The following is a 72,089-nucleotide window of genomic DNA, read 5'->3' as shown; positions in this document are numbered from 1 at the left end:
TCAATGCAAGTATTGGTATATCCATAATAGACAATAATATTCTTGAAAACATGTTCCTTCTGCATCCTGTGAGGAAAGTCAGAGGTTCAAAACTGATCTTTCAAGCAGAAAAATTGACTGGTTGAACTCTTCTAATTTATTTTGCCGAAATTTGCTATTTTGAAGCTTGATTTCATTGCCTGTGCAAATAACAGGTTAGACTTCCTTTTTTCCAAGCATAATTTCAATGGCAGAATTTATCTCAAGGCCTACATTGTATTCATTTCACTTACCAAGTAAAAAAGACCATTTCACTAAAATCAAAAAAATAAATCCAAAGCAGTGTAAATTATTTTTGTAACACCTATCTTCAGCACTGAATGAAGGAATGAAATCTGGAATAATTCCTACATTGAAAATTAAGACATCTGGGGTCATCCCTGGCTCCACTGTTGTGTTTTGCTCCAGGAAATTGTATCATCTGTCACAGCTTCAGTCTGTAAAATGAAGAAATATGCACAAGTGTTGGGAGACACTTTCTTATAAAAGTACAAAAGGAGCAATAGTTTGGACTGTTAAATATAGGGTTGTGCTTACTAATAGTCTATTTATATATTTCATGTGATTTATATGATGCATTTATCATTTTTCCTCTGTCATGTATCATTTTGATTTTTACAGTTGTATTCACAATCGTGTAAGTATCTGCAATATAGTTAGAGAACAAAGTTCAGGCTGTGGATTATTAATGAATGACTATAAATATCATTTAATGGGTAATTCTTGCCTGTAAATAGTTGGTCATCTAAATCACATGGTGATTTTTCTGCTCATTGGTTAGATTAAAATCCAAGAGACTAATACTTATTACCCAAACAGCAATTTTCAGTTAGTGAATGCTTTCAGAGGTATCTGTAGTTAGCTAAATGCTTGTGAGCAAGGCTTGTGATCTTGATCCTTCAATGTCAACTCTTGCTAGCCCTGTGCTTAAAAATGATTGATTCTTGTATTATTTGGCTAACTTGCATGACAGATTTACTCTGTTGCACTTGACATCTGAAAAGTACAAACTTACTCTGCAACAGTAAAGAGCAACTCCAGTTACTCAGAATTTTGTAATGTACAAAGGCAACTGACAAAGCATAATGCCATTACTTTAAAGCAGGACACATGCTAGCCTGCTCTGCTGTACCTGCTGGGTCTTGCCTTCATTTGTCACTACTGGGGCTTTATTTCCAGCACAGTATCAGAAACAGTATTCTTGTGCATGCTTCAAGACTACACGTGACAAAGGAAGTTTTTTTTTTTAATCACTTTGCTCTTAAACTATAAAATAACTTGTTCCAGAGAATGCTGTGCAAATGTCTGTCTCTGTATTGTGTTTTTGGAGACTTTGTAGAACTGTTAATAGGTTGAAATGAAGGACTTGACATCTTTAACTTGATGAAGTGTTTTTAGTTTTGTTTTGGGTTTGATTGACACATTTTATTATTTGCCTGTCCGCAGGTAAAGGAACTCTTGTGGCTATAGTTTCTTTCTAGAGGAGAACTTCCTGATGCCTTTTCTAGTCTGAATAACATTTTCTATCTGCTTGCCCAGCTCTGGTTGGTCTAATCATTTGGTTTGCAGATTTTTTGCATACTATATTTTCTTACAATTTTATATCACTTGTGAATCTTAGATAATTTCCAAATGTCCCATGTTTGTAATATTTCCCTTTTCAGTTTTGTGAAATAGCAGTAGTATTATTTCACCTTACAGACAAGGTAGACAAAAGCACAGGAGATTTTCCAGTGGTCCCTATTTCTGAACTCATAGGTTGGCATGTCAGCCCAGGTTCTGGATCATTGCTTCTACCTTTCTTTATAGTATCTGAAATTTGAGCTGATGTTGTAATGATTTGTATAAGACTAGTTGACCTCTTGGGATACAGTTTGCAATCCTGGAAGATGTACTGGTGGTTCCTACGTGTGTGAGGAACCTATGTGCATGGTGGGATGGTTGAGTGGAACCTCTACCTGGGGGTCTTACACAAAGTGAAGAAGGCTGCAATCCTGTACATATAGTTGTGCATATTAAATGCTAATTCAGGGTTCAAGGTTTCTTTATATATGGAGTGACAATACTCAGATTCTCATGACCATCAGCATCACCACCCTGCTTCATTTTGTTCCTGGAAATTCTGTCTATGAAGGGAGAAATTAAATTTCAAGGTGTACTTCTGCAGTACTTTCTCCAGCATTTATGTAAGATTTTAGGCATACAAAGTCTTAACTGAAACTAGGATTTAGTCTAATGACTTAATGATTTCACTTCAATAAAAACTGAAGTATTTGGCTTGGAGTGAGGGATATTTCTGTTGTGTTCCATACAAATTCACAACATAAATCTGGGGAGACTTTGTCACACCTTTCTGCTCCACTCACATTTCCTGTGCTGTCTCCTGTCTTTCATTTGTAAACTAGAAGAGGAACTTTGGCATTAGAAAGTGCCTATGATTTTCAAGCCCAGAAAAAAAATGCTAGTTTTCATAGACTATGCTAGTACCTTTTCAGGAAAAAAGAGATATTTTTGCAGCCAAATATCAAAGAAGCTTTGGGCGGATACAAGCAAATTGCTAAAAGTTTCATTTGTAGAAATTTCTGAGAAGTTAAAAAATGCTAAGATATATAAATATTATCTAATGTACAGGATGTAGCAACTATGCGTATGATTTTCAAGCCCCCAAAAAAAAATGCTAGTTTTCATAGACTATGCTAGTACCTTTTCAGGAAAAAAGAGATATTTTTGCAGCCAAATATCAAAGAAGCTTTGGGCGGATACAGGCAAATTGCTAAAAGTTTCATTTGTAGAAATTTCTGAGAAGTTAAAAAATGCTAAGATATATAAATATTATCTAGTGTACAGGATGTAGCAACTTATTAAAGTATGTGGCTGCTTATTGGGGCATATCTCACCTGCTATTCCTCGCAGCTTTACTGAACTTGTAAGAATCTACTATGGCTTTAAAGTACAAAAGACCCAAACCAGATCCCTGGTCTCCAGTGTTGAGTCCAGCAGGTTTCACTCGCTGCGTGTTTCTCTCCCCTAGGGTAAGTGAAAGCATAAAATCTGAGCTCTCCTGCCTTTCTGGGTTGCTGTAAAAGGAATGTGGCCTGCCCACAGTTTCTGTGCCTTGGTAACTTCAGACACTCGGCACTTCAGTTTTGTTACCCTGGATACTTAGCTGAACATACCATGCATTTGCTTTTAAAATTGGGAAAGAGAAAAAGCAGCGTGGAGCAGTATGTGGAGTCACTCTGAATGGGCTACTTATATGCTAAGCTGTTTTTCAAATGGAAAGGATTCTCTCTAGTAATGCTTTTAGCTAAAAATTTGTTGGTGTGCTTTTCAAGGCGTCTTGGAATGCTAACACAATAAGTTGGCTTTACAAATCTAATTATCTCAGCTTTCTCTCTCCTTTTTTTTTTTTTTGGCAATGTTATTTTGATTTATTCTTGAAGCTCTTAATGAACTGCATTGAGAAAGAGATTACATGATTTATGTAACATTTATTTTGTTTTATTCTTTGTGATCTGCCTTGTTATAGACTCTGAATTGTTTAAGTGCTTTTTTTGCTTTGAACTAGCAAGAGAGTGGCAGCATCTCTTGGTGGATTTGTTAGTTTTTCTCAATGAATCTAAACTATGTCTCATACACTAGGCTCGTAATTCTGTATCCTCCTACATGGGACACCTCTGTGATGATCCTCTCCTGAAAGAGGAAGCCAGCTTCTGTTCCCACCTTTGGCCTCACTAATGAGAGCTGCAAGAGGAAATCAATGTCAGTTTTGTCTTGACGGCATAAGTGACAGAGTTTCCTGGAGACTGAGCTATCAACACTGATATTTTTTAATTCAGGAAAGAATTCCAGAAGAGTGGAACAAAAGATTTAGCCCAGCCACAGGCATGCATGCTCAGCTTGAGGAATGTTTTTTTTCCAGGCTTGTGTAGTTTTCTTCTCTCTGGCTAGAGGTTCAGGGTGATATTTCATGTTCATGAGGGTGAGGGTATTCTCTTAGGTGTTGAAAGCCAGCAAGTTTATGGCCAGTTGCTAGAGATAACAAGAAGGTTTTGTGCAAGTTTAGGAAATCCTGACCAAGTGGAGAAATGAAACCACAGAAAAATTAGGTTTGTTGTTTGGTTTTTTGTTTTTTTTTTTTCAAAGTGTCCCTAGGAGCTGTAGTAACTTAGCAAGGTAATTAAAAGTAGTATTGGACTGTGTTTCTGAAGGCTTAGGTATGTTCCAAATCTGAAAAATCTTGTGTTTTGGATGCTTTTCTTGGAAGTGGATGTATTGCTTGGCATGCCAGATTACAAGGTTCTAGAAGAAAACTTTAAGGAAAACTAATCCTGCAGTCACTTCCTATACTGCAAGTAGTTGACCTTAGTGTTTACTGTGGTTTCAGCCATTAAGCAAGTCTCTTCTTTTTATTGCATCTTAATTTCAAAAATAGCATACATTATCTGGACTGTAAACAGAGCTCAAATCACTGACAGGTAGTCCTGTCACTGGAATTATTGCAGGAATATTTGCTACTGTTTGGGACAATAACTTTTTCAAGTTAAAATAAAATCTTGATCTCAACCAGTTCACTACTAAAAGTGAAACATATATATAAAGCATGTAAAACTATACACACTGTGCATATAAATATGTGTACAATAAGCATATTTAACTACAGGAATTAGTATTAAAAGACAGAAGTCTTTGCTGGTTAGGCTAGAACTAAACTTCTAGCCTAAGAGTTGTTTTCTACACCCATTTTTGGGAAAGAAATTCTGTCTTCTGTCTATAACTCACGTTTGAGCAAATGTTGATCTTAACTATGAAGGAAAGAAGGATGATGTTTGGGTTTTCTTTTCAGCTCATTGAAATCAAGGGAAAGAAAAACTGATTCAAATGTTTGTTGACGAATTAGTTTGTGTAAAGGATCAGTTGCTGGGGTTAGTACTTAAAAGTATTCCTTCTCTTAACAAAAACAAATACAATGTGCAGTTAGCATTAAGTAGTACCATTTGGTGCCTCAAATGATTTAGAAAGTTAAAGCATTTTCCCTCTGATTTTGTGACACTGTATTGCAATATCAGCAGTCTTATGCTATTCAGCAGTTTGAAAAATAACATTGTAAACTCTTCATTACTTGCATTTTTGAGGGCTAGATTATACACAGTGCCAAGCCCTCATCTCCCACTGAGTCAGTATGAGTTGAGAGTACCACAAAGATGTGTTTAGCATGTAGAACCAAGCCTTATGTATCCAAAAAGAGGAAAAAGACAACAGTACAGAAGGGCTCAGGTGGGATGTCAGCTATCTCTTAATTATATAAATAAATCCTTTGCACTCTTAACAGTGCTGGCTGAACTGTGTGAAATTTCTCTGATTTTTCAAGGTATGAGTGTGTTGCCATATTTACTTATTTTCTAGAATAATAAAATGGGTTCCTGACTGTTGTGACTTTCAATTCAAGCCCATTTTTACAAAGTTTTGGATAGCTGGTTCCAGAGACAGCCAAAGGAATATCTATTATGTGCTGGAGGGCACTTCCCAGTAACCTCACTGGGCAAGCTGGGAGGCACTGAGCAGCATGGAAGGACATGGAGCCATAGGCAGCTCAAACAAGCCAGGATCAATTACTACTGCTTGAGTAACAGAGCTCACAGTCCTCTATGCTGTGTGTGAGATAGCTCCCATATGCCTACCCTCCATGCTGTATTTTGTAAAATGATGACAAAAGCCTGCGTGTTACCTACATTGCAGCAAAGCTACAAGTAAAAAACACCAAAACCCCAACACAAACCCCAATTGACATGTGTCTCAAACTGTCTCTCACCAGTAAATTATACTCCCTGTGTTTGTGATGCAAGTCTAAGTTTTGTTTTACAAGAGTGTACTTTTGATTGAAAATCCAGCTAACCCCAAGGAAGTTGTGAATGCTCCATCCCTTGTGGTGTTCAAGGCCAGGTTGGACAAAGCCTTGGGTGGCATGGTTTAGTGTGAGGTGTCCCTGACCATGGCAGGGGAGTTGGAACTAGATGATCTTAAGGTCCTTTCCAATCCTAACTACTCTATGTTTCTATGATTCTAACCTTTTAGATGTTTTTGATTGGAAATCCAACAGTCTTCAATTGAAATTCCAGTTTGGGTTAAGTGAGACTGTGCATTTCTATATACATTCAGTATATCTTTTTAATGTCTCTTATTCCACATAGCACTGACCATTTTGTATTCATGAAAAAAATCATAACTAACTCATGTAATGTAACACACTGTGCTTCACTGCAAATTTAGTATTATCCTGGATTTATTTCTTTTTTGTTTGTTTACAGAGGAATCTACCATAGGTGCCAGAGCTCCATGATCTCTATCAAAAGGTAAGAGCTACTTTGTTCACAGATACCTGAATGATATTTGTCAGTTCAATATAAATCTGGTTGTAAAAAAAGGGTAACAATGATACATAAAAACAAAATTTAATGAAAAGAACTCACATTATGGGTGAATTTCATGAATCATGTAAAGGTGTGCATAAAAAATTGAATATGTACACTTTAGATCTCAGATCTGATAAATATTTCATTGGATTAAGAAATGCACTCTTGAAGCTTACCTGTATATAAAACATAAGAATGCATTATGGAGGTAAGTAAGGTACTCTGTCAATTAACACACTTGTGTATGGCTGTCTGTCACTTAAAAGAAAATAATAATCCTTGAAATCATTAGATTTAAGGTGGCCGTATCTGTGAAATTTAAAATGGAAGCCTTTGAAATAATAGAACGAACTGCTGAGGTCACTAACTACTTGCATAATATGTATATGATTGAGGAGAAAGAGAACTAATGTATCTAGCAATACACACACTTTAAATACAACCTTAATGCTCTAAATTGTCACTATAGGTGTACGCTTTAGGGGGGATTAAAGGTTGATTCTGCCATCACTGAAATCAGAGGTAAGATTACAATTGACTTCAGTGAAGGCAGAATTAGTCTGATGCCTAGTGCTTTTGGCAAGCTTGTCATTAAACCCTGAATAAGTCCATTGCTTCAAGTTTTAGAAAATCCCACTGTCATGAAAATGCCTTTCTGGATCAGCCCCACACTTAGATGGGATGATGAAACTTTTGGAAAGAGGCTTGTGCTGGACTTGGTCCTCTTGAACTTCTGAATGTCTTCATCACATTGCCTGCTCAGGCTTCCCTTGGTGCAACGTTTCTGGATGTGGTTCCCTTTGGCATTAAGGGTGTTTTGCTCGGCGTTCTCTGTAAAGGTGCTCCTTCTGGTAAAGTTTGAGACATTTCATTTTCTTCGGTGTCCCCTTTATAAGTGCATGGAGGAGTGTTTTGGTGGGAAGTATCAATAACATCGAATGTTTCTATGGACTGGATTTGAAAAGCCTAAGCACCAATAATCAATTTTGTTTCTTCAGATTTTATTGATAGTGCGTTAGTAGATGGGCACTTCTTTTGTGATAGCCGATGCGCAAGTGTGTGAAAGTGATGTCCATTCAATATGATAGCAGGGAAATGACTCTTCAATAAAATCAAAAGAAAATTTCACATCTGAACAAATTGAGTGATAAACCAACACTGAATTATCAGCAGGTGGGGTGAAATCTGCTGTAATAATTCTTTAGAAGTAATGAGGAATAGTAAAGAATGGAAATATGTTTCTGTCACTTCAGGAAGCGAATGGTTTTGCTTGTGTTGAAATAGATGCTCCTGTTCACATTTCTTTCATCTATCTGCTTGTCTGTGTGTGTGGTTCAATTCTTTTTTGTTCAAGCTGCCTTTAGGTGTTGAGGGGAGTAGGAGCAAGCATTTTCAGTGGTGGAATCATCTTTAATAATATGAGCAACATATGATGCTTTCTAAGGAATAGGTACCAGTTTCTATGCTAATCTTGCTGCTGTTGTAGGTGCAGTTTTGAACAGTGGAGCTGCATATGCATGTGAGTACTGCAAAGTTCTGCTAGTGCAATTAATATCAGAATTCGCCTCACAGGTTGTGTAGACTTTGTGACCATGTTTTACAAGAAAAATGTGTATGTGGTTGTTGTGGTTTTATACTGATGTGACTAAGATCAGCACTTAAAGAATCAAAAAGCTATAATTGCATTGTGAATATTAAGGTGTAATGCATACCTCTTCTTACACATCCTTCATATCAGGGCAAGCTTATCTTGTGTTTCTGTTACCAGTTCATAATGTAGCAGATGTGTGGCATGTTTTCTGTGCTATTCCTTCTTGATGAACAAGACTGTTTCCTCCCCCCAGTTCCAAATAAAAAGGCTGAAAAAAAAAGAAAAAGGGTGAGTCCAGTTCTCTTACCCCACTGTAACATCCAATATTGTTGAGTGTTTTGAGGTTTGAAGATGAAAGGAACAGGCTGTAAGTTATGGAGCTAGAGGACAATATAAACAAAATGACCTTTGGTATCATGCTTGCCATATTCTGATGAATAAATTGGGTTCATGTTTAACATTCAGATAATATTCTTGGCAGAGCAAAACACTGCCACATTAAATGTTCAGATCAGAAATTTTCAATGCAGACTAAATTAAGCTGGATCTTAGGACAGCAAACTTAAAATGAGTAACATGTGGCAATATTTGATATATTTGATTTAACAAAGAAACATTCCCCCCCCCCCCCTTTTTTTTTTTCATTGTAAGCTTAAGCATATAAAGATACACATGGCACAATGCAGTGCCAGGAACGTTAACTGCTTTTGATCTCTCTCCTCAGATATTAACGTCTCCCCTCAAGCACCCCCCCTTGTTTGGCATCTTGAGTTTTCATACCAATAAAGATGCAGAGAACAGCAGTCTTTGCTTCTGTTTCTTCAGCTTGTTTTCTTAAGTTTCATGGTCTGTGCCCTGGAGAGGTCAATTTTAATCAGCCCCCAGGCACTGCTTAATATTTAGGGCCAAATTTTCAAAGAAAGCATCAGTTGGATTTTGATTAGTTAGTGTATGATGGTTTCTTGCACTGGTGAGCCTCCCAAACACATGTATGTTTTTTCCTGCCAAAGAATAGTACTGAACTCTTTGAAGTGAAGACATGGCTGTCCATGCTACTGACATGTACATCCTTTGTTTGCAAATCGGACAGTCACACATCTGTGTGTATCCACCATTGATTATGGTTGTACAGCTGCACTAGTATTTGATTGTGGGAATGGAAAGGTAGATTTGGGACTGGAATTTACTTTTGGAACCACAATACCAGTTTTCTGTGAGATTAGTATGATTCTTAATCATTCCTGGTTTGCTTTTTTTTTTGCAGTTTGATCTTCTGGAAGTATTCTACTCTGTAGAAGTCTCAGGTTTTGCTAGTATTGAGACTAAAATGTAACTATATTGCTATGTTTTAATGAAAGGTTTCTTGGCTTCATGGGAGCATTGATTTCACAGGGAAGATTCATAGATCTAGTCATCCTTGAAAAAGACCATTAGTCATTCAGGCTTAAAAACTGCTTAAGAGAGTAGGGACTTCATGCACAAGCCCCTTCAGATGGCTGTAATGATTCCTCAGTATTATAATTCCAGTAGAAATGCCAAGTGTAAGCATAGAAAAATGCCTTTTGCAAGCCACAAATGTTAATGCTGACATAGAGAACTTTGTCCAAAACAGTAATGATTTACGTAAGTATTGGAGAACAGCGATATCATTTACTTTGATGCCACTTACATATACTTCAAGTAGCTAATACTTCTAAAACATATCCGCAGTTATTACTTATGCATGTGGTTATACTCTGAGAGTTTCAAAATATTTTAGCCAAGATCAGGACTCCATGTCTCTCTTAATGAAGAGGAAGATGCCTGCCTAAAGCAGTATTTCATTCAAATATGTTGATGTTAGAGAAATGCAGCCAATGCTGTTCAAACATGCCTCAAAATTGAGGGAGATTTTCTGTGTTACCCTGACTCTGTCGAACTTGTACCATTATGACCAACTAACTCAGATGTAGGTTGATTTTCTTGTGGTTTGGGAAATCCCTTTTTAGTTCTCTATTAACAATTTCCAGAAAACCCACTTAGGAAATACATTCGCATCCAGGACACTCTCAATGGAAACAGAGAGTATTTTAGATGGGGACTTTTCAGTGGGAGCAGCGGGACCTCTTTCTTCACAGATCCTTCCTCTGCTTGCAGTGTGCAATGTGGGTTGCAGTCCTGACCCATGTGCGAGGAGCAGTAGTTGGAACATAGCCATTGGCTTTGGTGCAAGCAGAGACAGGCCTGCGATGATTTAAAAAATGGTCAGGTTGGAAGGGAGCAATCAACTAATAAAAGTTCATAACCGTGCAATTATGGCACAGCAACTGTGCAAGCTGAAATTCATTGGCCATTTGAGGCTCTCCAAGACACATACCAGCCTCTAGGAATTTCTTGTTGTTAATTTTTAATTTATTTCAGTCTCTTACTGAAGGTTCAGCTTTTGGCATGTCTAACTCTACAGCACAGAGCTTCAAAGAGCACACAGTGAGAAACTTTACTGGGTTGCCCAAGACTTCCACTATATATGTTCATGTATGTGCATACAAATTCACTCAGCTTGTAGCACATGCACTTCAACTTTCTAAATTAATTCATTTGACAAATAGTGGATTTTCATGTAAGAGTCTGGAACATAACTATCATGAGGAAGAGAAATGCACAGTCATGAACATCATAGCTGCAAACTTATCTCGCTGACCCAGCTTATTCTAGACACTGGTGGGAGCTGAAAATAATATGGGAAGAATTGTTAGTTTTGGGAAAGGCAGAAGTGGCACCCCCAGTACCAGCAGAGCCTAACAGGATCTTTATAACATGAAGTTAGTGTTGAAAATTGTGTCTTACAGGTGGTAATAGAAAGGAATTTAGGAACAGAGAGAAAGAATAAGAGCAGGAAAAGGCATTCATGGTGATTACTTCTTCACCTCTCAGCCTTGTATGAGCGGCTTCAAAATACTACACTGCATGCTGCATTTTTTTAACTTTCTCAAACTCTACATAAATCTTGAATTATCTTTCAGGCACAGAAAAACCACTGAGATCTTGACAGGACTGTTTGTTTTAAAAATCAGAAAGTGAAAGAGAAAAAGCTTCCAGACTACCTTATTGACATTTTATTTGGGATACCTTTTTGACTTTTTTTAATGCAATGTCCTGCACTCTGCCTGAGCAGTAGCAGAAGAATCAAAGGAAGCAGCTAATAGGTACTGGCTTACGCGGCTTCATCTGGGCCCCATGCTGTTCAACCTGTGCTTACTGATTGAGCACCAGGATGTGTGGGAGTACCTGTCACTTGGGTTTACTGTTACATTCACATTTGTAGAAAGAGAATAGAAAGGCTGAAACATTTCTGTCATGTTGTTGATGTTCAGTACCAAAACACAGCTCAGCCACAACAAAACCATACTGGTAATGAATAATGCCTACTGTACAACAGAAGGAAATTGTGTTTATTTTATCAGCCTTAAAGTTATTCTGTCTGCTCGGTATGAGACACCCTAAATTCTCAGTATTTTCTTTTTATTGTCATTTGTGCTGACTCTCAAATTCTAGCTTTGGTACTAAAGCAAGCAGGTGCTGTTCTTTCACTCAGGCATTTGTGATGTATACTGTAGAAAACAGTTCTTCTGATACAGAAGGTAATGAAAAGTCTCCCAACACTGAAACCAAAATGCGTTACTAGAAACAATGACAGCTTGTCAGAGTGAAAAGTAGGAGAACTTTCAGAGATGTGAAAGAGCAAATGCCATGTGAATTGAAATATTTATGACTTGACTTAGTGCTGGAAATATACTTGGTGACTTGGTTTTTTGTTTTGCTGCTTTGTTCAATATTATAAAGCTGCATTTGCATGGCCATGGGGATTTTGTGAGAAATTTAAGCAAAAAAAAAGTATCAACTGAAAGATAACCATACTTAAGATTAAGTTATAGGAAACCTTTCCCAATACCAGAAGCACTGACCCTGGAGAACAGTTTGAAACTTTGATACAGCAGGTTAGATCCCATCAACTCTGAATCTTCAGGAAAGGAATCTCTTACAGCAGCACTTTTTCAGTCTGGGCAAAGGCAACTTTAAAGCCACCATTTTTTTAATGAGTGACCTTGAAGCTCACCGTGCAAGAATCTACCTTCATCTACTGACCTAGTTGGCTGTGAGCAAGGCATGAAACTCACAAGCTTTTCCAAGCCTCCTTCCAGAAGTCCTGTTGATAAGAGGAAAAGATAACTCCCCATCAAATATCACCTTGAACATCCCAGTTGCCCTCTGGCAGGTTTTCTGTTATGAAAACTCTTACAATTAGTCACTGTAGGAATAACAATTAACCCTTAGAATTGACCAGCCTGGGCTCAGTAGCCTGCAAGATCAGTGTAGTCTGAGGAAAAGAAGACATTCTCAGGTGTCTTTTCAAAACCATGACAGGTCATAAGCTTGTCTCCCACCGCTGGTCTCTTACTTTCCATGAGGGCCCATACTGGCTGCAAAGGCCAAATCCATGTTTATATATATTCTTAATGAACAATATAGTGCTGATACCTAGTGTCCTTCTTGTCTGGCTGGGCTGACATCCTTCACCCCTTCTTCCACTGCAATGCTGTACCCCTTGGGGAGAAGGAAACTGAGGCTATCACCAGAAACAGAAAACTGCACTAACTGTTCATGTTGATGATGGTTTTGATTCTACCATTCTTTCCCATTTTCTGTTGAGAGGAACCATCTTCATGCTTTACCCGTTAAAATGAATGGAGGTTAAGTTTGCAGAAGGCTTCCTACATGCTAGTTTTGATAAGGGTGTTTTTACATTATCCACCAAGCCCCACAGCAGCTTGTATTCTGCCATCAGCTCTGAAGCATTGTAACAGGTGACAAGCTAAGCCCTAAACCATTATGTCAAAATGTACAGCAAATTTAGTCTCTCTACAAGCAGAATTTGAGAGTTGTAATCGCACTGAAACCTTTGGTTCTTTAAGTCACATTCTATAACGTACAGTTCAATGAACAGCATGTTAATGTTCTGTTTTCTAAATGTTGTTTTGACGTTTAAGTGTTCAAAATTATCTTGAGTTAATTAAATGCAGAGGCTTCTAAGTGAATGGATTGTGCTGACAACTCATCATCTAATTACCCATAATTAGGAGTAGAGCAACATTAGCTAATAAAAATAATAAATAATGGTGATAGGGAAGAAAATTCAAACGTGTTGTCCAGCAGCACAGCAATTTTTCTCCCAAGCAGAATTCATACATGAAAGCCCTGAATACAGTTGTATTTTAATCACAGGCTGTACAAGTATAGGCATTATTCAGTGAATGGTTCAAGTTAATAAGAGCTGGTCTGAGGATAAAAAAGACTAAATAATGTTTTAGGCTGATGAATTCCAGAAGCTGGGATATGCTTGTTGGAACAAAATAATAAAGACAAGTAGATCAACAAGGGGTTTGAAGAGCCAGAAAGATATTTTTGCATCATCTACTAGTCTTGTCAACACCATTAAAAGAGGAGAAAAAAAAAATCAAAGTAGCTAATAAGTCAATTTGGTTTGATTTTTATCATGTTCTTTGCCAGTTGTTAGCTGGCAGATTTTAAACTTGGAGAACTCAAGTGTGGGCAAGTTCAGATTGCTCACTTTACCTTCAGGACAGTTGTTTTCAGTCATTTTGCCTGAAAGTTTATCAGCAGGAGCAGTTTTATTTACTTATGGAAATGTTAAATGAAAAACATCTGTTTCTTGATGACCTAGAAAATAGTGTAGTTGAAACCTAGTTTTCTGTTTGTGTTTAAAGCTAGGAAAAACTTTGAATTTCTGTGCTTTCTTCAGATCCATAGTTACTAAAGGGTTTGTCTTACCTCAGTCTAATGAGGTATAGACTCTTTGCAGGAATGCGTTCCTTACCACAGGCATCAGTAGTTGCTGCCAATCTTTTTATATGCAGTACTTTATTTATTTTTTTTTAAGAAATGAATTATTTATCCATACCTTAGCTCCAGTTCTTTTATGTTTATTATTGCTATATATGTAATTTTTTCATGTATATATTAGTGTGCTTTGGAATAATGAAAGTTAAAACAAATACTGTGTTTTTAAGCAAGTAATGCATTTAGTTATTTTCTACATTACTCTACATACATTATTCTACATACATTAGCTCATTTCAATGTGCATGCATTTACTATAATTGCTTGCACATAAAGAATTGGGAATAGAAATACAAATGAAAAGCAACTATTGTAGTTATGGCTAATGCCCAGCTTGGGACTACATGTAGAAAAAAAACTTTTAGATTTGTTCAGGAAGATGTAGAGGTAGACATGACAACAATCTTGGTATGAACACAAGACAATGAATATATAAAAGCACAAATGATAGATGCATATTCAACAGGCTTTCTGGACTGAGAAACAGACCACAAAGAACCTACAGAAAAACTGGTGGTAAAGAAAAAGAAGAAGTGAGTAGAAACATAATATTTTTTATTTTTAAAACTGATTTTAATAAGGAATCTATGTTTGTGGTCACCTTTGTTGTATTTCCATAATTATTCGGGTTATTATTTTTTGCAAAAAAAAAGGAGAATAATTATTATAAAGTATTCAAGTTGTAAGGTTTGAAGACAGCCTTTCATAATTATGTTTCTATTTCCTTTGCAACTTTTCATTTTCCAAGATCAATTTTTACTTCAAGAGGTGATCCATAGATACTTCCATGAATATTTATATTTAGAGAAAGAAGTAGGAGCATTTGTAAATCCTTATACCCTTAATTAATGCCAGTCTTCAAGGTTATGTTTCCTAGTGATTGATAATAAAAAGGTTTCAGTATGGCATGGTATCCTTTGCAGCATGAATCATACAAGACCGTAAAATTGTTAGCTACATCATTATGGCTGAGTGTATTGTACTAAACGAGCACATAGCAGAAAATGAAATGAATGTTTTATGTGTTCTCTCAGCTAGATTCAGATAGTGTGCAAAACGTACCTCTCTGCACAATTCATATCCCTAAATGTGTTTTTTAAAGTTTGCATAATTAATTTGAGTTCACTTGTTACTGACTGAACACAATGTACTTAATTCCATGTCTTTATTTTATGCGCTGACTAGCTGGGACCTAATAGCGCAGTCATATTAATAGAGATAGAAACATTCATGTTTTCCTGATTTCAGTAGCATTATTTGTACATGTAAGGATCTATGAAAGCACTGATTAGGCAAGCAATTTTCCAGGCCACCTATCATTAGAGAAGAAAAAAGGTAGACTTTCAAGTATATTGATTTTGTTTCTAAAACAAGTCAGCACTGGGGGGGGAGGGAGGGAGACCCAGAAACCTTTGGTTAGAAAAAAACTGCAGTAGTGTCTCACAGTAATTGCTTTTTTTTTTTTTTTGATTTCCTGCTTACATATACTCCTTTAGTGACTAGACCTCCTGGTCAGACATCTTGCATGATGCATTATTATTTTTCTTTTCCAAATGATGAGGCCCTGTTGCAAGATGGGAGATATCACCCAGGCCAAAAGTGTATTTGCAACATAGGTGAATACAGAGTACAGATAATCCAACACATTATCCATTAAATATGTGAGTGCCACAGCACAGAGGACAATCTTGCTACCTTTTGGAGCACTTTCCTCGGAGTCTGATCCTGGGACCAATACAAGCAAGACCTGTATAAAGCAAGCAGGAATAATCTTAGTGAGATAAGTGAAAAACTGGATAACCACCAAGAATCCTTTTGCCTATTAGTGTCTGATCAGGTAAAAGTGCCCGTGCACACAACTTTTACAAAGGTAATTCTAATAAAAGGTGTAGCTGTGCTGATCTCTTCGTTACTTGTCGGTTTCTCCTGCTGCATCTTTTCTTTACTTCAATGTTCATGTAGGATCTTTAACCATGAGAAGCTAAGAATGGGACTCCTCAACTTTTCTGATGATTAGGTGAAAATTTTTCTCTGTATGCTAGACCTGATGATGGCTGATCCTGACCCTTACAGTATCATAGGAGTAGATCTAGGCCAGCAGATGTGAGACTTCTTTGCTTAATCTGCTGTGCTCTCAGTTCTGCAGAGCCAGTACCTCAAAATTTGCAGCCTCAAGGGATTTGCATTGCTTTTTCTCGTGAGATGGAAGGGTCTAAATGTGAATCTAGAGCTGAATCCTAGAGGTAGTATGAAATGAAACCTTCCCAAATCCTGAGTTATACACTATGAAAACAATAATCATCTATGCTACATGTGCTAAGCTAAAATTATTTCTGGTGTGACACTTTAGTGTAATCAACTATCAGCCATCAGTCCTCTTTTTGTTCTGAGCAATAATACACCCAGATGGACAATATTCCATTTTATCAACGTTGAAAAAATGAAAATAATTCTGCATAGTTATACTGCATTTTGCAGGGGAACATAAGAAAACAAATTCACAAAGATCCGAGCATATGGAGAAGGGCCAACTGTGTTGAGAGTAAAATAAATCAGTTTACCCAGTCTAGTGGGATTGGCCCATAGTCACTGTGGGTGCTGTTAAATACTGTGATAAGTATTCCCTCTGTGACTATGGAAACAGGTGCTACGAAAATCCCTCAGATCACTTGTTTGACTTGTTAATTAAGTTTCACTGTTTACCTATGGAAAATTCTGTGTTTTACTTGGTACTACGAGTACCAACATGTTTGGATCCCTCCTGTTCCAAATCGCCATGACTTAAAACCTCCTTAATCTTGAAAGGATTGATGGAGGAAGAATTGCAGAATTATATTGGAGATTTTATTTTTGCAGTGTAATCCAATCTGCTATAGCAGAATCCTCTGGATAGATATTGTTAACTTCCTGTTACTGTACAGGGTTTTTAATAACATCTTGTGTATCATTGTTCCTACTTTTCATTTGGTAGCCAGCAATTTATGATTAGGACATTAGCAAGAACTGTAAGATATTCATTCCCTTGTATTTGTCTTGAATATGAAAGGAGCAGATTAGTACAGAAGGACTGCTTGTCCCTTTAAAACAGAGAGAGGATTTAATTATCATATAATTTTTTTCCTCCCTGGGTTTTGCTTTGCCAAACAGAGAAGCAGAGGAGACTGAGAGCTGTTGGGGTTTTCTGAGGAAAGGCAATCTGCAGATTAATACAGATTTTATGAATGGCAGCAGCAATACGAGTGCAGCTAGGCTGGTACAGGCCTGTTGTAAACAGAGGTGGGGAATTGTTGTTACTCCTTTTTTTGCCTGAGCCAGCTAATTTATTCTTGACAAGCTTACTGAATTGTTTGACAAATTAAAACAAAGTAACTCCCAAAACACAGGTCTACTAGAACAACTGTCAGGAAGAAACACAAAGTTTGGATGAACAAGGTTGCCTAAAGTGAGATTTATGCACTGAAGAGCTTGTCTATTTTTCCAACTGTATTAGTCCAGTATAATATTTCACATTTGTCCTTGTGCCTTGCTTTGCTTGGCCTTGGACCACTACAGACGAAGTAGTGGTAGTGCTGAAAAAGTCCAAGTATTCATTATTCACGATTTCAGGAAAGTGTTTTGGAGTGGAGGAATTGCCCTTGCAGGATCCTGGGAAGAGGGAATTGCCACCAATATCATGAGTGCTACAGAAACAGAACGAGAGTCTTGGGCTGGGGAGAAGCTGCTGGGTATCAGAACACTTCTGCCTGTCCCTGGCAGGGAAACAGAAACCTCTTACTTGTGGGGAGAAAGAGGCTTTTAAAAAAGGGATATTAAATCAGGCTTTGGGGATTAAAATCAGAAACTTCTTCACCAGAAGCACTTTAAGGAATTACCAGCAAGGTTTTAGGAGTGCTCTGTAGGCAGCCCTGAAAGTAATTGATTTTGCTTTGGGGCTGTAGGGGAAGAAGAGGAGAATACTTTTCCAGGGCAATTGGCAGAGACATGCAGGGCTGGTTTCTCCATTCCTGGCTCTGGCAGCAACAGGGCTGTTCAGCCTCTCCCAGTTTTACACCTGGGATGGGCAGCAGATTTTCATCTTCACCAGGCTGGAAATGAGAATGGAGGAAATGGATGAAGTTAGTGCCTCAGGCCCTCATGTGTGTGGCGTCCAAGCTAAGCAATCAGGTCATGCAGCCCTGTGTTAGAATTGCCGTACCTGATCAGGCAAGAGATATGTCTCCCCAGTATCTCTCTCAGATACTGTCTGCCATGAGTACCATGGGGAGTTTGTTTCATGAGTTTCCTAAGCAATTCTTAATTTAATTGTGCTGGTTGCACATTTTTTTCTTCTAAGAATTCATCCATTTGCTTTTTGAAGCAATGGAAACTGTTATCATTCATACTGTTCTGTCACAGGCAGTTGTATGACTGAAATGGGTGTTGCATGTCGGGTGTCTCCATCAATCACTGTGAGCATGCTGCATGCCTGATAGCTGCATTCTGTGTCCCTTGCTCATGGGCTGGTGGAAATCACAGATGCTCAGTTCCTGCTCGGTCTGGCCACTACCTCTTCATTTTATCACACTGTCAAGCATCCTCACCAAAAGAAAGCTGATGTTTGTCTTTTACAGAAGTAAAACTAAAATGGGGAGAAGTAGATGCTTTACCATAAAGAATGTAGAGTTCTGAGATAAGAGGGGGATTTCCCTTGTAAAAAATGCTCCTGTTTCAGATTAACTCTTTTCCAGCTACCTATGAGTTCATTGGAAATGTGAACAGTTGCTATTTTTTTTAAATGAAATATGCACTTATCTTGGCGTTTGTATACACCCAAATTAAGCTAACTTAGAATTTGGCAAATTACCATGTACTTTCTTTTTCCTTACCATGTTTCTTGAATATATTTTCTTTTACCTTGCACATGTTTAATGCTTGAAGAAAAGGGTCACTTTCTTATAACAGCCATGTAGAGGTGCCTTTCATGAAGTGATTGATTCACCTTCTATTGGGGACAGTCTCAGAGAGTCCAATTGAATAAGGAGGAGGAGAGTTTCTAGTTTATAGAAGATAGGGCTGTGATTTGAAAATTAATGAACTTATTTTCTTGCTAATACACGAACAGGATTCCCATTGATAGCAATGGAAACTGTGCATCTAATTTTCTTTAGAGGGGTAAACCAAGCTATAGGGGTATTGTCTTAAATGTATTTACATACCATTGATAGCACTCTACAGGCAGCTGTGCAAACCTCAAAGTGTGTTTCATAGGGTGCATTTTTATGCATATGAAATTACAGCAATTACACCTCCTTTTAAACTTTTTTTTTTCCTAATTTTAAAGAAGATGGGCCACACCACTATAAATCTTGTAATCCAGAGTGTAACCTCATTGAACAGAGGTGTTAATCTTTCAGGGACCCTCAAGGTTGATGCTCTGGGACCAGCATGTCACCCTCTTGTTCTGTGGTCCCGCATGGGCTCTCCATGTAGCTTTAGGCTGGGGACCAAGAGAGCTATCTGCTTGCTGCTTGCTGCTCCTGAGTCAGAAGATGTAGTGCTGGACTCCTAGCACTAAATAACAGTGTAGGATTCATCTTTGCTCGTTCTTTTTTAATTCAGAGTCTTGTTATATTTAGTGATGTTCTTTGGGACTGGGTCTTGGAATGAAGTAAATGTGACAATTCCAATTTATTTTTCTCTTTCTAAAGAGAAGGCAGGAGAAGAGGAGTGAAATTAAATGATAGTTTCTACCCATCCTGAATGCAGCAAAGATTCAGCATAGGAGGGCAAAAAGCTGTTCCCCTGAAGATAACTTCTCTAATTTAAGTGTTCAGATTTTTTTCTCAGTAGTAATATAAAGGCAGAGAGGAAGTTTCCTACTCTTCTTTTTTTTTTTTTTTCCCTTCCCTCTGGGCCATGATGACTTCTAATTACACAAAAACCCCTAGTATTGACTTCTGCCTGCCTACATGGCTGCTGTATGCAGGAGGCTGAAACATATCAAATCATCACAATGTGAAGGAGCTATTCTTTGAAGGAACTTCCGAGATGTTGGACCAAGATAATGGGCTGCACCAAAAGAAACATAACCGTCAGGTTGAAGGAGGTGGTCCTGTCACTTTACTCTGCTCTTGTGAGACCTCACTTGGAGCACTGTGTGCAGTTCTGGTGTCCTCAACATAAGAAGGACATGAAGCTGTGGGAGCAAGTACAGAGGACACCATGAGGATGATCAGGGGGCTGGAGCATCTCCCATACAAAACCAGGCTGAAAAAATTGGGGCTGTTCAGTCTGGAGAAGAGAAGGCTGTGTGAAGACCTCATAGAGCCTTCCGATATATGAAGGGAGCCTACAAGCGTGCTGGAGAGGGGTTCTTCATCAGGGACTGTAGCGATAGGACAGGGGGCAATGGGTTTAAACTTAAACAGGGAAGTTTAGGTTAGATATAAGGAAGAAGTTCTTTACTGGCAGGGGGGTGAGGCACCGGAACAGGTTGCTCAAAGAAGTGGCAAATGCTCCACCCCTGGCTGTGTTGAAGGCCAAGCTGGAAGGAGTCTTGGGTGATGTGATGTAGCGTGAAGTGTCCCTGCCCATGGCAGGGGTGTTGGAACTAGATGATCTTAAGGTCCTTTCCAACCCCAACTATTCTATGATTCTATGATTTTCTAACTTTGACCAGTGTGGAAGTTTCATAAGAATGAATATTTTGTTCAGGTTAATTTCTCTGCTGCTCTTTTCTGTGTTGCCAGCAGAGTGAACACTATTACAGTACTTTCTTAACAGGAGCACTCTGTGCCAAAGGTTTTAAAGTGTTTTATTTTAATGTCACAGATGATTAAATGCTTTAGTGTGACTGACAAGCTTTAGTAAATTTGTACAAATTAGATATACTAGCTCTTAGTAAAATAGATTTTTTAAACTTGTTTTGTGTGAGAGGAGAAGTAGCAGCTAATGATAGTAAAATACATTAGGATACTGGCAAATAAAAAAAAAAACACATGCAGCTTAGCAGTAGCGATATGGCAGCTCTTTGTGAGAGTGAGGCTGGAGACTACCAGTACAACAGAAACACCCACAGGGCTTGCTGCAATATCATTTTTATTGTTCAGCAATCTAAACTGATGTTTCCTCAGGATTAGAATACTCTCTGAGACTTGCTAGTAGGGCAAAGCCACTGCTCTGCTCTTCTCTTGTCACTTTTCAGGATGCTGGTACCCCTGGAGACACCAGCTGCCAGCAATCTTGGTGTCCAGACTGGGACTCTATGTAGGCCATAGTAAAGCATCAGAAGATACAAGAAGGAAAATTCTGTTACAGGCCCAAATAAAGCTTCTCTGGTATGATTCTTGAGGAGGGAGGAGAATGGGGAAAAAAAACCCAAAGAATCCCAGCACTAATGGTACAAGCTATGCACACGTTTGGGTGCTTTGGCAGTAGGTGTATTACAGCTAATGAAGTTGAATGCTCATGTTCTGCCTGGTAACACATGAATGGCTTTAGGTTTTCCAGGCTCCTAATTGAGCTTTTTTAGAAAGAATCTCAGAAATGCCAGCTTCTAGCCTATGCAACTATTTGATTTCCTACAAAGAGACAGTATAGGGGACTTGCTGGTGTGAGCCTGAGTTGGTTCTGTATGGTTGTAGTTGCACAAGTGTGTATGAAGGAGTGTTTAGGATCTCTTGGTGCTGAGGCATACAGAGCCATGGCTTGAATCCTTTCGGCCTACAAAGGCAGACATAGCTGGGGTCTCATTCTAGTAGTGGGTCCTGCTATTCAACAGGAGGAAAGGGAACAGGCATTTCAACAGCCTTCATATTTTTAACACAATGCTCTGGCTGCTGTATGTGGCAGGGAGCTGAATCTCTCAGTTGGGTACCACATTATGTGATGGAGGATTATGGGAGACAGATTGAGGAGATACCTCAGTTGAACAGATTAGTTTGGGCTTTTTTGTTTATTTGTTTGTTTGTTTGTTACTTTTGAAAAAAGGTGTTGGGTTAATCCTGTCTATGTTGTACCTCTGTTTTCCAGCCTTTGTGTGTGAAAGGTGAAACAGAAGCTCCTCACAGAGGAAGCTTTTTATTAGGTGTTTGTACTACGTCCAGTCTTAACAGTGCTTCCATCTGCAGCCACAATTGCTGTACTAATAATAACATATGGCTGATACATGTCAAGCTTGAGCATTAATAATAGCAATGTTATCACCTTATGTTTATATATCATTATGGTGCCAGTCATTTATATTTTCTTTCAATGATAAGCATTTGCCTTAAAAATCACACGTTTTTAAAGAAGCATTTTAAAGTTAACAAAGTCTCTGAATCTCCCTTCAGGATGAAAGGTAGGGAGTGCATTTTATCATTAAATTATGGTCTAATAAAAAGAATAAAGGATTCTTAAGAAAAGAGTGTTATTAACAACATTGTCTTTTTGATCTATGGAAAGATAAGTGTCCTGTAGTTGAAGGTAGTACCCTCTTCTTCTTCTCTTATAAACCTTTGTTCTCTTCTGATGCATATTAAGCACCAGGTGAAAAATTCTGTTTGTCTGTGGTCTAACAATGAAATACCTTGTAGGAAATGAAAAGGTCAGGCTTTCCCTGTCAGTGATTTATTATAAACAGTACCTCCTTCTTTTATTTCCTGATACTTTGCATTTGGATTAGTGATGATACATCACCAGCTGCTAGATAAAATATGAAGTTGGGAAACTATGGTCAAACATTTCTGCTGAGGAATGACCCTGTAATCAGCTCCCAGCACACACAGGTCTCACTTGATTTATCAACCCAAACCTGGGATTCTAAAGAGGGATGAATTAGTTTAAAGATATCTAAGGGATAATAGCTAAAGCCAAAAGCGCTGTAGGAAAGCCGTTTGTCACTGGTCTGCCCTGCCCTCCTTAATTGCAGAAGAATTGAGAGTGGATACGTTAGGCACCTGATATAAATCATTGGTCAAGTAACCAGCAATGTATCAAGCTGGGGAGTAGCCGTCCTTTTTCTTTCGCTCTTTGCAGTCAGGACACTTGCAGTTTTGACACCAGAGGGCTGTTGGGCCAGCGTGGTTTAATGTGCATCTCTCTCTGTGCCGAATTCACCTTGGCTTCATGCATTTTGTTGTTCATTGCAGTTTCCAATGTGCTATTTTAAATGTCACTTTCTGTAGTTTTGCATTTGGGGACAATTTGTCCTACTTTGTCTTTTTTTTAACTGAGGGTGTTACAAAAAAGGAATGCGCAATCGCCCAACACATGTTGTAAATGCTCACTTATTGAAGAACATATTTGAAAGCTCAGTGCTTGTAGAAGCAGTATTACCAAATGAATAAAATATCTGCATCTCACATTCATATTTTTCTTATTCTCCATCTCTTTAACTATGTTTACCTCCCCAGGAAATGCATGTGCTTAACTTTACTAACTTTATACACAGATTAGGTAGAGCTTAATGATAACTGATTTCTAAAATCATGCCCATGGTCTATGAAGTTTAAGCACATGCATGTACACAAATTCACACGATTGTGAAACCTTCTGCTATGAGAATCTTGCCTTCCAGTGCACATCAGGGAACAATTAGGAATTAATTCAGTCCATGTAATCTGTACATTTGAAAAAAAAACTGAAAGGGAATAACAACACATTTTTGTCTGCCTCAATCTAACTGCAGTTGTGAGATTTTTCAGATATATGGTCCAAAGCATGCATACTGGTATGTCCCCTCTGCCAATATTTATTCTCATTCCATGTGGCTGTGCTTGTGTGTCCTGTTTCCTATATGACTTAACGTTGCTAAAAATAAATTTTGCAGTCTCAGTAAAAATCCCCTTGGTTGCTTCTCTGTGAACTTATTTGTCACTTGGATAATGTTGTAGTGACCATGGTGCAAAACCTGTTGTAATCCTATAAACCAATTGGTGTACTGCAAATTCTCTCAAGTGAGCAGGTAGCAGAGCACATAGAATGGGAGAAGAGTGAAGGATAGAGAGGACCTCTGCAGGTCACAGCCCCTTCTTCTGGACCTGGTTAACACTGAGCACATATTTTATATGGCCTTGGCTAGACGGAACACTGGAACAGGCTGCCCAGGGAGGTGGTGGAGTCTCCTTCCCTGGAGACATTCAAAACCCGCCTGGACACATTCCTGTGTAACATTATCTAGGTGTTCCTGCTCCGGCAGGGGGATTGGACTAGATGATCTTTCGAGGTCCCTTCCAATCTCTAGCATACTGTGATACTGTGAAACTACAAAAACATTAAGGAATCAGGCACTTTATTTCTACCCACTTCTAGTCAGTTAGACACTTAACTGCCTTCCATTGCAGTTGTTTTTTCTAGTTTTAAATTTCACCATTATGCTGAAAAGTGGAATATGCTTTAGGAAATTGCTGATTATGGATCAAAATGTCTTCAGAATTGGGCTTTAGTGAATAAAACATGAAAAATATTACTTGCTCAATGTAAGTGTGATTTTTTAAGGGTAAGTTATAGTAACAAAATTTGTGATTAAATTGTGTTGTAATTCTTTTAAGCTAATGTATGAAAATGACCTCAAAATCTAGTTAAGAAGGTGATTATGTAAGTCCCTAAATGTTTTTCATCCAAAAGCTCTGAAAGAATAAGACTTCATCCAATCTAGAGAACATGGGCATCATAACTTTAACAACAAAGAAAACCAATCTAAGTAAAAAAAAAGAGAGGGAAACCAACAAAAAACATTTGTCCATGTTAAGTGACTTTTGCCCACCCTTATTAGCATATGTTTTGTGGTGTACTGAGCACTTACTTCCCTGCATGAAGGTGAAGCACTACTGCAAATTGCTACACCAGGAGGAGATTTTTTTAAGATTGAATCACGGGGCACTGAAATTTTTAGTTGAAAATGCTTGTCAACATGCTGTAAAGGATAATGGAATTTGATTTCACAAAGCATATTTCATACTCAAGGTGTCCCAAACCACTCTACAGATGAATGAGTTGAATGCTGGAGAAGTGATGACTGTGTAGGTAAATGTGGTGCCTATTATGTACTTGGTGATAGCTTACACACAGCTGTGGACAATGGAAACAGGTTTTCTCTTTTATTACTGAAGGTCACCCGGGTTAGCCCCTGTTCCTTTTGAAAAGCACTCTGGGATTTCTAATTTCCACCTGGATGATCACTAGAGACAAGCAGAAAAGGCCACAGTTTAATGCTTCACCGAAAGGATGGCTGAACGATTGTTGGATGATTAATGGCTGCTCTGTGCTGAAAGATGACAGCCTGTTATAATGGAGGTAGCTAACGCGTAATTTTCTGCATACTGCAGTTTCACAGCCTCAGCATTCCCATACAGTGGGTGTTGCATGTGGATAAAAGACACAACAATGAAGAAGCAGTTTTTGGTTAGAGCTTGTCCCCTTCTCAACAGAGAGCAATGCGTGTGGTAAAACACACTCCACTCTGCTTGTGTTGGGGTTTGCAACAGACTGATGCTGAGGAGTGCTTTGCAGCAGCTGGTAAATGAATTGGCTTATAAGTGAGCACATCATCAATGAGAATTATTTCAGAGGGGACAGAGGTATCTTTTATCACATATACATTTTTGCTCCCTGGCCATGTGACAATTAGGACACCATTTATCACAAGCAGGCCTGAGGTTTGCTGACAGTGTGATGCAGCTGGCTTTGCAGCCACTGAGCCATGCAGGGAGTGCGGACACCCAAATCACCACCCTTGGTAGGGCTGGTGTTCCGTCACCTTCTTGCATCCTTGAACAAGACCCTGAGGTTTTGATAATTAGACCACTAACAGAATGGTTATTATGGAAAACAAACTCCAACAACCAAATTTTGCAAGTTGTTTGCTTGATTTGAATATATTCTTTTTTCCACTTCAATATTTTTTTCCCATTTGGTTGATCCAGACCATATTCATACCCAAGTTCTACTATGCACTTGCTTACAGAAAGGCAGTCTCAGTTGTACCCAAAACTGATTTTTAGAACCAAAGTCTTAATTTCAGATGTGTGCACATTACTGTAAAAGTGTTCTATGGGTGAGGGCAGAGAAATAAATTCTGGTGGTTTTGTGTCATTTTCACAATCATTAACTCTAGACCTGGGCACTGTTGCATCACCCGTAAGGTCTACTTTGACCTGGGTTTGGTGTGATCTTGTTGCTGTTGAGTTAGTCAAAGCACATTAGACAGGTTTTGTCCTGGCTTTATGCTTTCTTGGTGACTGTAGAAGGACACGCTGTACTTTATCTGGCATAAAATCTGAGTAGTACAGACAGATGATACCTGACCCAGTATGTGCTTGGTAGCACAAAATTATGCCATCAAACAATTTTGATCAAATCTGAACTGGCAGAGTAGGGTTGTACCAGACAAACGCTTTATACCAGGTGGCTATGGCAGTTTTTAGCTGGTAATAAATTGATGTATACTCCTTACAATGGGTTGCCTATTGGAAAACTTGTGTTGAAAATAGCATCAAAAAGTTTTTCTACGTACCTACAGCTATTTATAATCTGCCAAGCTTGGAAAATCAGTTTCTGTATATTTCTCTTATCTAAGGAGTTTTTTGATTATAGAAGAGTCATGTGAATTTTATTTTTAATTTAAGATAATAGATTGTTCAGTGGTATTGATTATTGCTATCTTCGGGTGTTAAAATGAGAGCACAGCAGAACTGATCCTGTTGTCTTAGTTCAGTCAAAGTTTAGTGGCTTTTGAGAAGTGGAAAGAAAAGATAACTTGGCTAACAAGGCTTGATCCTATTGTCACATATATACACAGAGCCATAGGAAATAAAAATACTGAAGCATTGTTTGGAGGCAGAGGCCTAGCAGAGGTTGCTCCATGTGAGTGTTTTTACCTTAGCATGAAGTGAAGGATTCATCGTTTGTAGAAAGATGAGATCTCGGTATTGATGGATTGTGTGTTTCATTTTATTATTTTATTAGTGTTTCTTGGTATTTTGCGGTGTTTCCCTTAGTAGATAAGAACCAAAAAAGGTTAAATTTTTAAAACTGTGCTATTAACTTGAACAAAACAGTTACGATTTAAGAGAGTTCTCTGACTTTTTCTTCTCTTGTAAATTTTAAGTATCTTTCTTGACTAATGGCATCTGATATATATCTTCATTTAATTGAAAAGATTGTGAAGTGCTTTGTATACTTAAAGATGTACTTTCAAATCACTGTCCTGTAATGAAGTTTCTCCAGTTGTCTGAGCAGAAAAACAGAAGCTTGGGACACGAGACCAAGACCAGTGCAGGCATTAAGACTGCACCAATAATGCAGGTCAGTAGGATGAAAATTTGTAACCTGACTGAAGCTCCAGAGTTAATATCTCAAATATTCCTAGGGCACTGGAAGGCATGTCAGGTCTTTAACACAGAAGCGTACTGCCATCTAACATCACATAAAGTGTAAGTTCACTTCATCTTCACTACAGATCAGTCAAGGAATTTTTCCCATATTTTAGACTGTCCATCTAAAGTACTTAAATGTATTTGGTGGGGATCAGAGTTGCTTTTACAAGGGCTAGAGCCAAGCAAACCATTCTGATAGAGGGAATCCTTCTGGGAGCAAACAAGCTCTGAAATTGATTAAATTGTCTCAAAAAGATTCTTAGATCATCTTACTGAGAAGACCTGCAAGACATGTTTCCCTGCCTTGCCACAGACACCCAAGTACCCAGTAATGACAGGCATTCCATCTGGGATGCAGCTGAAGAGGTTGTTGTCTCCCTGTGGCTACTTTGCCTTAAATCTAATAGCAGACTTATTGGTGCATTCTTTTCCTATGTCCCGGGGTTGTTTGCTGGTTTAAGTAATTCAGAAAATAAGTCTTTGGTGAGAAACCTCATCCTGATGGAAAAGGAATAGGGTCTGTTTGTGGGAGCAGCTTGCCCAGCTGAATATGAGGGAGAAGGATAGCAGTCTTCAGAAGTGTAACCTAAAGAAGACTTAAGAGACATCAAAAGGCATGAATGGAAGAAATTACACACTTTACCCTTCTATGAGTGGAAATCTCTCTTGGGGTTCTTGCACTATAGCTAAGGTAATGGGAATGTTTGGGCCTAAGTGGACATCATTCAGGTAAAACCCTTAGGGGATATGCTCCAAAAGTGATGCTTATGATGGTACCAGCACCTCTTCCTTCACACATTTAGAGGTTGTTTGACAATCTCCCATCTGCTTATTGACACATCTTGACCTGTTTACTTGTAGGATCTAACAGGATCACAGAACTAATGTGACAGGCTGCAACACATTCAAGATAGAAATAGATTCACATTTCTACTTCAGCGCTCAGGTCAATGGAGTCACTTCAGAATTACATTTATGTTGCTGAGAGAAGAATTTGGCCAATTGCCCACTCTGTCCAGCACATTAAATTTAAAAATAATTTCGCTAGCAATTGTGAATACCTGTTTCCTGCCAATAACCTTAGAGTACCACATTGCCAGGAGGTATTTCTGACCCTACTTTGCAAGTCTCACCTCGTAATGGTACTAGCCAGTCGGCCTTTCCTGTGCTTCGTCATTAGCACTTGACATACCAGCTTTACCCATCATGGATTTAGTCATATGCATGATAGAGAAAATTAAAATTAGCCCTTTTAAATATATGCTGTTTGTAAAAAGCGAGTTTGCAGTAATGGGAGATTCTCAAGCTCTTGGATTTTTGGCTGATTGTTTTAGAAGTAGGTTTTAAATATGTTTGAAACTTAAAAGGAAGTTGAAAAATAGCATCTAATTGAACTAAGAATTGGTGTCCCGTGTACATACTCAAAAACATACTAATTTGAAGACATGATTATTTAAGAACAAACAAGCAAGCAAAAGCTCAGAGTCCTTACTCCAATTTTCATCATTGATCATAGATTTGTGCTTGAATTCAGTGGTAGGAGTCTTACCCCAAGGTAAGGTAAGGACCTTACTCTAAACAAGATCAGGGAGCAAAGACTTTGACTTCTGGATCAATGACAAAACTCCTTGCTAAAATACTTCAGAATTAGAACTGGTCCATAATGAAACTCTCTGTGAAGCTGACTGAAAGTTTTAAAATCAGGTAATATGATTGAATTATTTATATAGCAGCTTTTATGTTATTTTTTTTATCTATGGATTTATTAGTGTGCCAGTTTGTGTGCTGGAAGCCAGATTTGTCTGTATATAGTACACTGCTCAACAGGACCCCTGCTTGGACTCTCAAATCAGAACTTGGCGTGCAACCCTCAGTAGGATTCATAGCATTTTCTTTCCAAACTGTCCAGATTTATAATCTAAGTTTCCTTTTTCAGACTGATGCATTCAGTAGAGGTAATTTCTTCTTTAGGGACTCAGCACAGTGTTCTTCATGTAGCATAGGCAAGAGTTGAGTTCATACATCTAAAATGTTGTCTGGCATCTTCAAGCAATCTATTAGGCTTGTCCGTATTCTTCTATGCTTGGGGGTTTCAGGTCTGGGATGTGACAAAACTTTTACATTCAGAGCAAACTGTTAACATGCCATTTGTTCAAGGGAAACTGCCTGTGACTGTGCAGTCTAACTAAACAAGAGATAAAGGTATCAGTCTCTGTAAGTACAAGTCTGTGTGAGTCGAAGTCCCTTGTCTGCAAAAAAAAATACAGGGATCTTCTCTAGCAGAGACAATGTGCTCCTTACTGCAGAAAGAAGACATGCATATCATAGAGAGAGCTTAAACATGATCCAATGTTATTTTTGTGGGTACTATGACCTAGGAAAGCTTTGACTGAAAATGAAGTCATAGAATGATAGAATGGTTTGGGTTGGAAGGGACCTTGAAGAGTGCCTTGTTCCAACCCACACTGCCACAGAAACGGACACCTTCTACTAGGCCACATTCCTCAAAGCACAGTCCAACCTGGCCTTGAAAGTCCCCAGTGTGACATTTCTTCAATGGGTAAATTGCTCTAGGGTGGTTTTTTTTTTTGTGTTTTTCTTCTAAATCTTTCTTTGCCACTTCTTGAGTTATCTGATATGGTGTAGCCTTCATCAACTTTTTTCCCTTATGCTACATCTGTTTCACCCATAGCAATCACAACTCATGTGGCATGGTTGTCCCAGAATGCCTGCTATAATTTTCTATTCTCATTTATTAAAGCTACAAGCAAGTATGTGAATGTATCATTAACGCCACTTTATAAAAATAGTGAAGTCAAATCTCTGCTCTTTGACTTTGGGTTTAGGTCTGACTGGTAAGTCTGACAGATCTACAAATAGATATCTAAGCAACACTGTGATCTTCAAGGTAATCTTCGGTCCAGCTGATATCACTACGACTATTTCAATCCCTAAAGCCAGGAAGAGAACTGGGGCTTTTTTAATTCTTACTATTTGCTCACTAAGCTGCTTAAGGGTTATGAAAAAATCTTTTTGGGTATTAAACTAGTTGTCAAGCAGCTGAAACACCGAACTGCAAGCAAGATGTCAAACTATTGAGAAACAATGGCACTGCTAGATGTTACCAGCTTGGAAATCTGTCAGCCCATATCAGTAAGTCAAGTGTCTTCATCACTCACAAGATGGTAGTTACGATGATCACACAGTTACAGTAGATTCTACAGTTATGATGGTACAAAATATTATTATTTGAGCATCTTCCTGAATTAATTTTGTCTGTTCTACCTTACTTACTAGAGAGAGTGGAATCCATGGATTAGTTTCTCTTATCCTTTCTGAGAATTGACGGAGTGGATAGAATAAAAATTTTGTTTAGGAAAAGAGGCAGTGTCTGTGCCTTGCAGGCCTTCATCTAATGAAAGAATAGCTGCACTGTGGTGACCAGCAGGTCTGACTGTGTCTGGGTTTCAGAGAATTGTTGATTTTCTAATAGAATATATAATCTTTCACATTATCACCTTGGCTTCACCCACTCAGATGTTTGCCAATAAATTATGGGTAGATGACTTGCTTATATTGGGATAATTTTTTAAAGGTTTGCAAATTTTGAATGTAAATATCCCTATATGTCAATCCTGCATTACACAACATACATTTTGCCACACTACTGATCTGCCCATTTGTATTCTTAATTATACATTTTCCAGGACCACATTTTTCTGTAAATTGTTCATGGCTGTGAATTACATATGCCTCATTCTGTGGAGAGAATATGCTACATTCCTTTCCAGATGCAGCATGAATTCTTTTAATTTGCAATTTCCCATCTGGTTCATTGGGAACTAAAAATTTTAAAACCAAAATCAAACATACTGTTTTAAATGTGGGTTCATAAACTCAGTAGCAATATCTTTATGCTCTTCTAATAAACAATTCCTGCCACCTCAGGAGATAATGTATTTTAAATTTTGTTATAAATATAAATATTGCATGCAAATATGTTTTAAATGTCTTAATCTTATTACTGATGACTTACAAGCTTATTATTTAAAAGAAGATGCAAAACTAAGAGGCATTATAAACGGACTTAGAATTATCACAGCTTTTATGTTTAATGGTGAGATCCTGTGCGTTACAAAGTTTCAGTCATTTGTCTAGGGAAATTATGTTCCTTTGAAGTCTGCTTTCCTGATGCCAAAGGTTGTATGTTGCTTGTTTCTTGAGGATTTCAGACACAAGCATTGCATGATTCAACTATTGTAAAGATTAGATGAAGAACTGACTATCATCCACATTGCTTCTGATGCCAGGTTTACTTCTCATAGGGCATCTTACTCAGTGTTAGCCAGACCCATTTCTTTCCACTCTAAAATAATCAAAGATTGTACCTCTCCTTTGATGAGCACAGGCAGATTATGTATTATACATTCAAGCTCATGGTTGACCTTTGGATATGCATAAATGAAAAAAAGCAGCTCTTTGAATTGCACTTTCGAGTCCCTTAGGATTTGAAATTGGGATGCCATTTAATACATGTTTATTTAGTGGCTGTGATTTGTTAGGCCCTTTCTAAACACTGAAGACAAGAGAATCCTTCTAGAGGATCTTGCAAGCTCTGAGAAGAAAAAGGAGGTAGGTAGAGGTAGAGAGACCAGGAAAAAACAACGGAGACAATCATGTATGATTGAAAAAATCACTGAATATGTGCGCATTAGCGTGTGCATAGAATCATAGAATAGTTAGGTTTGGAAAGGACCTTAAGATCACCCAGTTCCAACCCCCCTACCATGGGCAGGGACACCTCCCACTAAACCATGCCACCCAAGTCTCTGTCCAGCCTGGCCTTGAACACTGCCAGGGATGGAGCATTCACAACTTCCCTGGGCAACCCATTCCAGTGCCTCACCACCCTTACAGTAAAGAACTTCTGCCTTATATCCAATCTAAACTCCCGCTGTTTAAGTTTTAACCCATCACCCCTTGTCCTGTCACTGCAGTCCCTAATGAAGTGTCTCTCTCCAGCATCCTTGTAGGCCCCCTTCAGATCCTGGAAGGCTGCTATGAGGTCTCCATGCAGCCTTCTCTTTTCCAGGCTGAACAGCCCCAACTTTCTCAGCCTAACAATGACTTTAAGTGCTTCCTGCTATTTCTTGTGCTCTCTAGTTCTGACAGATTCCAGATATTTGCAAAGTTTTGTAGGGCTACTCCCTATATATACATGCAACCATTCTGTAAATATTTCAATAGGAAATGTCACTAATGGGTTACATGCCCTCTTTTTTCAACTGTGAAGGTGCTTGTGAGAGCTAATCTGGAAGACCCTGCAAGGCTGGATATAGCAGTGCCATGTGGCAGGTCTGCATTGACGTTTTCTTTGTGTTCTGTGATTCTGTGTTGCTAGGGCTGCAGGGCACCCAGTTCTTCCTGGCATGAGGAGAGCTGCTCAGGGCTTGGTACTACAGTAAAAATAAGTACTGTGGGGGAATTCAGGTGTCTCATCCGAGAGGCTTGGAACAGGACAGGCTGAAGTGGTTAGAAGAGGGTAACTAAAGAAAAGTGAAATACTGCTGAGTTTGTTCCCATATACAAAGGACCCATTTAGCCTGCTGTGTTATATAACATTGCTAAATAATCCTCCTTGCTGTCCCAAACAAGTGTTACTGGGGACTTGTGATCTGATCGCTGGATTTGCCCATCCTGGAAACACAGCGGGGTGGTGTCTGACCTTTATTTCCCAATGACATAGCACAAATGTTTATTTAAATGCCATTTTTATGCTGAAAATAGGACAGCTTGTTGTGGTGGAACATGTAAAGTTAGCACTGCTCACACATTGCCTTCATAATGCGGATATGTTAAGCAAACAGGGCTGGAGACACTGGTGATGGTTCACAGTCACGTAAGTGTCTGATGCACCTTTGTGAGGAAAAGTGGGTTTTGTGGGCTCTAGTTTTGGGTTTTTTTTTTAGTCTCATGCAGTAACATTCTCAGTGGATCATTTTACAGAAGTGCAAAGGTTAGAAACCCAGTGAAACCATTTGACTTTTTCCAAAGGTACATTACAGAGCCTCCTAAGCTATAATAATAAGAATCTGAAAACATGGGAGGGTGACCAATTATACTTAAATCTGGTCAATGTTTTATTTTATGTGGTTGTACTCTGGCTATTTTTTGACTTGTTTGGATCATACTGGCTAAGTGTTCCTGTCCAGTAATACTCATTTTACCCCAACCAGCAATTTAAACCAAGTATATGCTGGTTTTGCTATTGAATAGAAGGACAAGCATTTCGATTATGGTTAGTTGTTTTGTGGATTTTGGTTCCCACCCATTTATTTTGGTTTGTCCTAATCTATATTTATCTGTGAATGACAAGATGAACTTGAAAAAAGAACATGTTTAAGGTTGCATACCAGCTTCCAGGATATAAATCAAACTGGGCTTTCAGCTCTTTCAAGCTTTCATGGACAGTGCTTGCTGAAGGACTGAGTCATATTTTTCTGTGACTTTAGTTCATGTCAAACATTTAATTTTTAACAACAGTGGTCAGTTTCCTGTTGTGAACACATGATGCTGGCCCCAGAGACTTCAGCTTTCTTTAGGTGTTATCATAACAATTTTTCTTTTTAAAGATATACTCACAGCAAAATTAAAACTGGGTTAAAGGCTTTGAAAGTAGTTCAGATCACAGCGGTCCTAAAGCAATGGTCTCCTTGCAATGAGAGTGGAAACTGTGGACTGAGCCCTGCTCAGCTTGTTTAAAAAACGAAAAATAAGCTAACACATTACTCAGTGGCATACCACTCTGGGCAGTGGCAATACAAAGACTGACCTCTTCTACACTGTTTGAAGGACTAGATCGTCACCTGTTTGTATTAAAACTTACTGTAGAGACATAACAAGAGCTGGTGAAGAGCATGCTCTGAGATCCAGTGCCTGATGGGAAAACTGAAATGATGCAAGGATTTCATTGTGGAGTCCTCCTCCACCTTCTCCCCTTAGGAAAAACAAAACTCTAACTCAAGCAGGAATTATTTCAGGCAGGACTTGCAGTGTCTGTTGCACAGGGAGGTCAGGCTAGTATATTACAGAGGTTCCTTCTAGCCCTATGTTTAAATATACAAAAGGGAACACAGGAATACATTAAACCTGTTTGATTGCCAGATCTCTCCATTACTTCTAAGGCCCCCTTGCAAACTCCCATTTGCCCCTGCATTTTATGACTATCTGAGAATCAATTCTAAAACTCTCTCCCCATGTTTTCCAATTAGGTTATGCAGAGCTGAGAAGGAAATGGCATTTTACTCCTTCACATACCAAAGGCCTATTTGGAATTCCCTCTCCTCTAGGGAAAAGGGCCAGGCAAGGCACCCTTCTTATTCCCCACCTCTTCCTTCATCAATGCAGCTTCAAAAATGAAGGTAAACAAAATATAAATGGGTGTTAACCATTGATTTGGGGGATTTAGTCATTAAACTCACTGTTTTGGTTTGTTTTTTTTTTCCATTTGAGTCACAAAGCCAATAATGGGCTTTACTAAGAATTTAATACAAAAATCTGTTGAAATTGATTGAAAGATGCCCAGTGGCTCTGAGATGTATCACACCTCAAATGACTGCAGAGTATTGGCAGCTTGCTTGACTTCAAAAAACAAGCAAACCCTCAAACAAACAAAAAACCCACCCTAGCTGAAAATCAGTATCAACTTCTTAACTTTTTATACTTCCAATATCATTGGATTCACTGTAATTGTTTAGGATTTGGATTTTTTTTGGAGAAAGAAATCTTATAAATGTATATAAATGGCAGTAAGTTTTACGTCCAGCTTGAGCTTTTACAAAATGTTGCTGTTTCTCCCAGTGAGTGAAGAAACTCAAGTATAATTTTGCATTATTATATTTTTGTGATTATTCCTTTACAAGCTGGAAAGACGAAGCCCATATCATATGTGCATTTATGTTATGCGTATTTCTCTAATCTTACACTCCTCGCTCATAATTCAGACTTCTCGGTTTGATTTCATGGTAATTTAGACTTCCAACTTTCTATATTTTGTCAATGTTGAAACCATTACTGTAAGTGACATGGAGCCAGATTTACCCTCTTCCAATTCCAAAGTGACTTCAGTAAATCACTGGATTTGTTTTGGTGTCTATGCAGGAAAAGCGTTTACCTTATAATATAGAGTTTTCAGTTTGAGAGCTATCATAATAGTAACTAATCTGCCTCTTCGTGAGGAGGTGGATTTATTTTGAGCGGGTGAAAGGACACCAGTACAGAGAAGAGCTTTTGGCCAGTATATAAATAGATGTAGCTTGACAGCATAACAATACCTCTGACTTCGCTTTTGCTAAGGGACACCAATATGGGAGAGAGAAGACTGAATTTCTCCAGTACACTTATTTAGTAATCAAACATCCATATAAAGACATCTCACTTTATTTTGAAGTCACGTCTTACACTTATTTAGTAATCAAACATCCATATAAAGACATCTCACTTTATTTTGAAGTCACGTCTTTACATCTTTTTTTGGTCTCTTTAGAACAGTTTTTTCAACAGTTTTGTGCTTGTTGTCTTTTCATCTAAGGCTCACTCCAAATGCTGTGAGGTGCACTGAAGAGTTCAGCAGTTCCCTTCACCAACATTGCATTAACAGATTTCTTTCTCAAAACAATTACTTGGGAGCATGTGGCAACAGAGTCATATCTGAAACCTTTTGTCACTAAGTGGGCTTGTCAGAGACAGTCACTTCTGATCTTCACTTTAACACTGTATTTTGCATTTGAAAGTGTGAGTGTTGGTCTTTTTTTTATTTCTTTTTTCTTAATTCTAACTGTGCAGCCAAAGATTTGATTGTGGCATTTTGATGGTTTTGAAGAGTTATTTTCAGTATGGTAAATTCACAATGATAATTCCCCATCCAGGCATTTAAACTGTTAGTTTGGGGGGCAGGGTTGGTTTTGGGTAAGTTTTGGTTTTTCGTTTTTGTGGGTTTTTTTGTTGTTGTTGTGTTTTATTTGCTTGTTTGTTTCTCTTTATTTTTTTTTTAATTCTTTATTTCTGTTTGAGAAAAAAGAAAATAAATAAATAAACTAAACAAAAAACAAACAAACAAACAAACAATACAAACCCAAAAACTTACAAAATTGTCCAAGACACTTTTCTGGTTAATACTAGAAATACTGAACTTTGTGAACTTTATGCTACTGCCCAACATGGGACTTATATTTTCTTGTGACTATTTGATGAAGTTAATCTTGAAAATGACACTGGTGATTTGGCATACCTCCTCTTATTCATCAGTATATGCTATTTCCCCACCACCCAGGAGATCTGTGGAAACAGGGACCCCACATTTCCCACAGATTTAATTTTCTGTGAGTGCTTGAGAAACTGTTTTGTCTTTATTTGTTCTCTGCATCTTTTCAAGGCTCTGTGAGCAGGAAACCTGCTAGCACAGGTATGGGGAACTGGGTAGTTTTAGGAACTACACAGAGGCATTTGCAGCAGATTGGTGCATGTAGTCCTTGAATTCAAGCCTCGTGGCTCAGCAACAGGACTGCTGTGGGGCAAGCAATCACAGGTAAATGGGCAAGCAGGCAAGGCAGGTAAGCTAGCGGGCAACTGAAATTTCCGTTGGAAATCTGTTGTCGGGTTGTGGTCCTTCACCATTCTTTTGAAATTAATGTCCATGCCCTCAGAATGCTTTATTAGTGATAAATTGGCATTTTTGCCCAGAAACATGTTTTGCAGGAAAATTTCTGAGCAACTATCATTATGATTTATAAAGCCCTCAAACCAGGCTACCCAGGAGAGCACCTATGCATTTATACCACAACTGATATAAATGGAAACACCTGACCTGCTCAACCTTGGTTACTGTGTCTCTCCCTTGCACCTCTGTTCACCTGTCCCAGGATGCTGACATCCATCAACCTTCTGGGCATGTTATGCATTTGAATGAGTGCTGGTGGAAGCTTGCACATTGCCTGAGAAATGCGGAATTTGAACTGTAGTGGGTTTCTGGGTGAACATCAAGCAAAATGTGGGAGAAAAAGCTAAGGGTTTGTATTTTCAGGCTACTGTGTAAGTCAAGTGGCTTTGTCTTTTCAGTGTGAATTAAGGCTGTTGCTAGAGAAGGTTTTATGTGTGTATGCATACATAATTCATAAAGACATATAAAATCCTGCTAGTGTGGTATAGAACCTTATAATGAAAATAATTTTTCTGTAGCTCCTGTAGGGGCTGAACATGAAGGATCAGCCCTAGGAAGCAGATCTGTTGAGTAAGCGTGCATCACTTTTCAATAGTCTGCTTTCATGTAACAAGGCAAAATAAACAAGAGTTACCACAAATCGGTCACTCTGTCTCTCTGTTTAATTTTGTTGAGGTAATGCACTTTCCAGCCTTGCACTTCCTTCCACTTTTGATCTTCTTTCAGTTAACGTCCAGTTTTGATATGGAAAAATGGTCCTTCTCCATAGATGGCCACCCACAACTTGCTGTGCATAGACCAGCAGAGCAGGTCATTTCACAGAGGTCGCCCATCCCTCAAGTATAGCCTCCTCTGGGGTCAGAGCAGTTACTCTCCAGTAGCTCTATGCGGAATGATTTGAACCTAGCACATGAACTAGGCTATTACGGCTATGATGCTGTACATGATTACAGTGTTGAGATAAGTATTTTTCTTTGTGGAAAAACATCACAAGCCTGTTTATGGCTGTAAGAGGTTGGCATTTGGGTTCAGAACTGCACCAAAAATTACCTCTAATTACAGAGTGCCCCCTGCTGAGATCCTGCTTATTGATAAGGCAGAGTGGAGAGTGCCATCTGCTGCTCCTTACCTATAAAATAAATTATTTTCCATTTGTGTTTGCAGCGTCTTAGTGTTGCTGTTACCAGTGTTGGAGTTGGGGGACAGTGGCTGGACTGTGTGCTTGCCAGCCTTTAATCTCTGCACTGGGATGTGGAGCTTGCATCACCACTGAAGGCAAAGGATGTGTTATTCGTTGGAGACCAAAGCACCAATGAATAACTAGTCAGCAGTGCTTTGCAGATGTGGGAAAGCTGATGCCCTGCATAAAATGGCATTATCACCATCCATTATAACATACTACAGGCAGCTGTCAGTGATGTCATTGATAGTTCTTCAATCTGGTTTCCTGTAGCTAGCAGCTGGCCTGCTGTGGGTATCAGGGAGGCTGAGTAACTCCTCAGTGTGTCCATTGGGACTAAACACTGGTGGAAAGACCAGAGATCTTGGAAGGAAGATGTGTGTAAATTCAGGGTTGAACAGAAAAGAAAACACGATCTACCATTACTAGTCCCAGAGGTTAGAGCCTCAAAAGTTACTTTAGTGGTTGCTATTCATGTATCTGCAATGCAGAACAAACTACTCTGGTATAAATTGTACACCTCAGGTTGTGTATTCCTCAGCTGTAAATAGATGTATCATGGATTCTTGGTTTTTATCAAACAGGAAAGTTTGTCTCTTTCCTAATCCTTTCCTCACCAATCTAAACACCAGCTTTGCAATCGCGTCCCTCTAGAATGGAACTGTGATGCCAACAGCTTGCAGCACCTTGTAAAATCTTTCCCAGCTTTTCCAAGCAGGGAGCTTTTATCTACTTGCCTGCCACTTGAGCAAGGACTTCAGCTACTTGAACTGGCTGCTTGTCAAATATAGCTTAAGAAAAAAGCAGGACAGAGTTCAGCTTGTGTGAGAGGTTTTCTTGGTTCTTTCACTAAAGTAAAAAAAGAATATTTTATGCTGTAATATTGAATCACTGATTTGGTGGGGTTCACATTGCACATCACATTAGGTGTCTCTCTGCATACATGTGGGATTAGAATATATTAGAAAGTGCTTTATCTCAGTTTAAGTAAGCCTAGAAATTAAATAGAGAAAAATTTTGGTTGGACATTCACAAATGTGCACTGCTAAGAGTTTTTCTTGATACACAGTTTTGAATTCTTTGTCTTATCCCTTTACTGCTCTTGATAGCCTTAGTCTTTGCTTTTAAATGGGGAACAGCAATATACTGATTTCCATGGCAAAAGTCCATTGTCACTGATATTTAAACAATGGTTTTCCTAGACCAAGGAAGAAGGAGAGTAGTGACTGTAAATTGCAATAAGTGGTTTTGCACCATAAATCAAGCAATCAATGAAATTGAATTCTTGCCTTGAAAAGCCAAAAGGTGGGCTCACTTTCCTGAAATGTATTGCTACAGACACCAGAGGTGTAAATCTTCATCATGTTACATTGCAGTGGAACCAGTGGGACATGGGATAAGAGACACCCATCACAAAAAAAGGAGCTCTGTCTTGTCCTTCATGGCCTAATAGGAGAATGTTGTCCTTGCTCAGTCCGGGAAACTGATTTATACTTGCATCCAAATCTGCTGTTCACTATTGTGTTAGTAAAACAATATAATTTTTTCTGTTATTTTAATCTCACAAATATTGGAACCCAGTTTCTCCTCTTTGAATAGAGTTTGAGGTAATTGGTTATTTTTCCATATTTTGCATGAAGTAGGTTGGTTTTGGTTTTGTGTAATACATAAGAAATCCAGAAAGGATGTATATTAGTCTAAAGCTCTAGATATCTGTATGAATGAACATAGGGAAGACTGAAGACAGCATTTAAAGAACACCCAGAAATCAGACTTTTAATTATGTCTTCACATATTCAGCAAAACCTACATTTGTGCTGTGTTGCTATATCACTGTAGAGCTGTTGATATTTAAATGTTACACTGCATACCGCTACCTCTTTGCTGTTTGTTATAATGTGAAATTGTGCTTTAAAGCTGCAGTAATACAGCAGTCCTTTCCTTTTATTTGTGTATTTAAAGTAAATTTCATTGAATGTGTATTTTACTACTTCTGCTGTACTTAACACTATGTGTAATCTAAAAGTAGAATAGTACTCTTCAGCTGATAATTCTTGAAATAAGAGTAAGATCTACCTCGTGTTCAGTCATGTGAAACAAAGACCATTTTATTTTACATGCATTAGAATGATCATAGATATTTAATTTTGATTTTTCTTCTTTCCTAAGGTATACCATGTTTTGCATGTATTCCTAAGTGCATACAGTTATAAACAACTATGATGAAGCTGAAACGCGCTGTTACAAATGCTGTGGCCTTTTTTTTTCTCATTCTGTTTTGTTACACAATGCATATGACTGGCCAGAAAATGATCCTTTGTCCTAAAACAATCAAGCTTTTGAAATTTCTATTATGATGCCAAGGTATGAATGAAAGAGCAGGTGCATGCAAGTGCATCTCAACCTCTTCTGTTGGAATTGTTCCACTTGGTATAAATAACTGAATGTTCAACTGGCGATGGCAGAGAGAGGAGGAATAGAGCCAGTGAGCAAGAATGACCATATAGCCGACTGACCAGAACAGTCATCTGGGCTACAGAGGAGCACAAGTTCAGTTCCTTCCTCTGCATCTTGCAAATATATCCATGATTCTTGCAGGAATGTCCTAATCATTAGGATACGGACTATTTTGGAACCACTTTCACTCGCTTGCATGTGTCTGATAATTGGTATAAGGGCTAACATTTCCTCAGAAGTTAGTGTCTTTTATTTGGGAAAAAGATTTTGGCCACCTCCCATAATATATAGCATTTATAACATTAGTTTGTCATGCTTTCTGATGTATATTGGCGTTAGTCAAGTCTAAGATAAATACAGTGAAATAACTTGTAGGGAACTAGAACCTGAAAATTAAATTTGCAAGAGTAGGGTATATCATCTGTTTCTTACAGCTGCTTAGTTTCTAAATTTAATGTCTTAAAACTGTTGGAGTTGTTATAACTTCAGATAAAATGTCTTCCCACAGGCAAAAGATAATTTTTCATAAGCTTTTAAAAAAAACTAATAAAGTAGTAATCTACAGTATTTTATTATTTAGAACCCCAACCTTGGGGATATGATTTGCAAGGATTTTTTTTTTTAGATCTAAATTGAGGGTATACTTGGGAGGCGCCTCTGTGAATGTATCTGTTACTCTTTTCTATGGTTTGTTCTTTCTACCAAATGCTGTCTCCATTCGGTCGATAGGAACACTACCACCTCTTTAAGTGGTAATGCTCCCTGCAGAGTTTTTAGCCTGCAAGAGATATGATTAGGGGGTGATAGTGTTAAGCACTCCTCCTGTATCTCCTGGCCCACTATGATAACCTTAGGGTTACAATGCGTGTCTGACAAATACAATTCCATTGTGACTAGCGCCTTATGGCAATTTAGGAGGCTTATTCATCATTTTACAACAGACTTATGTCAGGGATTTTGCTTATTTGCCCTTCACTGGTGTACAGTAGTTGTAGGTTTATCTCTAGGAGTCCAGCCCTAATAACCAGTAACAAAGTGCTTAAGCTCTAAGCTTGTGAGGAATGGACTTGCATTATACTCCAACTGCACCTTCTCTCTTCACTGATAAGACAATGTGTCTTTGAGAGAATGAAGGATTTGTACAAACTGATCCTTTACAATACAGTGTATGCGTTGGAAGAAGATACAGGGAAGTACATTGTTGTTTAACCATTGAGATCCTAGATTTTTACATAAAAAACACATCCTTGCTGTCATTAGCAATGTTTCTTTTAAAATATGAAAATGAAGAGATATCTTGCCTTGGAAATTGCACTACAAAGTTGTTTGTAATGATGATGTGGGATTTGGAAGAACTGAGTTACTTTTGATGAAATCCCCATGATTATGGTTTAAATTACACAGATTTATTCAAGGAACAACAAAAGTGTTTTTTTTTTTTTTTATTATTATTCAGATTCCTGCTGGGTTCTGGATATTAATTAGGTAGTGGCTCCAGATGAAATCCAGGAGAGAGGAAAAAAATGCTACTCACATTTTAATAACCGAGAGAATTTTAAGTGGCTAACCATATTGTTTACTATATATCAGTCTGAAGAATAAAGAATAAAAGCGCATGAATAGACAGGCACACAGCATGGAAGAATAGCACCATACACCCTAGCTACAGTGCATTGTATATTCAAGGTTTAGATCTTCCACCCAGCAGATTTAGAGCATGAGGGGGCAGCATTTGAGAAGTGTGTACTGAACAAACACAAACATGAGGATTGCCTTTTTTCAGTTTTAAGTGTGAAAACATTAGCTCTCCTTCTATGCCTTTGAAGTCTTCTCTTTCTAGCAAAGCTCTGGCAGGAGGGAGGTCTTTCAATTAGTTTCTCACCCATAATGATTTCTTTGAGAAATTTTAATCAGGTTTTCCATCGCAGAGTGCATTTGTTGCTGGTACTTGATCTCTTGGCCAGCTGAAGCTTCTGTGGTCCTTTGTCTCTTGAGCAGTTGGGCCTTTTATAAACTTTCTGGCATAGCTGTTAATCACAGAACTTTTCTACCTTTTTTTGAGGTGCAAAACTGTGCACAGAGGAAAATACCAGTGTACTGACATGAGCTAATTATCTGCAAGGTTTTCAAGATAAGAGATAGCGTGTTAGCAGTAATGCCTACAACGGTGTAATTACTTTCTGTTTCCATTATTTTGTAGTAACCATGTAATTAGCTCACTGTACCAGAAGCTGTCTGCTTTTCATGACAACCTGTACTGCTAATCACTAGAAAAGTTGTGTAAGTGATCTGTAGCCTTTATGCTCATACAGTAGCAGCAGGTAATTTGAAGGGGCAGCTATATGCTAGCCACTTCTGTAGGGGTACAGAGTGAGAAAGACTGGCAAAACTGTAGTTGCAGAAGAACTGAAACCTTTGTTATAACATCACAGAAATATTTAGTAAAGTGTTAGCCACACCATGCAATTTCCTCTGGATTATAATATACGTGTCTGTCCTTATTCTGTTGAACCTGGTCTATATTAAGGAATTTTGAATGATTTGGTAATGGTTGATTCCCTTAAACAATATAATTTATTTTGACTCTCTGATCTTCAAAAGGGATGCCTTCTTATAAAAGCAGAACTTCAGGCAGGAAAGGGCTCAGCATGGTCAGATTATTCACTATGAAAGGGGCATTCTTCTGTGGGGCATTTCTCAGGAATGGTGTCCTCTTGTGAGGAGTTTCTCTCCGTTGCGTGACTTGCCCTCTGCTGCCTATGGCAGTTCCCAATGTCAGTGAAAAGAGAGGTCATGGTTGCACCAGTGGTCTCTCAGAGGTGGGGCTACTGTACCCACTAGGCACCAAGGTCAGGCTGATGCTTGGGAGAAGTTGCTGTAAGGAAGAGGAAGGGCAGACCCAAACCAGGTCCCTACAGAGCTGCCTGCTGCCTACCCAAGGTCACAGCCATTGAATCAGTTTAGGACAATGGCACTGCAGGTGATGGAGAAGAGCAAAAAACATCTGGCACTTTTATACTGAATTGCTTCTGCTCTTTCTGCTTCATAAAAGCTGTCTTTCTTGGAGGTGAGTGAAGTCTCCCACATGCACAGTACTTTAGAGTAGAAGAAAGAAGAAGTACCAGTCTTGTACACATTTAGAAGTTCAATTGGGATTTTTTTGCTGCTCTATCCTCCGACCCCCCCTCAGCTTAAGTGCAAATTCACTAAATATGGGGGATAGAGAGCATGCTATTTATCACCATTCCCTCCTACTTAATTCTAATGCTGTTGTCAGTTAATTATAGATGCTACTTTCTCAGATAATATTGCATAATTCAATGGAAAACAAAAAAAACTCTGTAAAAAGTGGTTATTAAATTCAGCTTTAGATATTTGATACCGTTTCCAAGTACCTCTTTATTTGTTTGAAAAAAGGAATCCTCTTGAAATGTGCTGTTTCTTCCTCCCTCTGTGGCCTTGGAGCTGGTCCCTCTGAGCACTGCTTGTACATTAATTATTATGGTAAGTAGGGAAGATCAGGTGATAACATCAATCCTCTTAAAGCACACTACCAAGACTTTAAGGCAGGCAGCAGTGCTACATGGTTGTAAGCTATATGCTGCCTGATTTATTTATTTTTTAATGCATCAGTAAAAACAAGGCATTCTTTAGCTCCTGTTTCATTCTTCATCCTGGTCCTGTCTTTGCAGATAGCTCCTCTTGTTGTGGTTGCTATTCCTTGTGCTCAGTGAATTGCTTTGTTGTGTGCAGGAGGCAGCAAAATCAGGACCTCAGAATAAAAACCTCTGCACTGATAGACTGGTTGTGCCAAAAGCCACCTCTGTTTAATTCCACTGAAATCAGTGAAGTTAGGCTAGGCATTATTTGGGGTCCACTCTAAACCATTGCATTGCTCACTGCTTTAAAAACGTGTTTAGCATGTGTTTTCAGTTCCCTAGGAGCTGTGTGTGTTTGAGCAGTTCTGTGAGTGCAAGGAAAGGAGAGGCCACCAGTGTGAGCTACTCAATCTTCTTTCCTCTCAAGTACTAGCAGTAAGACACGCTGCTTTAGCAAACAGAGGGGATCCTATTACTGGCACAAAGGGGTAGCACATGAAGACTAAGTAATTTAGTCTTTATAAGGAAGATTATTAATATTCCAAACACTTTAGGGTGTCCCAAAACTTCAGCAGATCATGATATATACAAGACACATCATTTTCACTGGCACCATTAAGAAGTTTTAACTGGATGTCACAAGATCAAGTAGTGCTGTAATAGAAAATTTATTCCCAACACTTCTTTATCATCCAGGGATTAAAACAGATTCCTCACAGCTAGAAGGTTCAGACTGTAGTTTGTTGTTGGATGAAACATCTAGGCTGTCCTAACTTGGTTACATGGACTATGATCTCTATTTTTGTTCCTTTGAAGTTCAGTTTCAATATAGTTCTAACATAGCAAAATTTTTCATTGAGTAAAAAAATTTAAAAGCCAGTTGATGTTTTTATCAAGTTTCTCTTTATATCAACACAGTGCTGGGACTCCAGGTCAGGTTCTGTTCTCAGTGCCATCTGTTGTCAGTGATCTAGTGATGTGGAATAGATAAAACCCTACAAGTTCTCCCATGCTTGGTTTGAAGGGTGTCACATACCAATGTGGCTGCTTTTCTTTGCCTTCTTACCTGCTTTCTAGATAAAATGCTATGCAAAAGCAAAACAGAGAAGGTAAACATGCTGAAACCTCCATGACGAGTCCAATCTTCTGAAGACCAGGACAATAAGCTCCAGTAATGCTGGGGGTTTTGATATTCATTAGCTGCCATTCAAACTGCCATGCAGCTGTGTTGGTATCTTATATTGTATCTCCCCATTGAATTAAAAAAAATAAAAATAATTTGGCAGAGCAGTAGAAAAATGTCAACAAAATCCATGGGGTTTAAAAGGTAAAATATTTACAAACAGTTTGTAGCTGGTGACTTGAATACTGCAAATATTTGCTCTAATTGCAAACTGGCTACCTGAATACTCAGCATAAAACCACACAGAATTACATAAAACATGGGAGAATGCAACAGTCTGATGTATTTTGTTGCATCTGTAAACTTGAAAATTTTATTTTGGATAGCAAAAGAGATGAAGCCATAAATGGCCGTCCTTTTTTTCTCATTTCAACTGATTTAGCATCAGATTCAAGAGGGCTGGGTTTGGTGGACAATGTATATAGACTGCATTGACCTCTTGTCCTGTGTTCAGCAGTAGCAGTCATTTTTCTCCTTCTTAGTAGTTAGTGCAGTGCTGTGTTTTTGATTTTAGGCCTGGGAACAGTGCCGATAACACCGATGCTTTTAATTGTTGCTAAGTCATGTTTAGTCTGACCAAGGACTTTCTGAGTCTCATGCTCTGCTGGGGAGGAGGGGAAGCTGGGAGGAAGCAGAGACAGGACACCTGACCCAAACTAGCCAAAGAGATATTCTATACCACAGCACATCATGCCCAGGATATAAAACTGGAGGCAGTTACCCAGAAGGGCTAGATCACTGTTCGGTCGGGCTGGGTATCAGTTGGCTGGTGGTGAGCAGCTGTATTCTCTTCCCTTGTTATTTCCCTTATCATTATTATTACCGGTAGCAGCAGTAGTAGCTTCGTGTTATACCTTAGTTACTGGACAGTTCTTATCTCAACCCGTGGGAGTTACATTCTTTCAATTCTCCTCCCCCTCCTTCCGGGAGTTGGGGGAGGGAGAGGTGGGAGTGAGTGAACGGCTGTGTGGTTCTGCATTGCTGACTGGACTTAAACCACAACACCTCTGCATGCTCCAGTGCTGAGTGCATGATGGATGTGTGCTCTACCACATTTCTGCTTGTCCTAGTTACTTGTCACTCCATGAAGATATTATAGAAAATTTACGTATTTGAGGTGGGAAAGGGATTAAATGAGTTTTGAGCCATCTCTATGTAATAGTTTTGACCATCTACTGTACATTTAATCATCAAAACAAGAAAAGAGGTGTACTTCAAACAATCAAAGCTGCCACAAAAAGGGTTAGTTATCTCCAGTTTATCTTTGTATTAACTTTATAGAGCTGGAGTAATGCTAGTCTCATTTACAGTCCTGGAAGAGATAATTTGCTTTTCAGTATGATATTTTAAACCAATAGATCCTGTGGATGTTGATAGCTTAACACTTCTGCAGTACTTCATACCACACTTACGCCATTATATGGGCAGAATGACTTACCCATTTACAGGAATATTGCTACCTTATAAACTGATATAGTTCTTCATTTGCCTTACCTTGTGTAACTAAGAAAAAGGAAAGTAAGAAGGAAAAGTATTGTTTCTCACACTTGGGGAAAAATGATCAATGAATGTTATAGCTGCAAAGAACACTGTATTTTTTATTTTTTTTTTCTGAAGAGATACTTGAAAATTACAACAATAGCTGCTTTTGAAGTATCTATCTGTGGGTGTTAAAACACCTTGCTTGCATACTAGTAGATGTTCCTTCTATAGGGCACAAAGCCAATGATCAGACCTACTAACAAAGTGAGATTAATTTCAATGTCTGGTTTTGGGGAGTAGTTTAATTGCAAAGTTGACTCCTATTAAAAGAGAACAATGAGAAAACAGGTAAGTTATATCTGTGGTCTTGCTGGTCCTTCTCCTAAATCAGCAGTTATACCACTGCTGGCACATTAAGCTGACCTGCATTTTTAATTTGTGTTTTTGAAAAGAACATATTTGGTTCTGGGACACTTGTCAATGTGTTGCCTAACTGTGGCTTGGCAGAGAGTGCCTAGCATGGCTGTTGTGCAAATTAATTGGCTCCATAGGACACAAAGGTGATGGCAGCCTCTTTGGCCTCAGTGACTGTTCCCCCTCTCACAGGCCATTCAGGCACTGCCTGCCTCAATGGGAAAAGTTTGCTGCCTCTAGTAGGTGCAGAACAGCAGAGGGTAACAGAGACCAGGAACTTCCAAAGCTCAAGTTTGTCTGTAATTCCACCCAGCTTTCTGGAGCTAGTCCTGTGGCATGTCTGGAGATCAGTTCTAGAAGGCACAAACCTTCTTTGTCACTTTTCTTAGCAGCAAGTATTATATGAAAGTCTTCGTCACCACCACTTATGCCTTACAACCCTTTGTTGTCCTGGTAGAACAAGAAAATGGTACTAAATGAGGATCTATTAGACAATTAACTTTTTGGTGATGACTGAGGCCAGTCAGGGAGGGCAATGCACATATCAGGCTCAAGAGTTCTCCTAGTGAATCAATAGCACTGGCCTTGAGAAGAGTGGGATTTGATTTAGCTCTATGACGGAAGCCACCTGTAGAGTGCCAGTGTTTTTGTTGCTGACACATGAAGCACATCCTCATAAAGAGGTGGAGCGGAGGAACTGCAACATGAGGGTTTTAGTAGTTCTTAATTGACTTCCTGGTTTGGGAGCTGAAATAGATAAACTTCTGTGCTAAAGGCAAGGTGACTTAAAAGCTGTTGTCTTGATGGTTGTGGGGATGCAAGGAAAGAGCTAAGTACACAGTTATATAGCTCTGTGTCTATTACTGTTGTACTATACACCTGAAGGTATACATATGGATTAGAACAAAGGCTGTAGTGTAGACTGGAAATGACACAGAAATCTTTTGAGAAACTGTGAAATTTCACATGAGGAGCTCCCCTCTAAAAGTGAAAATGAAAACGAGAAAAAGGTTAACCCCCAACTTTTCCTAAAAGATGTGTAAAGAAGATTACACAAAGCACTTTCATCAGGAATCCTTCTAAGATGCAAATATGTTTAGAATAAGTATTAGGTAAAAGAAAAGTTTGATTAATGGAACCTGTCCTTTCTAGTTCTCTTGCAATGTGGAAGGCTCTGTGTTGTGCTGTGTGTGCGCACATTTCAGCAGTAGCATAAGCATGCTGGCAAAAGCCACTGCCAAGTCTCATTAGTTGCAACTCCCGCAGACTTATTCAGCCATAGAACTTTTATTTGTGTAGTTTTACATTAATTTGGGACTTGGGTTTCCTTGAAATTTCAAACTGCATAGAGCAAAGTGTATCCTGTTTAAAGGAAGACAAAAACAGAAGAAGGGTAGATCTTAGGGGGGAAGCAAGATGATCTGCCCCTTCAGTTCATTAGGATTACTATATGTTCTCCTTTTTGTTGACAAGTCCAAACCCCCCAATAAGTGAGAAATTTCTTACCCAGCATACTGTTTCAGCCAATGTTGTGTAATTGCCCAGTATCATAGGCATAAACAGCAGGAGGGCAAAGGAGTTCAGTCAGGACCCCCCAGTGTTTGTGTTTGGTATGAAACACTCCATACGAAAATAATGATTTTGGCTCCTTGAGCCTCGCTCCAGTAGTATTTTCAAAAACTTTGCCAGTTGCTGTTGTACTTTGTTCTTCAAGACTACACTGTAGAAAATGCAGCTTCACTAAAGAGTGGCCAAAGGTTAGACATTTGTGGGGAAATAAAGGAATTTTTTATATATCAAAGACTTGTGCAAATACATGAATTTATTTTGGATAATATTTGGTGTGTTTCCAACAGGGCTGAGCTGTCCACCACTTCTAAAATTGCCAGGATTCTGCCTGGCTTTAATTTTTGCTACCATTCTCTGAATAACCATGGCTGCTGAAGACATTTGTTGAAAGTCACTAATGATAATTTTACACATGAAAAAAGAATCCAATCAAGCACTTCTGCAGATTCTTACCATTAAGTTAATATTATGGACTTTCAATGGATGTTTTAATTAAGCTTTCCTATTAATCGGAAGATTTCTCAAATTAAGACTAGATCCTTTGTGGCCAGTATTTCCTTTTGCACTTTTAAATTAAAATTTGGAAATATTAACCAGTGACAGGCAAGTCATAAATGCAGGCAAGGAAAAGCTTTGCTTTTTATGTTGGTGTCAGCTGGAGATGAGCTATTCTGGTGGCAGGACATTTTCCAAGCACACTGGGGAGACAAAACAAAAAGTTTATATGGTAGGAAAAAAATGTATTTATTGAACCTTCCATCTGTTATATATGTATACTGTATATCAAATCATCCATCTCCCAGGAATTTCAATATCCTGAAAGTGGACACCAAAGTGCCTTTAATTAAAATACTTCTCTGAATATATTTTGCTTACTATTCATACTTAAACTATTAAAATGTGGCAGAATGGAGCTGATGGACATCAAAATACTTCAAAAGATCCATCATTTCTCAGCCCAGTGATGTAAATTCTTATATTATTTTATGCATGAGAAAAGCAAGACAAAGTTCTTTTAAGTATGTTATCTACAGGTTTGAGAACAGATTTTGACTCAGTCCCCTGAACTAACTGCTAAAAATACATACTTCCTAAGAAAACCAAAAGCAGATACAATTCAAACATGCAGGAGAAAGAAAGGGGCGACTGAAGCTATGACATGACTTTGAACTTTCAAGTCCCTCAAATTGTGGCTCAGACTATTGTCAAACACAGCTGCACAAAGGCATGTTGAAAAGCTGTTGGGAAGGTTTGGGGTGGCAGTCTGCATTTATCAGTTCTCAGGTCTGCATTTGAGTTTTATATGTGTATATCATGCATGTTTTATATCATAGATAAATATCACAAATATCTTTTACATGTAAGGAACATATATAAATACAAAAGATTGGATATTGCTGAGGTTAGGAAATAAGAACTGTTAATCTGGGGTCAGCCCAATGGCCTCTGTAGGCAGATGTCCTGTTTTAAACAGTGGCTGCTATTCCAATGATCCAGCAAGTGTTATCCCACTTAATGGAAAAATTAAGTAATTACACAATGATGCAAAACTTTTTTCTAACCCCATGAAGATGTTTGCTGCCCTCCAGTTTAGAGCATGTGCATTGGTACCCTATGTGTCTGTTTGTCTTGTTGAAAGTTGCTTAAGTTTTGAGAACAGAAAATAACTCCAAGGATCTTGAGCTGAATTCATCCCAAATGTAACTTGATTAGGAAAAATCTTTTCAAGAGATTAATACCATCTTTATATATTCGAGAGGGGACTTGTACAGGCGTATGCCCTTCAACAGGCTTCTATGCAATTTTATCTGAAATCTTTTCAGCTTCAGTGTGGAAAACTTCACATCTTACAGAGCACCTCTGGGAGCCCCCCCTTGGGTAGACTCCTTAGCGAATGCAGGTTTTGGGTAAGAGGCAGAGGGCAAGGAATCCACAAAGTTAAATCCCTGTCTTGGCACACAGAAGAGGTCAACAGTGTCATCCTGGGTGCTCTTTGTGTGCAGAGTGTTGGGTCTTCCCCTTCAGAGGGCTTTACCACTGGTGTGTTTCCAGAAGGGAAGATATTACAGTCCTTCTGTTCAAGCTGCAGCAGGCTAGGTGTAGTTTTACTGAAGCCAGCAAACTTCGGTCTGAACCTGTACATTTTTGTCTTTTGAGGTATGGCTCGTTAAAAGAGCTGAATATTATTTTCTTTTTTCTAATGGGCTCAGTGGCTTTGTAAAGTAGGGTCATTACCACACGAGAGATCAAGCTTTTTCACCCTATTGGTCTTTTTTGATCTTGAAAAAGGTCAGAAGAATAGAAGTTTTAAGAGAAGTTCCTTAGCAGCAATTTTTGATGTTAGTATCTACACCCTTTCTTTCCCCCATCACTGTTGTCCAGCTTAAGCATAAGGAAGAATAGCTTTAGTTAGGTTTGGGTTTTTTTATATAGTCATACTTGAGAGCAGACCTGAAAGCTACATCTTTGTTTTCTGCTGGCTATGTATTTCTTCCAAGGTCCCAGCTCAAGTGACTGATATCCTTGTGGCTGTAAAACCTTAAAGGGGACCCCTGCATACACTCAGAAACACAATTGCAAAAAGCTCATTCCTTTATACAGCGGATTACTTTTAGATTTAATTCGATGTGATCTGTACAGATTCCCTTCATCTAAGGGGAGGTCTGATTCTCTTAGCTGACTTACACAGCCACACACCAAGAGAGCCTTATTTTGTGGAAGCCAAATCTTATTAATGGCAATCTGCTGCCCATCTTTTAATTAGCCAGAGAAGCAGTGACATTTCACAACCACAGCAGTGGCAATAATGTAGCATTGTAATATAAAATAAGGTGAAGTGTCCACCAGGATTGAAAGCCTCCATTTATCCACATTAGTCTACAGACTGGATTCTCATTTTATAGGGGGAATTGATGTATCTATTTTTGTTATGTCACAAATACACAAAAAGCTAACATTTTTAACTTCTGAAAGGTCTTCAGAGTTGGCTTACTTGGAGATTTGGAAATGGTACAGTTTTCAAACGAAGTGTGAAACCTTATTCCGCAGTCTGAATTCCTTCGGTATGATGTAAATACTAACTGATCCTTTAATGAAGCCACAAACCTTAATAAGATTTATCAAAATATTTCCAATATTTAAAGTTTAAAGCTACTACCTTTTTTTTGACAGAATTTTCAGGCCCTTACACTGTGGATATGCATGGCTTCATATTAACTTAATTACAAACTTTGTGGCATATTCTATCTGTGAGTTGATTTTATCAGGAAAACTTTTATTATTTAGATTGTACGCTGCTTGGTATAAGGACTTCTCTCTCTTGTGGTTTATATGGTCTTGTGTTCTATAATGATTCATAAACAATTTGTGCTGCAATAATTTTCCGCTTATTTTTCTTTGTTTTATAAAATACATTTTATGCTGCAGTTTCAGCGTATGTCTTTGTGATTCAGTAAACTTAGTTCAGAAGCAATACTTACATTTCCTTCCCCATCTTAGTAAAGGACATATGAAATGCATGAGACAAAGTAAGCTCTTTCTAAAGATATGGACTGAAATTGAAGCTGCACTTAGCAATGTGAAAAGCTGAATGAAGAGTTTTGAGTTTGGGAAGTGATACAGAGGAAAAATACTGAGGACTGTCAAAGCTTATCAGAGCACCATGGAAGCAGCACTAACCAGTGCCACTGCCCTACTTTTTCAGTTTGCAAACTGAAATAACTGCTTATTTTGTGTACCGTTAATCCTAAAAGTCTTTTATTGTGAGCAGCAGAGAACAAAATTTACTTAGAAGACATTTAAGTCAGTGGCAAGTGCTCTTATTCCAAGATGGGAAACACGAACTGGAGGAGGAACACTACCCTGTTTTGCAGGTGTTTTCCATGAACCATAAATTATGAACAAACATACCATTAATGGCATTGAGAGCTCTAAGTCCACAATATATGCTCAGCTAATAGAATCTGAACTGGGGATTGGGGGTATTATGGTGATTCATATTACTGCTACCATGGTTCACCTGTGTTTATAGTACAGATAGGATAGTTACTCTTCCTGAATTTTTGACTCACCCTACAATACAACAATGAAGATAGATATTTGGTTTGGAAAACTGTAAGGGAAATTTGTGGAGTGAAGACATGCATGTCTTTAGAAGGTGTCATATGGTAAAACTTCTGATTCTTTCCTGCTTAGCATCCATTGTAAGTATTCGCAAAATAATAGGTATGGTCATGACAGTCAGATATACTGGGATACAACTCCATAATGGACGTTTTACATCATCCTTTTGAACTTTGTTTTGTACCTAATAAAAAAATAAGAGATTAGATGGCAAAGATACACATTACAAAATAATAGAAGTATCACAAGACAAAAACATGTTCTAAAAGCTGTGCATTTTGTGTTTACAATACTGGATTGACAGCTGTGGTTCTTATTGGCTGTGTGACTGCGCTTACTTGTAAGGAAATCTTATTTTGTTCCCATTACAGGAATTAAAAGGAAACTGGGGCTACTAGAAATGTTGTGTATGCATGAGCTATATAAAGGCTGGCTTGTACAGAGGAGAAAATTCTTGGAAAGGGAACTAAAGCACAGTTCTGTGGACATGACGAAGATGATTGCTGAGCTGAAGACATGCATGCTGGTATAAATCAAAGTTTTTCTGCAGTCACCAGAGTTAGTGTTGTTCCATTAAAAGTACCCCAAAACAGCAGTCCTCATCTTTAATTGAATGCTGTAGATTATGACAACTAAGTCATTGAAGCAATTGCTTTTCTAGCTTATGACCATGATCAAAATCTTTCTTTTCTCAAGTCAAATACACGCATAGGCAACTATTAATTTTGCCTGTGTCAAGCCCTCGCCAATATGATTAAAGAAACCAGGCCATAGCTTCAAACAGAGGCCAGTTAGAATAATTCCTTAAAACTACCATCATAACAGCTGTTCTTTTTTTTTTCTGTAAAGTTCAGGCCTAAACAGGCATGTTCTCATAAAACTTATCAACTATGTGTTAAGTCACAGAGAATGGTACTTTGCAGTCAAAATGGGGTATTTCCCCATGCACACACTTCTCTTCCATGTCCTACATGCTATGGTGTGGTATCGTCTTCCAGCATTACCTCTGATGGACAGGATTAGGGGAAATCCTTGTTTCTTTGGTGATTTTCAAACGCTATCAGACAATGATGCCAACTAAGAGTGAATTAATGAGATATTGGAGCCTGGCAAGTAGAAAGTGGCTTTAAATAACCCTGATTAGCCTTTTCTCAGTTCCTTAGAGTGCAGGCAAGGCTTGAACAACAACAAAGACCCCACACTCACACTTTTTATTAGTTTGGTGGAAAAAGAGTGTGCTTTTCAGAGGGTGTTAATTAAAAGATTTAGGCTCCATTCACACTGCCCATATCCCTTGTTTCATCTTTCCCTCCTTTTTGTGTAGTTTGTTTGCAATGTGAGAGGTAGAACTGCTGTTATGACAGAAAATGTTGACTTTTAAAGAGTTTGCTCAGATCTTATCTGTGAGAAAAATATAAGCCCTAATTGAACATATGAGTTCCACTTTTTATGTGATGGCTTCATTAAACATGAACTTTTATTTTAAGTAATTTAAAATGTCTTTCACTCTTTCCAAAACAAGTTTTCACCTCTTTTCTGTCTTTCTCAAGGGATATGTCCCCTACATCTTTGTAGCTGCTACATTTGCCTTTTCAATGAATAAATAAAACAAAAAATCTTGAAACCCTTTAATCATAAAGTTGTGCTTCTATAAACCTTAAGCATATTAAAATCATTGCATCAGTTATATGTTCTAGTTCTACTTATATGAAATTCATACTGTGCAGACCATGGCATCAGCCAAGAAATTTTTCAGAATCTGAGAAATAGATATAAAAGTATTTTAAGTAGCTAAAACTTGAGTAAATTATTTAATCACAAAATCATGTAATCATGTGCTATATTTCATGACTATTTTATACAATATTTACATGTACACTTCTTTCCGAAGGAGGCAGACTGATGTTTGCCTGATTAAGCCAAAAGCCTGCATCTTACCAAAGGTACCCCAAACAAAAATATGAAATAAGAAATAGAAAACTCAGATTGCTTTTAGTGACAGTCAAATTATGAATCTCAATTGTACCCAATAAAACCACAGAGGTAGGACTGAATGAAAAATAAGTGAGATTTCACTGTAATTTTTGGATAATAAATTTATTTCTTTTAAGGCTAGATTTTAGATATGTGTGAAGCATCTCTTAATTCTACTGTCAAACTCATAGAACATTTACAGAACATGACTTGGTGCTGATAAAAATCTTTGTGCTCACCTTTAAAGTGATATTATACAAAATGAGAGGTAAAAAGGTAAATAAGACCTTGTTCCTTCTTGGGAATTGCATGTGCCATATGCAAGACTGCTCTGCTGCAGTGAAATGCGTAGTTCCTCTCTAATAGCTTTGAAATATTGTTCATAAAATTGTTTGATCTCACCTCCAGTATGGGAAGGGGAAGATACTGGTGGAGCATTTGGGAGGGAGAAAGGGAATCCTGTTTTTTTATAAAAAGCTAATAGTTGATTATATTGCTGCATGCTTTCACTGGCAAACATCTACAGCACACTTTAAAAAGGAAAAAAAAAAGGAACCAGGAGATTGCTGCTTATTAATGGACTCTGCTATTTTACAGCACTGTAGTCAAGCAGCCACCTACAGTTCATCCTTATGTTAATACTAACGTTACCAATTTTAACATTATATGCCTCTTTCCACTGGCCCCTGTTGGTACCAACAGCCTACGGCAAGTGCTGTACTGCCTTTTACTTAATTGCTTCTTAAAGCTAGCAGTGAATTACATTAAGTGTAATTTCATTGTCGTTGGATCTTGGTGAGTTTGAGGTGGCACGTTTGCCATGGGAGTTCTTTTTCTCTGGTTCAGTGGCTATATCCGGATGGGATGCATTTCTCCTGGAGTAATCCAGGAGAATCTTTCCTTTGAAGAGGAACAGATGTAGATTTACATATCTGGAGGTCTCTGGCCTCTGATGAGATTAGTTGGTGTTTTTAAACCCTACTGGAAGGTGCATATTTAATAAATGCCTAAAGCAAGCCTCTGTGAAATGGCTGGGCCCTGGGAGACTTTGAATGAGAGGAGAGGAGGAGATGTCAAGTTGCACATTGTGGTACCATCATAATCACCGCTGAAAGTAGGCCAACACTTGAAATAACATGAATTCTGATTCTGCTGTAAAAGTAGTAAAGAAAAAATGGACAAGGTAACCTCCTTAAAAGCATTTAGGTTTTAATTTCAGCTGATAGGTTTGTTTCTAATTTCCTAATAATCAGAGAGAGATGGAAATACACAGGTTTAAAAACTGGCAACCCTCCCTGCCTCTGCCAAATAATCTGTGCTTTTCTAGCATGCTTATTTGAGGTAACTGCATGCCCTGCAATAGAAAGTAGTATTTTTGTTTTACTGAATGTATTTTGAGATGGAGGGGAAGGGCTTGTGGTAAAACTAGAGATTAAATAAATTTCCATGGGAAAGACTAAGCTTTTTCAACAGCCTGCATTTTCTTTTAATGGAAAATAAGTATGAAACAGAAGTTAAAAATTCTACATCAAATACTTCTTTTGGTGTGCTGTTCCTCTTGCTATAGCTACGGCATAAATGATATCATTGTAAAACTACAGAACACATTCTTGTTACTGCTGTTTTGGAGCCAGATCCCACAATGATTTTGCATTGTACTCACAGCATTTGAAATTGTGCAGGGGTTTGTAAATGCCTTATACTTGCATCCCCCTTCCTCCCCTTTCACCCCCTTTCAGTTTGTCGTGAGATTTTTGTTTTTCCTTAGCAGCTCACCACTTGTGTCATACTCTGCTGCCTGTCTGTTGCAGCCCATGTTGCACAGCAGGTTGTACGATACCTGATCCCCAGCCACCTTCATCTCCTATAGCATTCCTCCTCTGCTTACCCTACCACTGACAGCATCCCTCTTTCATGCTGTATGTGACTACACCTTGTCAGGCAGCTCTCTTTTCCCACACTGGGCCCCACTGTCGCCCCTGTCCTGCTAGTGCCCACAACATCAGTCTGCTGCCGCCACAAACACCATTCTTAACGCGCCCGCTTGTTGCTCCTGTCCCCACCATCAGGCAGAGATTTGGATGCCGTCCTCTGCTATGTACATCTGTCCCTCACCTCACTATTGCCACTAATGTGTCAGTGTAGATGAAAATTTCTTGGGCTTGGGGTGTTGTATTACTTAAGGAGGCCTTGTAAAACCTAGGTGCTGTACTTGCAGGGGTAGCACCTCCTCAGAGCTGCACACAGGTCTCAACCAAAGCCTGCAAGGGACAGTGTTAATCCCTCCTGTGAAAGGGCAAAAAGCTAAAAGAATACAGGACTCTGCTGAGATTAACAGAGAAACAAACAGAGAGCAGTGTAACAAAAGAAGGTGCTCAGATCTGTAGATAAGGAGCTTTCAGAGGCCTATGAGCAAGGACCCTGTTTAACTCCCTGTGGAGCACCAAAGGCTCCGCAAGGATCAGGAATGGAGCAGCAGGAGAAATGAAACAGCAGGAGTTAAGACCACTGTTCCCTAACTGAGCTGCATTTTTCAATTCTAGCTGAATTTTATTATGCGGTTAGAACTAGTTCCTGTTCTGGACCTATTTCATTCTGGAAAAGCTACCATCTACTTTGCAGACATACTATTATTACTTTCCAGCATCTAGTGATAATTGCCCAGATGGGTACAAAACAATGTTTTATTGTTACTTTTATTTGGTTAAAGTTAGGAGAGGGACTGCTTGCCATCAGGCTCAGAGCAGGAAAGCACTTTATAGTGTTTGTAAGCGGTGTCTTTGCCAGTGATGATGAAAGCAACATAAAATTGCTTTCGTAGGAAATCTACTAGCGGGTTGAGGCTCAGCACAAGGCCTATATATCACTTATGTCCTTTTAAGCTTTGTTTTTGAGGCCTAGTGAGACTGATGGTGTGCTGGTGTGACTTCATGTGGTGGAAAATATTGCTCTGAGGGTTAAGACTTTGGCTATTTTTCAGGCAAAACTCATAATTGTTTTGAATGTGCAAATACCACAAACGCCCTATTTTGAGTTCTCTCTCATTAGATTGCAAAACTGTTTCAATTATGTCCTATGGATTTCACAGGCATGGAATTTTCTGAACACCCATAGCGAGGAAAGAAAGGTTTCACATTTGGGTCTCTGTTTTGCTAACATACCAGCAAACAAAACCCCACAGAACCACATAGGACAGCTACAAAATAAGTATTATTTTAAGAAATAGTCAAAATTTATCAGCCCTGACCACATGGTGACATCTGTATTTAGTACACTTTTCTCTGTCCTCGCAATGAAAAGATACCTAAGGAAGGCTCAGTTAGTAACTGGTTGTTGACTTCACCCTTTTTCTAAACTTTCTTATTATGGACAACTTGCCAGGCAGGAAAAAAAAAAACAAAAACCAAACCTCTGATATAAAAGCAATTATAAAGTTAAAGTGAGTAGAATAAATTAAAAAAGCCTCTGCTATCAGCATGGTGATACTAGATTTCCAGCTATATAGCAAACCAGCATGAATAAGTACCAGATATAAGGAGTGCCATTGACAGTACTTGTCAAATGGACTATGCAGGAGTAGGAACACAAGGTGGTAAAACACCCCTGTAGTATGTGGTCTCAACTACAGATGTTCTAATAGTTTGCTGAAGTACTGTTTAAGTACTTCAAAGAACCTTTAATTATTCCTGCACTGGTAAAAAAGTCTGTGATACAGATAGTCCCATATCATTCCCTCTTCAGTATTGCTAAAAGCAACTTGATGGACAAGATGTTCTTCCTTTGCACTGTCGGAAGAGAAGTGTTATTTTCACCTCATTATTTCAGGGAAGTATAATTTTTCCAGATTTTTATCCTGGCCCTATTTATTCCTGCAACTAGATTACTCTCTTCTGATAACACCAAGAAGAAAATAGATGCCTGCCACCATTTTCTTATGTAGATTTTTTTCTTAAGATAACAAAGAAGTGAATGTTGATATACTATTTAACCTGCAAGATTTGCTTTTTGGAAACTTCTGAATTGCTACCTTTAAAAGTTTCTAGTTTAAGCTATCCTGGCCTTGCTGCTCGTCTGTAGTATTTCTAGCTCTTCTTTTGTTACATGCAAGCAATGTTGTCTTGTTCCTCGCTAGTAACATACACCATGTATCTGCAGAGTGATGTGGCTGAGTTAGTTTTGACAGAACAGCTTCTTTTTTTGATATTTCTTGTCTGTCTTTGGGATTTTTTTTAGGCCATGTCTCTTGCATTTAATATTCTCATGCCCCATTACTAGAGAATGCTTTGCTCTCTGTATGCCGTCCTGCTGACATTTCCTTGAGGTGCTCCTTAATCAAATCACTGGGACATATTACAGGATAAGACTTTGGTTTTCCCCTGAACATAAGTTATAAAATTTTTACCTTGAATAAGTTTCACTTTTTAAAATTCGTATTTGTGTTTGTGTGTCTTGTCCTTTTTTCCCTTTTAAATTCATTGTTGGTTGTAATTAGGTGCTCTCCAGCTTTGCAGAATTTTTAAATGAAAAAGCCATGTTTGCTTGCACTGAACACAACACAGTGCTCAGTTCCTGTGAATTTATCATGTGCTTTACTTATGAAGTCACCACATGTGTCTGTCTACACTAACCCTTCTTATGAGTATATATGTATCTAAGGATGTCCAAAATACATGTATTTAACAGCCTTTTACTATGAAATCTCTATTATTCTATTGAAAATTGTATGCAAACATAGCCCTTTGAGTCCCTCACTGCAGATCACCCCCTTGCCCAGGACTGTGAGGCTGTGCCCAAGCAGTGGGGCAATGAGCACTGCCCACCAGGGCAGGCGAACTGAACACAACAACCCTGTTCAGGACAGTGCTCTGTATTGCTATGAGAAGCTGATTCTGCCAGCTGAAAATCTCACCTACTGGAGCTTAAAGATGCTTTCTCAGGACTGAATTCACATGGGAAAGCAAGAGCTGTAGATTTCTCCTTCCTCCCTGCTTAACAGCATACCCGCCTTCAGACTGGCCTGGTTTGTTACTTGGGACAAGGTTAGGTCCATGTTCTTAAGAGTTGGGGAGGAACAGTTTGATTTTATAATTATTCCATCTGAACTTTAACTCCAGTCATACAGTCTGCTCTATTATTTTCTTGCCTACAAAGTGGTGGTGAACTTGATCCATATGAGTATAGTAACGAATAATATCTGTTTGTGTTACATATGCCTATTGGCTTTCTTTGTCCTCAAAAGGGGTCATCCAAAAAGGCACTTCTTTGTGCTGAAACTGTGAATGGTGACAGGGCTTCCACATTATTCTTGAAACAGGTCCTTTGGTCTCTTTTTTTTTTTTAATTTTTAATTGCCATTTTGGTTCTTAGTAAACAAAAGAGAAAAGTGAATTTCCACTTAAAAAATATTTTTTTTCTCTGATTTAAAGAAAAACAACAACCAAAAAACAGAAAAGGAAGGATTAGAATAAAATAAAGTTTTTGTAGGACTTCAATAATATTTTTCACTACCTGTGAAACAAATGTGCCGGAAATAGTCATCATGGTGGTTGGTGGCAGTTGCTGAACACTACATGGCAGCTTGCTCACTTCCCCATCATTGCCCCCAGTGGGATGGAGGAAAGAACCGGGGGAAAAAAAAGGTAAAATTCATGGGTTGAGATAAAGACAGTTTACTAGGACAAAAAATGAAGGGATAATAATAATAATAGTAGTGAAATAATTTGAATATACAAAAAAAGTGATGCAGAAGACAATTGCTCCCTACCTGCTGATCTGTGCCCAGCCCAGTTTTCCCCCTACTTTATGTACAGCACATGATGTTGTATGGTCTGGAATACCCCTTGGGTGAGTTGGGGTCAGCTGTCCTGGCTTCTTGTCCCCTCATAGTTTCTTGTGCCCCCCAGCCTATTTGCTGGTGGGGTGGGAAACTGAAAAGTCCTTGACACTGTGTAAGCACTGCTCAGAATGGACTAAACCAGCAGTGTGTTATCAGAATCATTCTCATCCTCAACCCAAAACACAGCACTGTAGCAACTACTGGGAAGAAAATTAAGTATATCCTAGCTGAAATCAGTACAACACTACTTTAGCTAAGCTATTTATCCCATTTTTACTGATAAAACTCCTCTCTTCCTAATGTCAGCTCACACTATCATCATTTAATGAGTGTCCCTGCGTGGCCCACTGAGTCATCTTGTTACTAATGCATGTTCTTGTTTTTTACATCCTACTGAAATTACTATAAATTGAAAAATTTAACATTAGTTTATGGAAATTCCTTTCAGCTGTCCCATTATGTTCCTTTTTTACCTGGCAGTCTCTTTCATAAGACAGCTATTTCCGTGTGTTGAGTTATTGAGTTTTTTTAATATTTTGCACTGAAAGATATATGGAAATGATCTCAGGTCTCTAATTTAAAAGCTTCTTGGTTTGTATTTGCTGGAAGTCATGTACAAATGGTAACTAGTGCCATAGCCGTCAGTGGCAAAAGTATTTTCAGACAGAGCCTTACAGAGAATCCATAAAATTACTGTCAAAAATAAATACTCAAATAGAAGAGAGGTGTTTGTGCTTTCTTTAAAATCAGTTGAAATTTATTTTGTAATTACAGTGGGGACAGGATTGGGCATGAAGATCATCAGATGAGATTGTTGCTGTTATCTGTGTGTCATGGTTTAACCCCAGCCAGCACCTAGGCCCCACAGAACCACTCTCTCACTCCCCTGTTGTGAGGTGGGGGAAAGAGTCGGAAGAGTTAAAGGGAGAAAACTCATGAACTGAGATACAGACAGTTTCATAGGTAAAGCAAAAGCCATGTGCACAAGGAAACAGAATTCATCCACCACTTCCCATGGTCAGGCAGCTGTCCAGGCATTTCCAGGAAAGCAGAGCTCTCCATCATGTTGAACAGCTACTTGGGAAGACAACCACCACCATATCCTCCCCTTCTTCCTTCTTCCTCCAGGTTTGTATGCTAAACGTGACGGTATGGAACATGATGTCACATTCAGCTTGGGTCAGCTGGAGTCAGTTGTGTCCCCCCCCCAGGTTCTTGTGCGCACACAGCCTGTTCCCTGGTGGGATGGTGTGAAGAGCAGAAAAGGCCTTTACTCTGTGTAAGCACTACTCAGCAATAACAAAAACATCCCTAAATGATCAGCTTATTTGTGTTTTCAGCACAAACCAAAACGTAGCCACATACCAACTACTGTAAAGACTATTAACTCTGTCCTAGCCCAAACCAGCACATTGTGAAATCTGCAATGAATCATATTGTCAAAGACATTAGTCCTTTTCTGTTCTTCCTGCTGGAGACCTGTGCTGTGCAGCTGCCCACCACCAAGAGCTGGCCCCAGTTCCCACCTGCAGCCTCACTAACGTGTTCTGCTGTTATACTCAGAAGACCTGCCTCACGTAAATCAGGAAAAACATCTGGAAATTATGTTTCAGCAGGCATGATTCAGAGTACCCTTTGAAAGCAGAATAAACAGGAGCAAATTCACAGCATGGCAAGAGAAATTACATCAACCCTGAGGGAAGGTGGCAGTGCCATGATGAGCACCTGCCTTATGGACAGGTCTCTGGACACCCAGGTTTTGAGAGACACTTGAAACTTTTCAAGGCGTTTACTAAACCAGTGCGTAAGATTTGCATGGCCTTTATCCACCCCCTGCCTTATCTGTCTGGGTGGCAGGATGCCCTGGGGTGGATGGTTTCTCTGAGGGACAGATGTGCTGTTCCAAATACACTTTGCAAGTGCATTTCTTCTGGTGGGAATTGCTCTATGGTGATAGTTTAAAGGATGAGTGCTCTCTGCTGATTTACACCTATGCGTTAACAAGACATGTTTAGTAAAAATGGTAAAGCAGAAGTGTTTGGGTCTATTAATAAGATCACCTATATATACTTGAATGAAATTTAGTCAGACACAAAGCCATCACAAGAGCAATGGATCTTTTAAGTCTTCTAAATAGGTCTTGAGTTCCATTTCCATGCATCTTTTTGGAAAATCTGAAGCCATATGGTGGAATGTACCTGAATAAATCATACGTGAAAAGTGGCACTGGTTGCCATCTTAGAAGCATCTGCATTTTTAATCCAATTCAAACTTCTTGGATTCATGAAGAGTAATTTTGTATTCAGTTACATGAGTAAATGCAAATTAATCATATTTTTGCTGTGTTCATTCAAACATCTAACAATCTTTGCTCCTCAAAAGAAGAGCAGTGCTGACTATTTGCAGGCTTCGAGTTAGGAAGCCCTTTTTTAAATTAAGGATGTTAGAGTTGGAGCTACCCTGAATAGCACATGGATAACCTCTTCTCATGTCTCACTCTTGTTTTCCATTCTTACAAGCAACTTGGATTGGAGTGATGTAAAGAAAGAACTGCAAACATGTCATTCAAAGTTGAAATGCAGAATTTATGCAGTCATTCATGAATTCATTCTGCAACGGAATACCCATTAGTACCTGTGAATCCATAACACACTTAAATGAAAGGTTATAAAATCTATAAAAATATAAAAGCAAGATATATCTTATTCTTATAGTTTGTTTTCATTATCAGTCCTATAAATAAATGTAAATCCAATGAAGACTTATAAAGAAATATAAACCTGAAGTAACCGAAACATTTCAATCTATCTGTTAATGCATGGGAGATGTTTTTCTAATTTTATGCCAAATAGCATGTATCTAATTGAACCCCCAAGTATTTGTAATTTATCATTGATAAGAAATTCTATTAGTAATTTTTCTGCTGCTGTTTTGTATTTCAGTATTAGTTTTATGTGTTTTGTCAGTGATTCCTTGGACTGTAATTCAGATGAAGAATAGCCAAGCTCTCCTTTAGTCACCGAGCACAGATGATTTCCTACAATTGCTGTTTCTCCAGTGCAAGGAGATGTCGAAGCTCTTGTGCTATTTTAAGATGTACTGTTTTTCCAGAAAACAAGTTGTTAGATTCCAGGAATGAATGAGTTAAAGGCAGTATTTGGATCAGTGTTGTGAAACTATATATTATCTATTGTATTTCCTTGGCCTTAAGTGGATTGTAGCATGGGATGAATTAGGTTGGCTAGATATTTTCTGCTGACTGTGATATCCCTGTTGAGCAGCTTTCCCAGTACGAATATATTTGGCCCTTCTTTTTTTTCCCCACAAGCTATATCCCTGTATAAAACCAGCTTTATCTCTAAAGAGCAAATAACACCCAGTGCTCATAACAGATGCCAAGAAATGTTTCTGTTTTGATTTTTGAAAATAAAAATTCAACTGTGTTCAATAAAATTCAGAAGCCGTTTTCCTCTGTGGAAATTAAAGGAATCCAAGGAAGTCTAGGAAGATAGCGACCTTCCTAATTAAAGCAGTAGCAACTGCAGGAATCCGGTTTTTACAACCACCTCTATCTCACTGTGCTGAGAACAAAGCAGTCCTCCATTAATATTTTATTTTCTCTTTTCTTCCACTATAACAATGCTCTATGTTCTGTGAGAGCCCTGGAAAGACATGCAGAGCTATGTTAATTATGGTTTAAATAATTGACACTCTGATTGTGTTGTACTTTCAGAATTGTATGTGGCGTGTCACTGGTTTTACATATAATTACATCTAGTCACTGCCATCATTTTTCCCACTTACATCACTGTATACAGTAGTCTACATTGCAAAATCATATGCAGTAACTAATAATGTCTTCACCAAATGACCTTTGTTTTTAAGCACATGAGTATGTGTAGGAGTGGAGGTCTGATTGCCATCAGAGCTAACTCATCCAGGAAGATCTATTATGAGGCAGTTAATGTCAGGGGAGCTGGGAGTCTGCATCAGAAGCACACTCAGAGTCTAAAGAGTGTAAGGAAATTTCCACTGTGGCCTGATGATAATTCCTTATTTAACATTGCATCTAGCTTTTCAGCTTCTGGGAACCCAGATATTTATATTTTGCTGTTTTATGGATATGTGCGTTAACTACTGGGATTATTAAGTACAACCAGCTACAGGATGTGCACTACCATGCAGCAATGCAAACAGGCTTTCAAGACTCATCTTCAGGTGTTGACTGAGTCATTGTGAAAGCTTGAGTGTATATACATGTTTGGAGAGTGAGTAACCAGATACTGCTTGGAGTACCTCATTAGTCGACTTGACTGCAGCACAGCTGTTTCCAGGTCAGTGTTTGTCCTGTAAGCAGCTAACTTGAAAATTAAATCCTATCCCTTACAGCCTTAAAGAACTAAAAATTATTTATGCCGTCTTTGAAAACCTACATCCTTGTGTGTGATTGCAGAGTGTGTGCATTTTCTCAGAAATAGTGTAACTCCCTCGTAAAATGTACACCCTTTGGAGTTGTTTCTGTCTGCCTTGCGTGTTTGTTCTGCTGCTTGCAAATAACCTTCTGCCCACTGGAACTGATAAGGGAGAGTGATTAGTGTTTGGAAAGGCTACAAGCAAAAGTTATCCTCAGGCAACCTGGGAGGTTTGCACTGATAATCGCTCTGTAACAATCACTCCATCTGTGTCCTTAATTCCAAGTCTAAGTGAAGTGGCTTTACCCATCAGTGGAGGTGGGAAGATACACAACTTCATGTTTGCTGTGGAATAAGGATATGTGCAAATGAAGATATTGCAGGGTAGCTACAGTATGCTTAGAAATCCATACCTTCACTTACATTGTAGTAACTTCCATAGAACCAAACCTTTAGTGTTTTTATGATTCATATACTAGCAGTGATTAACTGATACATACAGAGGATCAGTAGAAACTGATCTGGGACAAGCAATGAGCTCCAGGGCTCTGTTCAAAGTAATAGCAAAGGACTCAGTAAGGTCAGCATGTGCTTCAGAGTCTTCTGGAATTTAGGGCCTTTGCTCAGTTGTTGTGGATGGGTGGAAGAAGGATACAGTGTGTCAGGTACACCTTCAGACAAATACGGAGCAATTGGATACCCCTGACAAAATATTTTTGAATTTTTAAACAGAAAAAGAATAAAACCACTAAGATTTGTGTCAGGTATAAGAAACATGATGGTAAAGTCCTGAAAGTACTGCAGGATACAAGTATTTGTAGTAGAAATAGCTTTTGCTCTTGTATATAAAAACTAAAAAAAGAGCCACATTTGCTTCTTGCTCTTTGGCCTGGAAGATTATTCAAAATGTAGGAAAATCAGGAACTGTAACATTTTATGTGAGGCATTAACACATTGAATGCTGTTTGGATAAAAAAAGTTTTCTAGGGCAGAGAACACTTGAAGCAGGTATCTAAAAGTGCTCTGGAAGATGGATCTCGCGTATTGGGCTGCATACATAAGACATCCCAGAAACCTGAACATTTTACCAGTGAGAGAAGAGAAATGGAAAAGAAAAGCATTCTCTAGAAATGTCAGATGGGATTTTGAGCAGTATTTAGTGATTGTTGTCTGGCCCCGATCAAAAAGCTGTCCCTGTTTAGGACATCACTTGAACGTGTGGTTCTATGCTGCTGATGCTGATGGAGCAGAAGTGTTACATGAAGCTGAGCATCCCGCATATGGATGGGCTTAGGAATGTATGGAAATTGTTCGTCTGAATAAGGACCCTATTTAGAGGCTTCCACACACTGGCAGAAGTTGAAAAGGTTTGTCTTGAAAATAAGGAATGTAACTTTTTACATTGTTTTCGGTTGGTTTGTTTTTTTTTTGTGTGTTTGTTTTAAAAGTAATGTTAGTCATATTAGGAAAAAAAAGGCGCAAAGTATTGTCCTTATTTTCCAATGCTGTGTTAGAGGTTATATCTGGAAGTGCTTTATGTAGGTATGTGTAGCTTTACACTTAGGAAAATGGTGAATTCTTTTAATCAATGTAGACAATTGTGTGGAGGCACAAGAAGAATGGTGCTGGATTGAAAATATAATGGAGGTTTTTTGTATTTTACAAGTTTAGTGCACATTGAAAATTTCAGAAAGAGAACTTGACAGGGCTTTCTCATATCAAAAATCAATGTAAAACTGCACTGTAAATGGAAAAAACCCATCTTGCTTGCATATCAGGGATAAGTGTAAGTCTTGTTTTCATCTTGTTTTCCCTCATGCCTTGGTGTCATTACCAAAACATGTATTTCAGTGCATTAGAAAATGTAATTTGAGGCAATTGATACCTGAATCAGTTCTGGGATATATATAATTTCCTGTGATGTTGAACAGAGAGAATTGATTTCCAATGTGTATTTTTTGGATTAAGGTGAAGGGATCAAACGAGAATCTAACTCTTAATTCTGATGACTGAATTTGACCTGCCGTACTATTGGAGCAGAATCCTGTAGAATGGTATCTGTGACATTAAATTACATGTCTGTGTATTAGTTTTGTCCCATTAAGGAGAGCTGGATGAGAAAGTGGTAAGTTAGTAACAATCAATATTCATGACACACATAAAGGCATTTCAGAAATTTGTGAGAAACCATTTCCCTACATGCTTTCCCTTATTTTGTACCTAGGGATAATAACTTCTGCTTAGCTGATTCAAGGGCAACACAGCACAGGGAAGGAACTTCCTGTTCACTGACTACTCCTGTGCTGCGAACTCATGATATGCTCCATGTCCTGGCTGGCTTCCCTAGGGAACCGGCCTGAGCTGTCACACCACTGCAATAGATCACTGTTCTTGCTGCTGTCATCTGTGATTGATACTTGCCAGTGTTTGCTTGAAGTGATGATCACAGGACCTATGAAATATTCTATATGGCTTAATTTTTGTTTTACTAGGGTGTTTAAGATTTTCTGGAGCAGAACCCGTGTTTGAGGCCTAAGACAAGATAACTCATGCTCTAGGTTAGGCTTTCCTGTGTAATGGAGGCTGAACGCTACTGGAAAATCTTCTTTTGGGTGACTTCAGATTACAAATCCATGTTATTAGAACTTATGTATTTCAAAGCTTGTGACTTGTCTTTTAAATCTGGTTTCCCAAAGAAATTATATGCAGTTTTGTCTGCATGTTTTCCACTAGTAATTTTTGGACGATTTTGTTCATTACATTTGGCAGAAAAGTAAAGTCTGTAATATTAAATTTCACAAGAATAGGTGGCCCAGCAGGCAAAAGAGATGCTACTAATGCCTTTGGTCCAGAGAGGTAAGAGTGAGTGAGTATGCCTTTTCTGGGCAACAGAGATTTTGCACAAAAATGATGGAGGTGAGGGCTGGTGGGAAGAAATCCACATGTTGTGGAAATTGGGTTACAAAATAATTCCAGAAACAGCAACATAGATCTCCATGCTACCCCTCTGTAGGACCTGAGAAAGTTATATGTGTTAGGGTGTAATTCTCATAGATATTTCTGTATTCCAATTATGCTTGAAAGGAGGTCAGAGCTAATAGTCTGGACATGTGAGCAGGCAGTTCTCTACCACTAGTGCATATGTGTACAGACATATGTATTTATTGCTTATATTGTAGTGTTTGTGTATGTGTTTCACATAGAAATATTTTATAAGTATATTCTTATTTGCTGTGTGTCTGAAGTCTGTGGATGTATTATAAATATTGTCCATCTGGATTCACTATTGTCATCTTCTAGGGGAACAAACTTCCATTTCTTCTTTCCACTCCTCCCGCATCCTCCTCCACCTAGATAATCACCAGTCATGACTCAGAAAGTGTATGAGTAGCAAAGTACTCCTCAGAATGATCAGTGGATCACAAATGTTCTTTGATGTATCTTATCTTTAGTACTCCATATTTTCAGAAGAGATACAGTGATACCCTGGGCTGTGGAGACTTGAGAGATATGTGGTCTTTTAGGGCATAACCTCCACTCTGTGAAAATCAGTTTCATTTCAATGGCTTGTTTTTGGATTGCAGAATAAATGTGGCTGAGTAGTTGCTTTAAAAAATTTTAGAATGTGCCACTAATCAGATAATGAAATAGTAATTTTATTTACATTCCAGCATCCACTGTGGATGTTTCAGTCTCATATGCTGGTATCAATTGATACTTTAAAGCAATTTTTGCATACAAATCTTTCCATATAGTCATAATCAGAAGAACACTGAATTTCCTGAGTTTAGTCTAGCTGATCTAGATTAAGTTTTATTAATATTCAAATGAGTAACTGATGGTCTCTCATTTACTACAGTCTTCAATGAAAGCCTTCTAGACCAGCTTGGTATCTCTGCAAGTCCTGAAAAGTCTTTCTGTTCACTCAAATGTGCTTTTCAGCGTTTGCTGTGAATATGCAAATGTTTTCTATTTTTATTGTTTTAATAGAGAAGCAGCCATGAGTGATGTGATTCTACATGGTCATTTTCATTTTCTGTGCAGCTGTTGCAAAATTAAAAAGCTATAAACTTACAAACGTCTTTGTATGAAGCAATACACAGCATGGAATTTCCTGCTAGTGGTTAAAATAATACAATGACTTTTAACAGATGAAAACAGTTAAGCAGGTCCCTACATAGAAAAAGAAACCCCCTTTCTTCTGAAAGTATCCTTATAAAACGTTTATTTGAGAACAAGGGAAAAGCAATCTTGGCATAGAATCTTTTTATTCTTTGGGGGTTTTGGCATACAAACACAGATCAAGAAGAATCATCACAGTGGCAGGTAAGAAGCTGGTAACAGAAAAGCTTCATCTGAGCACAATACACCAGACATACGTCTTAGTTTGTTCTTGTACCCATCTGCAGAGTAAACCAGCCATATGCTTAGAGACATCGTCTTTCTTTTTTTTTTTTTTTCCCTCCCCTGCACCAAAAAGAAAAGTCATCAGATTTGACAAGAATGGTACATGTCACAGAATTACCAGGGAGCACAAAACAAAACCAGGGCAAATTCACAATGTCCCTGAGCATACGTACGCACCAGAGAATGTTTGTGTGCTCTGTTAGGGGGAAGCTGCTTAATTGGTTCTTTGTAACTCCAAACTGAAGTTACAGTGTAACCTGGTTGTGCTCAGCAGAGGAAGCCTTTGGGAATGCCAAAGTTTGGACACGAGTCTGGGACATAGAGCTGTCCCAGTACTATTGTGTTCAGTGAGCTGTGAAAAGTCATTCAAAAGAGAAACACTCAGCATCCTTTATTTATTTGCATTGAAATATTTATCTGTGATGTGAGGCATTCATAATAGATTGTCAATCTCCTGTGCCTTGTGATGAATCTTGGTATCTTGCATTGAATTCTAAATATTTGCTTCTGTGAATAATTTCATAATTGTCACATTTCCTATCTATGCATGTTCCCTGACCTTTGAATCCAAATTATCTTTTTTTTTCTTTCCTTCTCTAGGAAGGGAAATACCAAACCTTTAATTTTCTGTTTAAAAAGAGCAACTCACCTAAATTATTTATTTTTGAACATAGAAATTAAAACTCAATCAACCTGAAAATTCATGTCTTTCTGCTCTTTCCTGATAATTGAAGGAAATTATTTATATAGCATAAATTAATATTGTTTTATGTTCTAGCTGACATTCCAGATTAAAGCATGGCTTTGAAATAGAGATGGATTGGGACTGAAATACCCTGTACAACCACTCCAGTATTTGGAAAACAATGTGTTTGGTTCTTAGTATCAAAGCTCACAAAGGAAGTAAATTTTCACTTCTGTCTTGTTACAAGCAGGATGGAATAGAGAGAGAAATGAACTTGGGAGAAAAAAAAAATAGAAAAAGAAAAAAGCATGGTAACAATAGCACTGTGCATCCTCGATCTTTAGCACTGACTTGCAGGGGAAGGGATGCTACAGAAGCTGTGGTTTTGCTTAACAGACAGGAAAGTCTCTTTTCAAGCTGCATCTAACACCATCGTAGCCCCCTTTCAGCTATACACTGACCTAGAGAAGGCTCTGTATTTTTTCACTCTTCTGGGACAAGCAAACACCCAGATAACATCTAGAGCAATGCTTAGCATTTCTGGCATAACCACAGGCAGTTTTCTGTAGAGTAAGAAGCTGTGCTAGCCCACCAGCACAGGAGAGTTTCTTCTGGCTTTTTTTGAGTGAGTTTCTCTCAGCCTTTTCTGTTCTTTCTGTTCCCTTCTTTTCCTTTCATCTCTGATGGAAAAAAGAGGTTGGAGACAAGAGGAAAGATGACAGTTTAAAGGAAGTTGAAGAATGCTAACCCAGAACACGAAGGGTGGAGGTGTATCTGTTCACTGCTGGTACGCAGCCATCATGGTTATCAGCTTAATAGCATAACTTAACAGGAAGAATTACACTCATGACCTTTTGCTCTAACAGCACAAGCTTCTATCACTTGAGCTAAAGGAGAATCTCCATTAGTAGTTGCTCATTGTCACAGGGCACGTATCCCTCTCTTGGGCCAACCGCTTATAATGACAAGATATCATAAACACTTGAACAGCTCTGATTTTGTCCAGTAGAGGGAAGTGGATAGACACAAACACTAACTCAATATGTTTGAGAGAGATATCATCAACATATTAACCTCATCATGCATGATTGGCAAAAGGCGTAACAATTGCAGGAGAACCTTGCTTTTCTCACCACTGCCAAAAGCTCTGTATTGACTAAGGATCATTTCCACTAGAATTGCTTCTTCTTGCACTGTCACTGTTCTTTTAATTACAGAGCTGCCAGAGATGAGTAATCTGGATCACCAATCAATTTACCCTGTTGCTGTGTTATGAGCAATGCTCATTAAAATAATTTTTTAAAAATCAAGCTCTTGAAGGCAGAGGGCTTTTGAAAATACCTTTAAGTGAGAGCTGGAAATAAGCTGCATTTCAAAGATAGGGTGCCTTTTTCTTTGGAAATAAGAAGGGAATAAGAAATTTGGTACTGCCACAAAACTCCTCCTAAGTGAGAACTCCAAAGCATTTAGATGCTGAACTTCCACTTTAGTGTCTGTCACTGTTTCTTGGGTAACATGATAAAAGCAAACTATTTCAGAACTAGGTCTTTTCTAGACCGCTATTTATTTGCTTACACTAGCCCTGTGGCTCCTCCCTGGGGAGAAAGACAGTTCCTGAATTTAGAATTGCCCTTAATCAGCTTTAGCTGTGCAGGTAATACCCACCCAGTAGGGAAAGGAAGAAAAGTGTTCTTCTGTTTTGGGGTCATGTATTTGGATTTTGAGTTCTTTTTCAAAAGGGACTTAAAGGAAATGATGTACCATTTAATAGTG

General features: G+C 38.5%; 1 long non-coding RNA gene across 2 annotated transcripts; it reads left to right on the top strand.

The window, feature by feature from the left end:
• The first annotated feature begins 22,182 nt into the window (after positions 1–22,182).
• LOC130610615 (uncharacterized) lies at positions 22,183–53,832 on the top strand. 2 transcript variants are annotated; one of them, XR_008975080.1, is made up of 3 exons: positions 22,183–22,261; positions 24,259–24,380; positions 53,374–53,832. It is a non-coding gene; the product is annotated as an uncharacterized LOC130610615 (long non-coding RNA). The 2 variants fall into 2 exon arrangements; XR_008975081.1 differs by lacking the exon at positions 53,374–53,832 and adding an exon at positions 32,680–32,760.
• The last annotated feature ends 18,257 nt before the right edge of the window (positions 53,833–72,089 follow it).

The sequence above is a fragment of the Pezoporus wallicus genome, unplaced genomic scaffold (assembly GCF_028554395.1).
Source record: "Pezoporus wallicus isolate ANWC-B61680 ecotype Strahan unplaced genomic scaffold, APGP_CSIRO_Pwel_v1 contig_8518, whole genome shotgun sequence".
Taxonomy (NCBI): Eukaryota; Metazoa; Chordata; class Aves; order Psittaciformes; family Psittacidae; genus Pezoporus; species Pezoporus wallicus.
The sequence above is the reverse complement of the archived record's forward strand: the minus strand, read 5'-3'. Positions and strand labels throughout refer to the sequence as shown.